General features: G+C 35.3%; 3 non-coding genes across 3 annotated transcripts; 2 read left to right on the forward strand and 1 right to left on the reverse strand.

The window, feature by feature from the left end:
• Nucleotides 1-6,564: 6,564 nt before the first annotated feature.
• LOC126029157 (U6 spliceosomal RNA) lies at nucleotides 6,565-6,670 on the forward strand. The gene has a single exon (XR_007502809.1). It is a non-coding gene; the product is annotated as a U6 spliceosomal RNA (small nuclear RNA).
• Nucleotides 6,671-18,897: 12,227 nt separating this feature from the next.
• Nucleotides 18,898-19,004, reverse strand: LOC126029073 (U6 spliceosomal RNA). Its single transcript, XR_007502729.1, has one exon. It is a non-coding gene; the product is annotated as a U6 spliceosomal RNA (small nuclear RNA).
• Nucleotides 19,005-25,841: 6,837 nt separating this feature from the next.
• LOC126028804 (small nucleolar RNA SNORA51) lies at nucleotides 25,842-25,972 on the forward strand. Its single transcript, XR_007502516.1, has one exon. It is a non-coding gene; the product is annotated as a small nucleolar RNA SNORA51 (small nucleolar RNA).
• Nucleotides 25,973-72,089: the final 46,117 nt, after the last annotated feature.

The following is a 72,089-nucleotide window of genomic DNA, read 5'->3' on the forward strand; positions in this document are numbered from 1 at the left end:
GAGAGAGTTCACTTTCCTACACTTGGTTGCCTATGTCCAGTGACCCATGGGAAAGGGAAGAAATGTCAAGTTATTTTGGTTTGTTGCTAAATAATGCTTGCCTGGCTGAGATTACCCTAGGTTTGCACTACAGTACATCTTTTCTCCTCTGTCAGTCCTTCTTCCCTCATCTTCCTTTCAAATGTGATGTTATAAAAAAAAATAAAATAAAATAAAATAAAACCTTGTAACATGCCTCTCCTCACCTATCTCTAGAGCCCAGGCTGTGATCCTGAGTAACTATAATTTAAGTACTGGGTTTTTTGATTTGTTGTTTATTTCTCCTTTCCTTGAATCCTCTACCAGAACTTAACTCTAAATACTGGCACTCCATCCTTATTGGACAGCAGAAGAGTGTGAAAAGTCAGAGAAAATCACATTGAAACTCACTCATACTGTAAGTTGTAAAAGCAGAAGAGAGAACAAACTTCAAATCCAATAGCCCAGCATTCATTTTTTAATTCATAAAAAAACAACTGAGATGATTTAATGAGTGTTTAATTTATGCCAGATGCTGCATAAGTCCCTGAGTAGGTAAATAGGGAAATATAATGAGACCAGAAATATACCTCCTCCTTGCATTTGTGAAAGAAACGTATGGTCTTGTTAAAAAATAGATATTTCCCAAATTTAAAAAAAAATAAAGAAATTGCAAGTTGCTTTTTTAAGAAAAGGCATGGATGTGATGAGGAATATCTGTGAAGAGATTTGAACAGCTGTAGGAGATTTCAAAGAGGTTTTCTTGGAAAAGTAGCACTTCAAATAATAGCTAAGAGAAAAGTGAGATTGAGATGTATGCATATAAGCAAAAACAAATCAGGTGTCCACTCATCAGCCAGATCCATTGAATCATATTATTCTCAAAAGAGATATAAACCAAGTCACACACAAAAAAATATGGCTACACGAGCTTTGCAGCTGGAAACTGAGTCACTCTAGAAGAAAGGAGAACCAAGTCCTCATTTTGCCAAAATCTGGGCAGTTGCACCCAAAAACTGCCATTTGCCACCATGCCAATGACCCAAATTCACATTTTACTACTGATCTCTGCAGAGATGTCTAACTGGCCAAAATTCCAGGTATGCTAGTATTTGACTGAGATCTTCAGGACTTTGTCTAGGTGAGTGTGGAAAGTCTACCCCTGACTTTATGTACTTCTGAAAGCTCTGGCAAATGGCCATGCCCCACAGTCATTGTCACAGAACTTGGAATTCCTGGATATCTTTAAATTTTTAAATACTGCTATCCCAGTAGAGACACACCAAATTACATGTTAAAGTAGCATAAAAGTCTCCTAAGGTTAACAAAACTAGTAACAAATGATAAACTAGCAACAAACAACTTCATAAACCTTCAGATAATAACTTAATGACTCTATTTTGATATATAATAATTTTTACAGAATTTTCTGTATTTTTTTCAAAAATATCATTACTACTTAATTGAAAACATGCAATATAACATAAATTATTTTGTGCCTGCAGAAGAGCAGATTTGGGAGCTGATGCGACTCTGGGAAAATATTGGAAGGAATGTTACACTACTGGTGGGATCGGTGTTAGTGCATGGAATGGTAGAAACTAATATATTATGAGCAATTTTGTAAAATCATGGTGTTTAAATAAAGTAATAAAATGTTTAGAAAAAAGAAAAGTTAAGTTCAGACATAAGATAATGAGTACCGGCTCTGTGATAGACTAAAAAATGGGTTGGGTAAGCAAAGATAGCTCAGTGGGTAAATAAAGTGCTTGCTTTATGTGCAGTCAACCCTAATTTGCTCCTTTACTACAAAAAGTGATCCCTGATAGCAAAACTATGATTAAGCCCTGAGCACTGCTAGGTGTGGCCCCTAAATCCAAATATCCCTACTATGTCCCCCCACCAAGAGATCCCTATAGACTAGTGAATCATAGAGAAGAAAAAGTAAAGAATCTTAAAAAAAAAAAAACAAAAAAAAAAAAACAGAAGCATGAGTTTGAGAATTAAGACAGAAGGGAGGTGGGAGAGAGAGAGAGAGAGAGAGAGAGAGAGAGAGAGAGAGAGAGAGAGAGAGAGAATATACAGCAGAATAAGGACATCTAAGAAAGTTTCCTTTATGGTATAGTTGATGAAAAGTCAGCTAAACATTTTAAACCTGTTTGGGAAGGAAAACCCATTGAAGAGTAGGTAGGTATAGATTAAGGAAACAAACCCTTCCCCAAGTGACAAAAATCCCAAATCCCTCTGCAACCTACTAAAAGAGGTGGGTAAACAAGGGCAGACTGGAGAGCAGACCCCCTCTAAAGAAAAAAGCAATTGCAGAAACTTCTGGCTGGTTAATGGTTTCTTGTGTCAAATGACAGCTGAGCTGCACAGCAGCAAAACAGCAGAGCCAATAGTTAGTTGCTCTCTGTAATCTGTGAGCCAATCCTTGCTTCTCCTGGAAGAAGCCTTACACTCACCCCTACAGGGACACTCTATTTCCTAGCTTTTCTTTGCATGAAGTTCCACCTGTTAAAGATCATTTAATAAATATCCTTTGTCTTGCCTCATTCCACCCTTCTCATTCCTATTTGTTGAGTAAGGGATAGCCCACAAACCTAGCAGCTCTACTAACCCAGTGTCATTATCATCTTAACATTCTCACTTTGCTGTATGGCAGGAAAAGGTCATTAACGAGGGTGAGCATGCAGGTGAGAGTCTGTCTCCACAGAGTTCAAGCCAGAGCTGTCAAGATGTTAACATGGACAGAGCAGATGGAGTCAACAGTACAAGCAGCCACTCAGAGCAAGGCATTCTTTTCCTGGCTGACATAAAAATGGATGTTAGAGTGTCAGCAATAGACCATTTGGTGATTTTACTGAGAAAAAATAAAAATCCTGACACTTCAGTAAAACAGCTCAAATATTCTAATAATCAATAATCCCACTAAAATTCAATTATTAAACATTAGAAGGCAACACTTTTCCACAATATTTCTCTTCTCACATGCTATCTCCTAAAATAATCTATTGGCCACTGATTTGATTTTTCTCAATTTTGTTTTATCTGTTCCTCAAATCTATATCTTCATTTTGCTCATATAGGTGAAGTATTCCAATACATGTCTTTTATTTTTCTGATTGACTTTTCTTCACTTATTTCTTTGAGATCCTTCTATTTTGCCAGGAATAAAAGTCATTCACCCTCAATATAGCTAAAAAGTATTCCATTGTTCAAATGTTCTACACCATTTTTTTAAAGAATTATTTATTGATTTATTGATTGATTGGTTTCTGGGCTATACTCAGCGGTGCTCAGGGGTATGTCCTGGTTCTACACTCAGAAATTGCTCCTGGCAGGCTGGGGGTGCCAGGAATCAAACCCGGGTCCCTCCCGGGTCAGCCTCATGCAAGGCAAAAATCCTGCCACTGTCCTATCTCTCTGGCCCCTGTTCTACAGCTTAACTAAACTTTAATCATTTATCCATGGACAATTCAATGGCCTTCCATATTAGCTACTATAAATGATACTGTCATACACATTTTGATATATAGAAAATTTTTGTATTAATGTTTCTATATTCTTTGGATAAAACCCAGAAGCAGTGTTGCTGTAGTCTTGCTCATCTCTTCAAACTAAAGTTTTATAATATTCCCTAGATAACTATGTCCTACTGTTAAATTATATTAAGGCTCCCACACAGATCAATCTGTAAAGTGTGAACAGCATGCATGTGAAAATTCTCTATGGATGTTAATAATTTTAGTTTCTTGTACATTGCTTATGAATTTATCCATGAGGCTCAGCAAAGTACTTGAATTTTCAAGTATTTTAAGATTGTTTGTTCTTAGAAATTAGGTTTTATTTCATTAAGACATATATCAAGTTGCTTAAAAGTTTCTCCTATTCAAAGCAGCACTCACGTTTAAACTAACATGAAGTGTTGAGAGCTACAACATAGGGCATAAGGAGATAAATCAATACTTCACCCAATAAATATGGCACTCTATTCTCAAGAGGAGAACTTGATCATTGTCCTCTTCCTTTTTGTCATTTTCTATTTCTGTCTTTCCATAACATAGTGTGGGATTTATCTTTTTGAATCAATCTAATCTTGGCAAACTCATGCTTGAAATCCTAGAATGATTGTTTCCTTTCACAGAAGGAAGCCCAAACATTTTACCTGGGCTCATTAAAATTTGATTCCAAGCTATGCTTTAAGCTTTATCTTTTTTAGCCACTTCCCCACCACCTCAAATTATGCCCTCCTTTCAGAACCCTTTTAGAATTCATGTGTTACCAGGGCTAAAGTGATAGCAGCAGTAGGGTGTTTGCCTTGAAAGCAGCTGACCCAGGACAAACCTTGGTTCCATCCCTTGAGTCCCATACGGTCCCCCAAGCCAAGATCAATTTCTGAGCTCATAGCCAGGAGTAACTCCTGAGCATCACTGGGTGTGTCCCACCCCCCACCACCAATTTCATGTGTTACCTTCATGTGTCCCCTCTGTTCCCTCCACCACACCCAAGCAAGAATGATAACACATACAAGCTTAGCTTTTTCATATGATGATTATTCCCTCTCTTTTCTTCTCTGAAAAAAGACTTGTTTACAAGTTTTAAATTTAAATGGTTTTAAATTCCATTCTCTTCCTGAATACTCAGGAAGTTGCTTCTTTATCTCCCTTCTTAGGGCTTTGCAAACATTTCTATCTATCATAATATTTTAGAATGACCCCTTATTTGTCTGCTTTTTTTCAGGTTAATATGGAAGATTGTGTAGTTTAAAGGAGATACAGCCGGTGCACATTAAAATCTGGTTTTTGTCTTTTCCACTCAGAAAAAATGTTTGCTCTCTCTTAAATACATGTGTTTCTTGTACTTCTCTCCCTTACTTTCCGTAAAATGATTTAAATTCACTATAAAATAGTTCAATTTTTATTGTTATTTATCTGCTTGCCTTTACATTTTTTCCTCTTGGTCCACACACAGGGATTTCTACTGATGCTATACTCTGGGATCATTCCTGGCTCTGCTCTGAAAAATATGTGTGATGCTGGGGATACTATAAAATATGCTTAACCTTGGCCATGTACAAGGAAAGAATCTCACATGCTATACTTGTCTTAGGAGCCCTATTTTCTTATTTTTAAAAAATAATTAAGAATCTTCATACAAGCAGGGGTCTGAGAATAACTTTCATATCTCATTGTTTCTGTTGTCCCTCACCCAAAGTTACATAAATATTTAGAGACTGGGGACCCCAGAGATAGCATAGCAGTAGGGCCTTGCAAGCAGCTGATCCAGGATGGATGGTGGTGGTGATTCAAATCCCGGCATCCCATATTGTTCCCAGAACCAGCCAGGGGTGATTTCTGAACACAGAGCTAGGAGTAAAACCCCTGAGCACCGCTGGATGTGACCCAAAAACCAAAAAGTAAATATTTAGAGACTCTTAAAATTAATCAAAAATGTACATAAATTTACAAAATCATTGTTAACATTGTACTTGTTAAAAAGGGACCGAGAGAGCCTAAGGCTTGGGGAGGCCCAAGGTCCTGGACAGCCCTCGGGGAACCCGGGGATCCGGGGGTGCCCAGGGTCCTAGAGAGCTCACGGCCTTATTAAAGTCCACGAACCTTCAGAGATATAAATTAGCAATGCAGGCTTATTTCTTTTCCAGAACTCTGGGGGGTTACCGCAAGCCAGAAATTTGGTCTGCTGTGAGACCCAAGCATCCAAATTCACAAATATCTAAGAGAATTCATATTAATGAGCATACAGGTCAAAGCATTTCATAGGTTTATAGAGTTTGAATCATCCAATGACTTTTTTACAGAAAAGGTGCAATTTTCTGTCTGTTCAGCCCCTTCATGACAACATTTACACCCAACTCCTAGATGCAGAGATACGGGTAGGACCCTTCAGGATGGAGAGCCCTTTCCCTTGACAGTGTAGTGACCGAAGTGATTAGGGGAGGGGAGCCATGTTATTTATATAATACTTCAAGCAAGCCAGAGACAGAAGCAAGAATAGCATTAAACTAGACTTTACCCTTATTATTATACCCATTGTGACATCTATGTGTTATTCTCTTTTTTATGACTGTGTGCAATTATTCCTCCCTAATCTTCAAGAGTCATCTGCCATCTGCAGATGACCAAGGTGTTTCCATGTTGGAATGTAATATGGTCAGTCTCCACTTCTTTCCATCCCTCCAAGGTGTCTCTAGGATGGAATGCAAGATGTCCTTGAACTGAAATGTTCTTATGGTTTACAGCCTGGTTCCAGGGATCAATTAAGGTTAGCCTGGTTTCAGGAATCAGCTGTATCTGGGGGCCTAATCTTTCTTACTTTGAAATTGCAGTCTATGACTAAATTTCTAAAATCAAACTAAAAACAGAAGCCAATAGTGTGGCCAATAGCATAGCGATCACACCCATTACTAAGAAATCACCATTCTTATTATAAACTACTTGAGGAACATTATAAAATTACCTAAGAACACACTATGTCAAAAATGTCCATTCCAACATACTCTCTACTCACATAAAACTTCTGGTTAGCATGCTCGCTTCGGCAGCACATATACTAAAATTGGAATGATACAGAGAAGATTATCATGGCCCCTGTGCAAGGATGACACGCAATTCATGAAGCGTTCCATATTTAAAAAAAAAAAAAACTTCTGGTTAGCAAAGATTATAAGATGTTAAAGAGATGGTTCACCTGCCAGCCATACACTTTAAATGCACACAGGAATGTTTGGCAGATTGTAACAATACTATAGTGTATAGGGCACAACAAATGGTTCCACAAGCACCATCAGGAGTGATCCTTGAGCACTGAACTGGAGGCAAGCCCTGAGCACAACCAGGAGTGGCCCAAACCACCACTCCCCACAAAAAGTAAAAAAATAAAATAAGGTATGGCAATTATTTCTCAATAATTTTTGGGGGGAATCATCTGGTTTTGAATGCCATATCATTTGAGTTTGAGGATAAATTGTTTAAATATTCTGATACTGTAAGATATGAATTAAACATCCATAGGTAGAAAGGATCTTATAAATAAACACACACACACACACACACTATAAAAGCTTATCACAAGAGAAAGAGTATGTGCTACTGATCAAAAAAGTTGCAGATTCTTTTGTCTACCAGTAAGTTTTCCCTTCCCCCAATGCCCTAAACTTTCTGTTGATATGCTAATCCCTCCAGGATTGCCCACACCTAGAATGGGTGGGGGGATTTTGGATAAATAAGAGTCTAGCTGGGGGAAAGGGAGGAAAGAGAAAGAAGGCAAAGAGTCAGAGGAGAAGCAGCAAGATAAATTGCTGGGCAAACGCTTAGCATAGAAGGGATGTGAGGAAAAGCATATGGCAGATAGGTCCTTGGAATAAAAGCAAACGGACTGCAAGGAAACTTTAACTGACTGCTTGTGAATTAATTACTTCGCTGTTACCCTACAAACTTCAAGCCTTCCAGCCAAGGGCTAGAAGCATATACTGAGGGAGGCCTCATCCAACATGTGGGTCTTAGACTTTATATTTTATTAAATTAGCACACTATGTCTATCAGTTCCCTATAAACTGGCATGGAACTAAAACATATACTTAACCTAATTCCTTATTATTATTATTATTATTATTATTGGTTTCTGATGCTTTGCAAAAACAATATCATTTCTAGACTAATTATTTCATATGACAGGGAATCAAAGGAATACTGATTACATTTTCAAATTTTGCTTTTTTAAAAACCCTGCCAGAGACTCTATACTGAAAAGGAAGTCAACAAATAGTTATGCCAGCCCTCAATGCTGTAGTTCATGGAACTTAAAGGTCAGGTTTTCATAACCAGAATTCTGTAATTTTCTATGCTTATACCTGCTTTTTGTATCTAACCCTTTTTTTCCTAAAAAGGAAGGTTATACCAACCCTAAGCTCATGTGATATCTTGTGCTGCCTCAAAATGTCTTAGCAAATGTTATGCCCTTATAAGGGAATCATCCCTACCCCTTCTCCCCTTCTTATGGTATATAAGGATGAACAAAGAACGCCACGTGGTCCTTTGTCTCTATTCGGTTCTGGATGGGCACTGGACCCTGGCCGGCCAGAATAAAGAACCCACTTGAGCTTTTGCCTGAGTGACTGTCTCTTCATTTCTCTGCATCGGAGCAGCATCTGGACTACCGAGTCTTTCAATACTAAGACACAGCATGTCTTTGTTAAAAATGGGGGAATCAAGGCTGGAGCTGTTTTGCAAGTGGCAGGGTGTTTGCCTTGCACGTGCTAACCTAGAAAGGACTGCAGTTTGATCCCCCAGCGTCCCATAGGGTCCCCCAAGGCCGGACCAATTTCTGGGCTCATAGCCAGCAGTAACCCCTGAGTGTCACTGGGCATGATCCAAAAAAGCAAAATTAAAAAATAATAATGATAATAATAATAAAAATGGGGGAATCCTTTAAAATAATCAAGGGGACAGAGCTCAAAGGATAGGCAGGACTGCAGGTAGTAGCAATCCCAATTCTTCATGGCCTTGATAGCCTTGATGGCCTTGATTTCCCCTTGATGGCCCCTATTATGCAGAGCCCTGGGAGCTTCATTTTACTTGTTCAAGCAGTGGCTACTTGACTTTCCAAGACACCCTACTAATCATGTGAACACATCTCTCACTAGAAAATAAAAAGGGGAGGTACTGGAGCTGTGGCACAGCTGTAGGGCATTTGCCTTGCAAGGACAGACGTTCTATCCCCAAGCATCTTATATGGTCTCCCAAGCCAGGAGTCATTTCTGAGTGCAGAGCCAGGGTAACCACTGAGGGTCACTGGGTGTGGCCTGAAACTCAAACTAAATAAACAAACAAATAAATAAAATAAAAAGATGGGGTAAAATCACTTTTTTTAATCAATAAAACATGTAAATAGCCCAGAGAATAAAAAATTGTAGAAGGTTTTCTTTTTTAAATCTGAGAAACTTGGTATTAGTCAACATCCCACTGATTATTTGTCAATTAATATCCAACAGAGCTATCAATGCTAGTGGTGGGAAAAGAAAAGGATTTTGAGTATAGAGAATATAATGTTTCAAAAATTATGCCACTCTTACTGTTCTTGACAGCAGAGTGCTTTTTCATCGGGAAATTTACATTGGAACCTGATTGACAAAAAAAAAAAAAAAAGAATATGGAAACTTCAAATCAATAAAACAATAGCTTCTTTAAGCTCTCTTTAAGCTTTCCATCTACCTCCTCTTTAATCCATACATAAAGCACCTTTGAAGTTGGACCAGTGGAGCAACTCAGACCATCCCTTGGAAACTTGGATTATATGGAAAGAAGAGTGGGTTTTAGAAACAGAGAAATGAGGATTCCTGTTGTCAGAATCACATGTAAACTCTTTAGTACACATAATTTTCTCTTTACACAAATTTTCTTCTCTAGAGAATTTAAATAGCCAGATAATTGTTACAGATTCATTACACTAACTGAATAATCACTGAAATGAGAATCAATGTAGAATTTATTACTTGGCAAATACTGTTTGAAGTATCTTCTTTATGATAATACTTTTGATCTTTCATCCTCACCAAACTCTACTACAAGATAGCAATTCTATTATCTCTTGTTTTCTTACTCTCTAATTCACTAGACATTCTTTTACTCATTATTTTTCAGAGACTACCACCTCAAGGAACCACAGTGCTTAATAGAGCCAGGGAACTTCAAACCAGCACAGTTCCTCTTCAGATGCCTCGCTGTGAGCTACTGCTTCTATGTCTATGCTAAATGGTGCATAGACAGAGCCCATCATCTGGAACATTCTCAGCAAGTCAAAAATTCTCTCCATACCAATTTTATGCCAAGTATTATGTGACAATGAGTAATAATTGTCATGTTATTTTTCTTGCTGACATGCACCAACCAAAAGTCACATATTTAAATATTCAGTGTCACATTTTGAAATCGCTGAATAGTGTGGAAATTATATTTGATGTTAAAAAGGTATCAGCAGTAAAAGTCTACATTTTTCTTCCTCTGTATGAATATATCCTTGACAATCAAATATATTTACAGTTAAACTTAAGTCCCATATAAAGTGAGGGGACAGAGGCCTATGAAAAGTATATGGGAAAATGATATGATGAACACATTATCCATAACATGTGGAGATAGAGGTCATATGGAAAAATGCATATAATGAACAAAGATGTTTTAGGGTAAATAGATAACCTTTGATAAATTAGTCTTTTGTTCTCTTCTCTTTCCCTCTCCTACTTTCCATTCTCTAACCCTTTCTTCCTTCCTTCCTCCCCCTTTTGCATCTCTTACTACTCTTGTTATTTTTTTCTTTTCTTGTCTAATTTTAATGATTCCACTTTAAGTATTTCAAACCCATAAGTTAATAATTTATATACTATCTGTTATTTATCTACATATAATCTCCCTCCTTGTTTTTGAGATAGGGTTAGGTTCTTTAAAATACTTCTTTTTGTTTGTTTGTTTTGGGCCACTCTGGTGATGCTTAGGGGTTACTCCTTGTTATGAGCTCAGAAGTTGTTCCTGGCTTGGGGGGCCATATTGGACACCAGGGATTTAACCAAGGTCTGTCCTGGGTCAGCCATGTGCAAGGCACATGCCTTACTGCTGTGCTATCCCTCCAGCCTCAGGTTATTAAAAATACTTCTATACGCTTGGAAACTTGACTAAATAAAATATGTATACCTCCTTTTCTAAGCCACCATGATTTACCCCTAACCTTTATCCCAAAAGTTATTCAGCCAAACCTCTCTTAAGAAAGTTTGACTGCTTCTAGTAAATCAAGCTTAATGATAATACTTACACTTTCCAAATTTCATAATTGGGTAATCAAGGAAAATCTTTAAATTCATGAACATAAAATTGCCTCTTTATGGACACAATCTTTTGTAATATGTTTTCCCTAGGTATAATGGATGTTTAAATTCTTGTACCCACCCTAGCCCCCTACCAGAACCTATTCATTTTATTGCAGTGGCTTCAAGCTGAGTTTAGTACTGGATGTGACATTTGCTATCATTTATATAACTCAAATGAGATCATTCAACCTGAAATCATTTTACAAAGAGCTCATCACATTCCTGCCTGAAGTTGTTCCAGGAGAGATAGATTTCACCTGATAGACCAGGCACATCCTTATACTTGGGAGTGTGTATCTCACCGCTGTCAACAGAAAGAGCATTCACTGTAGATTTACTAATCACAAACTTGGAAACACAATGCTTCAAATCATCCAGAGCTCATCTTTGCTACTGGTATTAAGAATAAAAGGAAAAGTCAGGAATATAAACTTTCTGAAGAGTCAGGTGGGGATGAGGTGTGGAGGAGGAAGATTTGGGACATAGGTGATAAGAGTGTTGCACTGGTGAAGGGGGGTATTCTTTACATGACTGAAACCCAACAACAATCATATTTGTAATCAAGGTGTTTAAATAAAGATATTAATAAAAAAAAATCATTCATTGAAGAGAGGTCATGCATGGAAGGTTTTCAGTACTAGAGAACATACTTTGAATGTGGGAGATCTAGGTTTGGTACTGGGAACCCTGTAGCCCTCCAAACATCTCTAGGAGGTGCAAACCTTACCAAAGCTTTGAAGGATGGATTTTGTGGGAGTGGAATCAGCATACAAGTAAGAGAAAAAATTACAAAACAAACTATGAATTGAATTATATTTATTGTCTATCCTTGTCAAAAAAAAGAGTCTTAGATTGTGACAAATTACAATCAGATAACTACTTAATCATATCAATGGATTTCTAGTAACCTTTCCCACCCTTTGAAAAAACATAATCAGAAGTACTAGATGCTCCTTTCCAGAAAGTTATTCTGTGAGTTTAGTATCAGAAGATCCATTTAATGCTTTGCAGTAATGAGAAAATTAGGGGCTGATTTCAATCCACATTTGCCTTTGTTCCTAATGAACACTGGCATTAGTGCTCAATTAACAATGACACATATAAACATATGAGCCTTTGCTCTGATTCCAACCCGGTATGGTTGAACCATAAGGAGACCTCCCTGCGTGAGCAGATCAAAGACCCTGTGCAGTGCATCTTTTCAGAGCAGGGCAGAAACAAATTAATTATCTCCATCTAATTTTAAGGAGCATGGCTAAAGAACAATGAGGGGAAAGTGGTGGTGGCTGCCTAGAGAGAGTCACATTCAAAATAGGTTCATGTCACAAAAGACACATGAGCTCATGCCAGGCAATATCTGTTTGTAGTTTTCTGCTTTATAATTTTTTCTCACAGTACTTGAAATTAAATTAGCACTTTTCTTTCTTAATAAGAGATATAAGAAATACACTTTGGTTATGATGCATAACACATTAACTACAATTACATCAATATATCTTTCTCTGCCTCTTTATGCAGGGTTTTTTTTTCCTCTTTTCTGCCTCCTTTGGGAAACTTTTAGGGAACAACTTTTGCTAATAATTAATAATGGGAGGATTCTCCTGAGAAAATCATTTGGAATCGTTATGCTCTCCTAATAAATAGTCATTTCAGATTTCTCATCAGCAATATTTGGATTCCAAATGTTAGGTAATTACAGTGGCCATTGCATTTGGATTGATTAATATGTAAATTTAACTGATTTGGTCTTCAAAAGTCAATACAAAGCAATGCATATACATTCATGTAGAATAGGTCTCTTGTGCTTGGGGACTTTGAGAAGGAGCTGATATTCAGATGATAAAAGGAAATCTTTCAATGGACACAAAAATGGGTTTCTTAAATTCAGTTGCTCTTGCTTCTTTCATTAGTCTCTGTTATGGCTGCTTCAAGCATCTAGACTCTTTTAGCAAGGTCACAAAACTGCCATTCAAATCCTATCAATGTTTATCTGCCTGAACTATGTTAGCACACAATGCCTCTGTCATTCAAAGAGTTCTAACATTGGACTGGTTGGTTTTTAAAAGGAGATCCTGGCAATCTTCAAAAGAAACAGAACAAACAGTACTTGGATCACAGAGCACTGATGACCAGCTGCAACAGAGGCAGAGACTTCAGATTCGAACAGCATCAACCCAAAGCATTTGAACTTTATTCTCCTTTTTATCTCTTGTTCTCCTTAAGAATGAACTCCTTTGCCAGTCTGTGATTATTTGTAGATTCTTCACAAAATAGAAATTCCAAATTTTAAGGTTTTTTGTTAATGTCATTTTTATCAAGTTGTAAAAAAGCAAATTACTTCACAGCTCTTGGAGAGTCTGTGTAGGGGGGGGGGGGGTTAAGTATGACAGTCCTCATTTAAATTGTATTGTAAAAAGGACCCCTAATCTTGCTTAATTTGTTCCTGAATATCAAAGTTAAAGGCCTTCCACAAACTGTCCCACACAGGTTCTGAATTTATTGGTGGATACACATTGTTGTCTGCATTTTAAAAGTTTTACTAAATAGGGAGCTTGAGAGATTGTACCTCTGAGTACAAAGCCAGAAGTAAGTCCTGAGCACTGCTGAGGTGTGGCCCCCAAACAAATATTTGAAAAATGTATTTCGCAAATAATGCCATTTTGCACACAGGTTGAAAAAACTGATGTGCTTAAGTGGGCCTAATGCTGTTAAAGGGGATGCCCACTCATCAAAGGTAGGATTTGCTAAGAAAAACATTCACTGATGCCTGTATTAACTAAGCAAATAGTAATCACATTCAAATCACGAATCAAGCCCCATTCTAGACACCTCCAATGTAGCACTCCATATAGCAATGAATTAGGCAGACAAGGCTCCTGTCTTCACAGTGTTTTGCCATCTGGTAGAAAGACAGAGAGAGGAAACTACTTCCCAAACAGACCAATGAACCAAATGGCTGAATCTGACTGAGAACATGGGAAGTGCTATAACTGACTACAAGTTCATGGACACAGAAAATGTCAGAAATGCAAGGTCACTTTAGAGAGAAGAGTCTGGGGAGGTATCTTTACAGAATGACACTTATATGTCAACTAGCATGACAAGCTGGAGTCTAGCCCTCAGGTCTGAGAGAAATCTTCCAGACTGGAGGCAACACTATAAATAAGCTCATGAGATAAGCTTTTACAGAAGAGGATCTTCGACCCTTTTTCAGAAAAATAAAATTACTGAGCATGTTTGATGACTCCTGAAGTTACCAATCCTCCCCAAGAATGCTCTAGTGCCCACCCTCGGAATATTATAACACCCATATGGGCAAAGACTGCTAGGGTTGACAAAAGGGGAAACAGCATAAGGAAGCCAGAGATCAAATGAAGTAAAGTTTATTTTTGTTTTCTGTTGTAAGGAATAAATATAAAATGATACATTTTTGTATAAAATGATACAATTTTGTCATGGGATTTCTTTTTCGTTTGGTGATGTTTTGTTGTTGTTGTTGTTGTTGTTTTGGGCCACACCCAGTGGCACTCAGTGGTTACTCCTGGTTCTCTGCTCAGAAATCACCCCTGGAGGCCGGCGAGGTGGCGCTAGAGGTAAGGTTTCTGCCTTGCAAGAGCTAGCCAAGGAAAGATAGCAACCACGGTTCTATCCCCTGGCGTCCGTATGGTTCCCCCAAGCAATTTCTGAGCGCTTAGCTAGGAGTAACCCCTGAGCATCAAATGGGTGTGGCCCGAAAAAAAAAAATCACACCTGGCAGGCTTAGATGACCATATGGGATGCCAGGGTGCTGGGAATTGAATCCTGGTCTGCCAGGTCCAAGGCAAATGCCCAACCCTAGTACTATTGCTCCACCCCCAAGGATATGGTTTCTAGTAGGTTAAATATAAGAGATTATAGAAATGACCTTCAACAGAGATGGAGAAAGAAATGAAGACAGGTGAATTGATGCTTTTCTTTGTGTTAACAAAGCAAGGCATGGAAACCAGTTTAATAGTTTGTGTTTAAGCTTCAGGTTTTGGGGAGCTTTCTTTTCTTTCTTCATATTCAGCATCATCAAAAGCCATTTTTTAGCCCACTGTTCTCTAATGGGTTTTTGACAGGCAAGAGCAAATGAGGGGATCCCAAAAACGGAGTTGCCTTCATTCTGAGTTCTTCGTAGAACTACTTCCAGTAAGCAAAGAACTTACATATTTTGCAATAATTCCTTTCATATTTTACAAAAATTGAAATTCAGTTTTCTTCTGTGTTCAAGATGATCAGAAAATAGCTAGGGAGCCACAGAAGAGGGGGGAGGTAATCAAGGGCAAGAAGGTAAGCAATGTCATTTTGCTCCCTGGTTTACCCAGGCTGATTAGAGACTATATCTTGAGTACATTTTATTCTCATATCTTTTTGAAAGGAAAACTATTCTAGCCTCACTTTATAGAAATTTGACAGACTTGATCAAAGACATTAATAATTGAGCCCTGGGGCCAGAGAGATAACATGGAGGTAAGGTGTTTGCCTTTCATGCAGGAGGTCATCGGTTCGAATCCCGATGCCCCATATGGTCCCCCGTGCCTGCCAGAGGCAATTTCTGAGCCTGGAGCCAGGAATAACCCCTGAACACTGCCGGGTGTGACCCAAAAACCACAAAAAAAAAATAGTTGAGCCCTGAACCCAGGTGCTTTTCATTTTTAAGTCAATGGGCCTTTTTACCTGAATGCTTTTTATTTGCCAGGCACTCCCCACTAGTTTTTGCTGATAACAAAAACATGCCTCCAGGAGAAAGAAGGCAAAATAATATTCAGAAAAGTCACTTCTTTCCTCATTACTTCAGGAATAGTTTTAGAGCACAGAATCTTGTACAGCTTATCTAAGTGGAGTCTCACTACTTCCTCTTCTGCAAGCCTAGAAACTAAATTATTAACTCAGTTCTGAATCAGGGGTGTAAGTGATTGCACAGTGGGTAGGGCACTTGCCTTATGTGGTTGAGACCTCAGTTTTATCCACAGCACCCATTTGTTCCTGCGAGAACCGCCAGGATTGATCTGATTGCAATGCCAAGAGTATGCCCTGGGGCCAGAGAGGTGACTCTAGAGGTAAGGCAGCGTCTGCCTTGCAAGCAGGACAGACTGCAGTTGGATCCCTTCGCAGCCCATATGGTCCCTCCAAGCCAGGGGAGATTTCTGAGCACATAGCCAGGAATAACCCCTCAAAACCAAACAGGTGTGGCCCTCAAAAAAACAAAAACAAAAACAACAACAAAAATAGAGTATGCCCTAATAGCATAGATAATAGCATAGCTGGGTGTGGCCCCAAAATAAAACAAGCCAACAAAAAGTAAAAATCAAATCCAATGCTATTGTTTGCCTGGGTGAAACCTGGGAACCATGTATGGTGCTGAGGATTTAGCCAGGATGGTAGAATATAAGGCAAGTGTCAATTCTTGTACTATCTCTGGCCAATCTACTACCATTTTAATTAATTAGGTTGGCTTTGATGTCCTAAAAGAAAGGTGCTTCTAATTAGAACTGTCCCAACCCAAGGAATGTCAATTCCCTGATAAAGATCTTAAAATCTGTTTTCTGACACCACATTTCACTTACTGAAGCAGACAGCAGGCAGGTCAGAGAGGGACCCCTCCCCTAAGGCAATGAATTCTTGGTATAAAATTAAAGTTCTTAGAAGCAATAAAACCAAGATATTGGATTTGAAGGAGTTACTCCTTTTAGATAAGTGTCTCAATTGGCACCACTGCAGGCTCTGAGAAGACTGGACCCCATACCAAAGATACTCTAGCTGAAACTAAGGCCTGGAAAGGAATATCAAAGAAGACCATCAACAAGCCACTGGCAAAAGCTGCCCTAACTATGGGACTCTTGTTTTACATGGATTAGGGGCAGGTTGGGAGAAATTCTATATAAACCAGCTTTGAATAAAGGAATCAGACATTTGCTCCTCAGCCCTATGAGCTCATGTAGCACATATATGTTGACTGGGTACATGGTGCCTGAGCACTTCTCATGTGCTCACATATGGTCACCCACATCTCCCTTTTTCCTTTTGAGCTGTGTATTTTTGTGTGTTAACTCTGGGATGTGTACTGGATCTCATTCTCTCTCTCTTTCTTACTCTCTCTCTCTCTCTCTCTCTCTCTCTCTCTCTCTCTCTCTCCCCACTTCTGTCCTTTTGGCCATTGTGATTTGCAATACTATTACTGAAGCAATAGTCATTTCTAAATTGCATAATAGACAGTATATTTTGTGTTTTTCACATATATATACACAAATGTATAATATATATAATTATCTTACTTTCAATAGGTTAAATTGTTAAGAAATTAAAATGGAGAGTGAGGAATTTATAATTATATATTATGTTTCATAAAACATAAGATGAGCATAGATAATGCTATGAAAATGTAGAGTTTGACATCTATATCACTTTAAACAGTGATATTTAAAAATGGCTATTCTAAACAGTGCTATTTAAATTCAATTTTTTGGACAAATAAAATAATCTATAAACAAAATGGAAGAAACTCATTTAAGGCATAGAAAATTATGCTTCTTCCCCAAAATATCTCATAATTGTTTCTCATCCTTTCTAAACTTCCTTATCATTGGAAATAATATATCTATCTTACATGATTTTATTTAGGTTTGAGTTAATATAAAGTTTCTCATAATGTGGGTAAAATCAAAAATTGGTTTATAAAATATCAAATAGTTTCTCTTCTTCTTTTAGCAACACATTATTTTTGCTTTATGTCTTACCATTGGCCATTGCTAATCACAATGATGTCTACTTTAGATTATTAAATCACATGCCAATATACATTTCCTAAGACAAGGGGCATTTAAAGCTCAAATTAAGCACTTTAACTAGAAATTAACCAAGAATAATAGTTATAACCCAAATGTTTGTTGCCATATTTTTGCTGAAATTTCTAACTTATTGTGTTCAAAAATTTCCCAGAGACTTCAAATAACCAGCATTTCCAGAGACAAATCCATTTTTACTTCTTCTGCATTCAATGAAAGTTATGGCTTGGTACTTTCCTTAGATCATAATTTAGATGTCAATCTTTACTACTCTAAAATAGTGGCCCTGGAGTTTTAGCTCTATTTAACCAGCTTCCAAATATAATAAAAAATAGCTATGAAATCAGAAACCTCTTAGTAATTCTACAGACTCACAGCAGGAACACTTGAAAAGTCACTCAATATAGGAAAGACATAAAATGTTCAAGGTTCAGAAGGCAGTGCCAAAAATGAAGTTGAAATGGTTAGAAATATTGTTTCATAGCACTTCATCCTTAACTCTTTTGTGACATTTCAGTGAAAAGTTGTATTTGAAGCTGCAAATTATATTACATAGATTATTGCAACAAACTTTCAGAGTATTTCTGTGAATGACATTTTACTGTTTATGGCTATGACCTATTTCAGAGATCTGTTCATACAAATATGGCCAGTTACATGAAACATGGCTTGTCCCATTCTTAGTGTTGAAACTTAGGGTATAATGCAGTTTTCATCTCATTCATTGAATAATAAAAAAAGTTACATGGTAGAACTATCAGCTCAGTATTATGTATTGAACTATCTTGACCTTTTCAAGATGGAGGCCATAAGTCAGGACCAGAAGATGCTTATTCAACCCTTCTGGGAAAGAGTCAAAATAGCCACAAATCAAATCCCAGTGTCCTTTCCTTCCCAATAGGATAACTATCACAGTTTAAAAATGTAATGTCAGTTGAGGTCAGTATGAAATGGGCAATATATATATTTTATGATATAATTCATGAGAAATATACTCTAACAAATTGACTTTATTTAAGGGTGAGTGCTTTACATAGTTCTTAATTTGTTTTGTTCTCATAAAAATAATATATTCTGTGGCTGGAGCAATAGTACAGCATTTAGGGCATTTGTCCTGCAGTGGCCTACTCAGCTACAATCACCAGTATCCCATATGGTTACTCAGGTACCACCAGGAGTAATTATTTTTCCTAAAAAAATATGGGACGCTACACGAATTTGCATGTCATCGTTGTGCAGGGGCCATGCTAATCTTCTCTGTATCATTCCAATTTTAGGATATGTGCTGCCGAAGTGAGCACAGTAATTTTTGAGTGTAGAGTCAGGAGTAGCCCCTGAGCACAGGCAGGCATGGTCCCCAAACCATACTATGACGACGACGATGACGACTTATACTTCTACTACTCATTTATTTTATATAAATACAAGAAACTGAAAGTTTATATTCATTGTATTTCATAGTAAAGGAAGTGAATTTGGAATCAAAAAACTATAAATTTTAGTACCCACTTCATTCATAATTAACCATTCATAACTAACCTTGGGCAAATCACAGTTAATAAGAAAATTTTATTTTTAATCTTTTTTTTTTTTTTTGCCTTTTTTTGGGCCACAGCCTCTGATACTCAGGGGTTACTACTGGCTATGCTCAGAAATCACTCCTGGCTCAGGGGACCACATGGGATGCCAGGGATCTAATCAAGGTCCATACTGGATCATCCACGTGCAAGGCAAATACTGCTGTGCCATTGTTCTGGCCCAATATAGAAAAATTTTAAATGTGTAATTGGAAATTTAAAAATCTAATTAAAATTTTAAATGTGTAAAAGATCATAAGTGCCTATTCTCAAGGACTTTTGCTGCCTTTGATAAAAAGACAGAGAAACAACACAAAGCCCGACTACACATTATATCATAAAGAAACCAGCAACAACAGAAACAACAGCGTAGAGAGAACAGGTTTGTAATTATCATTTTTACTACAAAGACCCATAATAATTCACTAGGGATCTTATATAGGATTACAGGTAAAGATTATGATAGGAAATTACTGAGTCCAACGGAAACACTTCAAAACATTATATTTGAATGTCTTAACCTTACCACATTTAAAATAACTTCTCAGTTTTTCTGTCCATAGGGGTTCCTGGATACAAAGTGTGAACATCCTATGGTGGTACCTCGGTGCTCAATCACACAAGGCACCATACTCTGCTTGAATCATGAAAATGGCCAGATAAAACTCTTTAACATACCCTTTATCTCTAGATTATGTCTTCTTTTAAGACCGAAGCACACGACCAGCCAGATATCCGAAGAAACAACCGAGACCTACAGATTTTTACCACAGGGCCTAAGCAACAAACACGTTCAACCAAACTAACATGCCCCGGCTTTATACCCTCTCTTCTCATTACTTCGTATTTTTGTTGTTTTTGGTGCTTGATTGTTGGTTTGTTTTGTTTTGTTTTGTTTTTCCTATACTCTCTTCTTGTCTCCCTCTTCTTCCACCTTCTCCTCCTCAATATCATCAATTCAATCTATGTCAAATAAAATACACATGGTTACCTCCTCTATAGGAAAGGAAAGCTGACATATAGGGTGCTGTGAACAAAACTGAAAAGGGTAAACACCTATATAGATAGACCTCATTAACACAATGGTCAGTACTCGAGACACGAATCCTATACATACCCAAAAGTTGCCCTATTAGTTTCCTTTCCTTACATGTACTATACTTAGTACTTAGCATACCTCTTGCCCTTCATACCTCTCCACATTAATATATACCTAAGCTAACTTGTATATGTCTATATGTGCGCAGGAGCACACAGAGATAGGAATTTGTTGTGGGCCAATTCTGTTGCTGACGCCAGTGCCTGCAAACAGATTCTTCGTGGAGTTCGAGAAACCTTCATGGGGAGAGAGTGGATACACGAAATGGCGAAAAGACGGAACAATATTGTAGAAATGAATGAGACCACACAGAATGCATGGGGACTTGCGTCTAAAAAGACGAAGACAAATTTATTTTTTGAGCTGGGCTGCTTTTAAGGTTTGAGGTTTGGAATGCAGGGTGTAAATTTTTGACATCAAAGGAAATGGGAGATGACCAGGGGAACAGGATGAAAGACCCTGGCTAAAATTTGCATACTAAAGAACCGATACTGAAGGTGAAAAAACAGTTTCTATTATGGGTTTGCTTTGTTTTGGGTAAGCAGGGGGAAACAGGTAATTTTCAGGGAAGTGGGAAGAGAGAGGAATGTTTTAGAGTTTTGGGGAAAAACTGAAAATTACTTTGTTTTGAGTAAGCAGGGGAAAACTGAAAATTGCTTCACTCATGAGCTAAGTGTTTGGAAAAACCTGACTTTGGCGCCAAAGTAGCAAAGATCACAGGGAGCTGTTAGTGGGAGACTTTTGGCGGGATTTGTACTGTCCTCCTTTGTTAGAAAGAATTACTAAGGCTTGATTTTTAATATTGGTTAAAAATAAAGAGAGAGATAGTTACAGCCACATATTAGAATTATGGCCAAACAATCCACGCAAAGGGTCAACTGATTTTGACTGCTCTAAGCGGGCCTTTTTGGCAAATAATTCTTTTACAGGAGTGCAACACTTTTAATGTGTGCCCATCCTGAGTGGGGCGCAACAGGAATTCTCCTTAAGAGACAAACCTAAACCACAAATAACCCATACCTATACCCTATATAACCCCTCCCATATACTATTCTCTCTCCCTCCTCCAGAAATCCGACTATTCCTTCACCCCTCAATCCCACCCCTGATATCCCCACCACACTATAACTCTTCACCCTCAGTTCTTAATCCAGTAGGCATCAAGACCGACTTCTTACTCCAACGAGCCAGTACCCACTACCCAAGTGAAGAGACACTCACTCAAACTCTCACCTCGATCCCGGCAAGAAAATACAAACAATACCCCGACTGACCCATGCAGTCCCTCCTAATTACCTCTCCCTAATGTGGACTGTGGCTTGATATTGGAACTAGCTCCAAAGGACCCCCACTGCAAGAACTCTACCCAAGACCTCCCTGCCTGGACCCCATACCTCACAAGGAAATCTCAAAAGACAATGGGGAGGCCTATACTTTCATCATAAGTATAGACCTATCTAACATAACCTGTTATCCTGTTTCTCCCCAAATGTAAAGTATCACTCCGGTATCACTTTCTCCCTTTTTCTTTGTTTTGTTTTCTTTTTCCTTTTCTTTTTTGTTCTTGTTAGTTTCTTTTGTTTGTTTTGTATTGTTTTGTTTTAGTTTTTGTTATTTGATTTGATTTGGTTTTGCTTCTTTTGGGTCACTTCTGGTGGCACTCAGAGGGTGCTCCTGGCTGTATGTTTGGAGTATGCCCCCGGGAGGGCACGGGGGACCATAGGGGATGCAGGGATCTGAGCCACCGTACTTCTACAGGAAGGACAGAAGCCTTGTCTCCATGCTATCTCTCCAGCCCCACTTTATTTCTTTAATTACGATTTTTTATAATTACGTCTTTTATTTAATATTTTTTAATTATTTTTAAAAGAAACTTATTCCTTTAGATATGTGTGAGCATATATATTCTTAGTTTTTGTCAGGTGTCTGTTTTCTTTTCTCTCCACCCCCAAATACACCAGCAATATAATATAGCACCACTTCATCCTGCAAAGACATATTAAACAAAGAGGAATTTGTACGTGTAAAATAAGCTTTTATCTACTAGGGATAAGAACTCATACTTGTTTAAAACACAGGGGCATCTCTCACCCTGAACGTATGTCATGTGGAAACAACTTGGGCTCCAGGGAACTAGACACCGACTGTCCAGCCTTGACACCTGAATCCCAGACATAGAAACAACAGAATTCTCCACAACAGCTCCAGGAGCAAAACCCCCTCCAGGGCTTTCACAATGCTGCTCTGACGCCACCATGTGCCAGTTCTAAATTGATAATCTGACAATGAGGAAATGGGAACAAATTGATCTAAGAGCAAGTTGTCCTTCCTCATCAGCTAACGATAAAACAAAACCAGAAAACATGTCACCCTTTGATCTGTGCAAAAGCCAAGATCGCTATATACAAACGACTGGCTGTTACAACCAGGACTGGACAGTACACATCCAGGGACCACCACCAACAACAGCAGCAGCAATAAAAAGCTCTAGCCTAGCTTTTGGTCTACGATTTGTTCAACAAACAAGATCTCCAATTCCAGAGGTCTGACTGAGACAACCGCAACTGAACAGGTCTTCCGGAAATATAACAAAAGACCTTATCCCAGGCTCCATCCTTGGAGCAACATAATGACCGAGACCACCAACTACAGAAGATGGATTAAAAGGACACTGAAGAAGCTAAGTGCTAGAACCACAAAGAAAGACTTCATCATAAGCTCCATTCCTTGAGCTGCACAGTCACCAAGATCTCTAGATACAGAGGTCTGATGTTACCATCCAAGACGAAGCAGAAGTCTTCCATACACCACGAAAGCACCAAGGGGAGAGTAAATGATCATGAAAGGAGTCTATAGTTAATCTCATGACAGTATACTTTAGGGGTGGAGAAACCCTGTATCTCCTAGGCCAAGGGAATTCCCTCTACAATATCCCCAATAGTTACTGTGCCTATGCAGGGGGAAAAAGGAAAGGAAAAAAAAAAAGCACAAAACAATCATTTTTCCACACATATATTTATCGATTGATCAATTTTTTGATGTTTTTATTTTGGTGTAGAGTTTGAAGATGATGTCTCCAATATTATTTTATTTTATTTTATTTTATCCTTTTCTCTTTTTGCACTCAGGCATGATTTGATTTCAGAACCGAGACTATTGTGTGGTGCCTGTCTTTATTTATTATTTTTTATTTTTTTGCTTTATTGCTGTAGTGATCACTGGATATTTAATTTGATATTTCTTTCTGTATTGTTGTGGGTTTTCAATTACCTTTTTCACATCCTCTCAAACTGAGGTTGAAAGCCTCTAAAAGGACTCCGCCCATTTTCAGCATATTTGACTTCTTTTTTATTTTCTTATTTTGTACCTCAATCTATTGCTTTTCTTTCCTTCAAACAAAACCACATAACTCGATTTATCTAGCTCTGCCTCTTAAATAGAGGGGGAAACAAGAGAGGGTAACAGGACCAAATAGATATATGATCACTAATAGTAAGCTAGAAAAAAAGGTGACCACCTACTCTAGCAGCCCTGGAGGGGTGATGGTGGGGTATATAGGTTACAGAAAGGGAATTGGGATGTGGGGAGGACATATTTGGTGATGGGTATTCCCCTGATTCAATGTTAATATGTACCTAAAATACTACTGTGAAAGATATGTCATTATGATAAAAACATTGTGTTTTAATCAGAAATGTTCTTTGACTTACATGTATTATTATATTAATTATATTATATGTTATATTATGTTACTATATTATGTTATGTTAGTTTACAATATGTTAATAAATTTTGTCTCTTGAATAAATTCTTATAATAAAAAAGAAATTCTTAATCAAAGTATTAGATTTTAATCATATATAGGACAACTAATGACTGAAATGTTCTGTAGTAAATTCAGATTATATAATACAAGTATGATGCCAATGCCTATATTTCCTGGTAAACTTTTTGGAGAGATGGGAGTTTCTTGCTCACTTTTATATATAAGTAAAAATTCATATTAATTTATTGGGGTTGGTTTTGAACTGTCTCTCTTATAGGAGGTTGGTCAGTAACGTAGTTTATTACTGAAGTTGAAACTGATTTTAAATTTATTTTGCATTTTTAGTGCCTGATTATTTTTATTAAGAAATTTATATACTCTTTCTAAATGATAATTCAGTGCCTTCTATAAAAATTCTAGATGTGATGAACTCTATTTCACCTACAGGTATTTGGACAAATCATGGTGCTTTATTTTTGATTCCTTTTATTTTGTCAATATGTAAAGTTGACCAATATATTTGAGAGCTAGAGATGGTGATCATGATAAGATATAATATCTCCTCAAAGTTCTCAGTCTAGAGGGAAAGAAAGACAACATTTAATTGATAAGAATTATGATAGTATAAGTGCTCAAGGCTCAGAGACCTCATTGGAATGCTATCTTGTGCAGCAAAAAGTAACAGATCTATATAATAGCTGTAGAAGACCTTATAGAATACAGTGAAAAAAATTGCTCTTATTTCAAAGATAATCATAACGAGCAGTCACTTTGAGTTTAGTAAAGATTTCTTGGTCATATGCTGCCTCCACTTTACATTTAACTTTACTTTGAGGATTGAGCTCCTGTTGCTCTTTCATATAGAACCATGATTGAGAACATAGATGATGATGAAGTGTGTCAGTGTGTCAGTGTGACTGTGTGTGTGTGTGTGTGTGTGTGTGTGTGTGTGTGTGTGTGTGAGGGATAGAAAAATGTACTGGATTGAAGTCAATGGATCAATACTAAAGTGAGTGGTGGAAAGATGACTATAAATATTATATTAATATATCAGTGCTCTGAGATAAAGGGGGTTATTTGGTTCATAAACTTTAGAACTCAAGCATAGATTTCTATATGCTTTATTTTTTCCTTTTGGAATGACATATAGTTGGCAAGCCCATTTTTGTATATGCTCTTTTGCATTTACTCCATATGAGTGTCACTAACTGGTGTTATTGTCAATCACTCTTCATAAAATAACATAGAATAGAATCTTTTAACTTCAGAATCTTGAATCTTTAAAGGATCACTATTATTTTCCCACTGATTTTTGTCCATCAATGTGATAATGGTTTAATTGCTAAATATTATCAAGGGATTAGATTTTACATTTTAAGTTATATTGGTGATTGTAATAGATAAATTATTTTGTTAACTAAATTAACAAAGATGATATTGAGGCATATTTTAAAGAGAAAGTAAAATTGGTGGCCCTTAATACCATTCAGATTAAATCTATTCTTAGAAATCAAACTTTTACTATTATTTTCTACTTCTAGAAAGTCTGTCTAGAGTACAGGCCGGTGTGGGGTGGGAATAAGGACACTTGGGATATTGGTCATGGGAATGTTGCACTGGTGAAGGATTATATATGTATATATTAAAAAAATCAAAAAAAAGAAAAGAAAAGAAAGGAAAAGAAAAGAAAAGATAAGGCTGCCCAATTCTTACCACAGGCTGTATTCTTTACACTGACTATAGAAAGAGGAGGTACAGTAAATGAACCCCATATACACCTCAACACAGGCCCTTTGCCTGGTCTGTATTGTGAATTGGTGGGCAAAAAATAATAAAAAAAAAGAAAGAAAGCTTTTAGATTATAAAAGATGTCCAGAAAATTATTGAAAGTTTTTGAAGTTTTTTTTTTTGGGTGTTGTTGTTGTTGTTGTTGATGATTTTGAGTCATAGGTAAGGATGTAGAGCTCAGGGATCATTTCTAACTCTGAGCTCAGGGATCATTTCGGGCAGTGCTCAGGGAACAATATGGACTGCCAAGGATTAAATCCAGGTTGGTCATGTGCAAAGGCAAATGCCCTACCTGTTCTCCTATGACTACAGACCACTACTGAAAGATTTTAAAATGTGTATTAAAAGCTATCATATGTACAGTTAATCAATTATATGATGCACTTTTAAATAAAATTATTATGCATGAATAATGTTTACTTTGAAAAATTTTTAAAGGAGTTACACACCAAAAATACCTGGTACAACATATGATTTCAAAGATTAATTTATTCAGAACATGAAGTTTAATTGTTTTAGATCACAACATATAAAGTTTGAAAAAAATATAACAAATTAGTATGAAAATTTAAAAGATAAGGAGAGGTTATCCCAGGTTGACTTATGTGAAGGGAAAGGCAGCAGCCTGAGAAGGGAATCTGTCATGTTCTCTCCACATCTGATCACCTGGGAGCAGCTGGGGAGATCTAAGATCTAGTACTGTGGGCCCTGCTCTGACAAGGAAAGCAATTTATCCTAGACCTTGCCTAGGGCTTTCAGGTTGGTAATCTTCCTTCACAGAAAAGAATTTCAAAAGGAGACAAGCAGTGAAGAACAGGTTTTAGTTGCAAATTAGGAGGAAAGTTTAAGAATGAGAGTGTAATGCACTCAAGAGAGAGTTGGGCTTCTCCAAAGGTGAAATATAAAATATAAGAGCACACACCTCAAGAGGGCAAATGTGGGTGGGGTTTTTTTTGGCCCCCGCGTGCTTGGGCTAGAAAAAGGTATGTAGCAGCAATACATGGTCCAGGGAGCACATGTGTACAGCCTTCTCCAACATTGGGGAGTTGGAGAGAGAGAGAGAAAAAGAGAAAGGAGAGAGGGGGGGGGAGGAAGGGAGGGGGGAGGGAGGGAGAAAAGTAGCTGCTATACTGCTATAATGGCAGGATGAAATGAGTGGAGTGAGGTGGTAGGAGGGTAACTGGGAGGGGCCGGGTAGGTGGCGCTGGAGGTAAGGTGTCTGCCTTGCAAGCGCTAGCCAAGGAAGGACCGCGGTTCGATCCCCCGGAGTCCCATATGGTCCCCCCAAGCCAGGGGCGATTTCTGAGCACATAGCCAGGAGTAACCCCTGAGCGTCAAACGGGTGTGGCCCAAAAAACAAAAAAAAAAAAAAAAAAAAAAAAAAAAAAAAGGAGGGTAACTGGGGACATTGGTGAAAGAAAGTGTACACTGGTAAAGGGATTGGTGTTGAAATACTGTATGACTAAAACACAATTGAAAATTAAAATAATAATAAATTTTAAAAGAATGGCAATTGCATGGAAATAAATCAAACTTCTAATTTTATAGCTTTTAAAGTATGTATTTTAGAGATAAAAAGTTAAATAGAAAACATGGGGGTTTGGGCTTTGGTCCACACTAGAATGCCTTTCAGATGAGGCTCTGGCATCATCTCAATACCAAATAGCTCCCTATGTGCCAATGTCTCCCAAATCCACCAAATATCCAGCAAAATGACTATGTAATATGGAACTTTCCCTCCAAAAATAAATAATAAATTTATGATTCCTTGAATAAAATCATCTAGGTTGCTTCTAGAGTTAAAAAATACATGGGAATAGAGCCAAATTGTAAAAAAAAAAAAAAAAAAAAAAACCAAATTGTAGCACAGTGGTAAGGCAGTTAGTTGCCTTGCAAGTGGCTGACCCAGGATAGATGCAAGTTTGATCCCTAGCATTCCATGTGGTCCCCTAAGCCAGGAGCGATTTTTGAGCACAGAGCAAGGAGTAAACCCTGAGCATCACTGGGTATGACTCAAAAGAACAACAGTCATACAGTCATGTAAAGAACACCACCCTTCACTAGTGCAACATTCCCACCACCAATTTCCCAGATCTCTCTCCTCCAAACAGCTACTCATCCTATAGATACACCAAGACATTTAGAATAAAGGTCATTGGTTTTTTTTCTAAAAGTTCATGATGTCTTATTATTTCCATTTACTACTAGAAGGGAAAAAGAGACAGAGATTCAACAAACTAAGACTGAGCTCAATAAATGAAAAAGCAAGAAATTTAGATTTATGGGTGGTTTTTTTGGGGGGTGGGCTACAGCAGGTGTGCTCAGGGGTTACTGCTGGTTCTGCTCTCAGAAATCTCTCATGGCAGACTGGGAGGACTATATGAGATGCCAGAGATCAAACCTGGGTCAGTCCAGGTTGGCCACATGCAAGGCAAATACTCTCTCCTCTGTGATATTGCTGAGGCCCCAGAAATCTAGGTTTACATAGTTTTTGAACTTATATTTCTAACTTGACCCTTATTATTTTTAACATAAGTGGCAACAGGAAAGTCTAAATATATCTAGCTGAATTTAGAATACAAGATTTAACATTATATTGTAGTCTGGTCATTTTGTGAATATTAGTATTAATTTATTACCAGTAGCATATATGAGAATAAAGGGAAATTGCAAGGATATAGCATCAAGATATGAAAACAATCAGAGTTTGAGGGTATTCTTGAGTGTGTAATAATGATATTATAAAATAATGACCTTAATTTTGACCTAATTCTTAGAGTGTACTTCCTAAAAATTGTTTTAATTAAGTGCTGAAAAAACTGAATTGAAAGAAGAAAGACATGCCTATTGATGTATATAAAGAAAGATAGTGTAAGTCAAATTGAACAATTATTACTCAATCCACCAATCTCACATTAAATATGAACACTATGATATATGGAATCTCAGAAGGTCAACATACTCTAAGCCATCTCATGTTACACTATAGCTTAGTGAGGTTAGTTATAATCATTTTCATCTTACAAGGAATACCAGACCGAAGTTGTTAAGTAAATTTCCCAAGTTCATACAATATGGAACAAAATCAGAACTAGACACTGAATATTTAACTTCAAAATCAAAGTTAATGTGATAACAGCTCTGAACATTAACAACCCCTGGAATTAAATTATTTGACTTGCTCTTTTTCTACTTTCCACTTTCAATATGACTTACTCTCCTAGGAAATATGATATGAGGATATGAAATACAAGGAATACAGAATAATACTAAATTATGTGGTATACAAGTACAAGCATGAATATGATCAACATACAGATATATGAAATTGCTATTATGAGGTACTGTTATCAATGGACATGATCAAGTTTAATAGTACTGGCAAGTGTAAAATAGTTTGTTGATGAAGTGGAATATCTTTAAATTTAACATTATTAAGGTAGTGATAAGGAAAAATGGCTATTACCTCAATATTTCTAAGTTTACTATTTGATTAGTGATGGGGAAATAGTACTGTTTTATTTTACTTTCACTCAGGTATCAAAGGACACATATTCACACACATAAAAACATAATAAACCTGTTTACTTACTCTTTTTTTTTGTTGTTGGGGGGAGAATATTCCTGGAAGTTCTTAGCACTTAATTCCTGCTTCTGTAGAGGACTATCACTCCTGATAAGATTGAGGAATTATTTGGGACGCTGGAGAACAAACTTATATTAGACATATGCAATGCAAATGCTCTACCCACTATAATATATTTCCACTCCCAGGGCCTTTTTTAAATGTATATTTTTTCTGAGATCCAGTGTTTTTTATTTTAATTGAAAACTTAATCTAATTTAATATTTTAGTCTTTTTTAGTTAATTTTGATTAATGTCAGAACTTGGAAGAAATAACTGAAATTGTACTCTTTAATAAAGCATTGTTTACATATTGTTTCACAATGCCTCTTCCTAAGGCTAACTTACAAATAAATGTTTCAGTATTGATTTTGTTTTAGCTATGATAATAATATAGCATAACCATTTGTCTTTGAAATATAGATTTACCTTTGATCTTGCATAATTAATTCTCACCAGTCATTGAACACTCGCAAAAGAAGTTTCACTTTGCCTACCTAGATTTTAAATAGTTGGTATCCTAACAGTTGTCAAGTTTATTACTGTATTGTTATAATTGCTTAATATTGTTAAGTGTAACTATTGCTAACTAAATCCAATAATGACCTTGAATGAAACTGACAGTAAGACAGAGATGAGAATGGTTTCAAAAACAAATAAAAGTAGTATTTTCTCCAGTTTGTTAAGGACAAATTATACCCTCCAGGGTATTTATGAGTTTTCTTTCTTACAATCACTCTTTTAATAGTATTTTATATGTTTCTATTATCTTTATTTAATATATATTCTAGGACTTCATTATCTTAATGTATAATATAGATTATAGTTCTATCGTCAAAAACTGTCATTTGGCAATGTGGCTTGTTATGCATTTGGAAATATTTGGAATGTGAAGCTAAACAAAAGAAGCAGGCTGATATTGAATGACTGCATGTAAAAATGTTCCTGGCACATTGTTTGCAATTAAAATACCTCTAAATATACCTACTACACTTCAGGATCCAATTAAAAATAAAGAAATGTAATTGGTGGGAATTTATTTTATTTTCTATAAATAGGAATCCATTTAGCATTTTACCTCCCTGAGAGTCTACGAGTATAATTATTTTCTATATGTTGTTGCAACTCACAAAACATTCTTTTTAACATATTAGGACTTTGAAAAAAAAACAGAGGTCAGAAATAATCTCATTAATTTTATCATCAGTGTTTAAAATACTATTTCTTTAAAATATATGTAGCGGCTAAAACAAGAATACAGCAGGTAAGGAATTTGCCTTGCATGTGACTAACCCAGGTTCAGTTCCTAGCATCACATATAGTCCAGTCCCTTGAACTCTGTCAGGAGTAATGTCTGAGAGCAGAGCCAGAAGTAAGGACTGAGAACTCCCAGTTGTGGGCCAATTCCCTAGCAAAAAAAGGTTATTATAAATTATATATATATACATATACATGCATAGATGTATATATATACACATATATATACACACATACACATATCTCCAATAGAGATTTAAGGTGTTGTACGTAACATTTATTTTATTTTATTTTATTTTATTATTACTATTATTTTTCTGGTTTTTGGGCCACACCTGGTGACACTCAGGGACACCCAAGTGACACTCTGCCTATGTGCTCAGAAATTGTTCCTGACTTGGGGGACCATATGGGAGGCTGGGGATCTAACCGAGATTTATCCTGGGTCATCCTTCTTGCAAGGCAAACACCCCTATAGCTGCTCTATCGCTCAAGCCCCTGTAACATTGATTTTAAACAAGAGTTAGTAACTTCATGTTGATTAAAAGTTCATTTTATTCTTGAAATTGACTAAATGCATAGAGGTAGAATTGGATTTACAAAGGCATAGGATAGTCTATCAATTAAATAGCTCAATTTTATATAATAAAAAGATGCTATCACTAATAGGTCAACTATTCTCTCATTCTCACATTATTTTCTCTTTTGTGTGTGTGTGTGATGGTAAAAACAACATTGTTATCTTTGGACAGGATGACAGCTTCAGGCAAGAGATACAACCCCAGGGACCAGCACTTTAATTTAAAAAGCCAGAAGGAAAAAACACAGAGGGAAATCAGACAAGGCAAGGTTGGAAACAAAGCTGCACTTTACAATCAAAAGTTGAACATGGTGTCACTCTAATCTCCAGCAGACATTTAATAGCAAATACAGAAGAAAGAGAAGCAAATGGCAGAAAACTCTTTAGTGAGGTATGGAGGACAAACATTCAGCATAAGAAGACACCCCAGGATATCATGATACATAAGAGAGACATAAGTGATCTGTCAGCATTCTGCATATATGAAGCTACTTTCTCTTACTTTCTTAAATTTCTTTCTTTTTTTTTTTTTGGTTTTTGGGCCACACCCGGTAACGCTCAGGGGTTACTCCTGGCTATGCGCTCAGAAGTCGCTCCTGGCTTGGGGGACCATATGGGACGCCGGGGCATCGAACCGCGGTCCGTCTCCTAGGCTAGCGCAGGTAAGGCAGGCACCTTACCTCCATGCCACCGCCCGGCCCCATGACATGTTTTTCTTTCCTCTGTCAATAAATAAGTATTTCTGAGGATATACTAAATAGAAAATGCAAGAAAAGGACTTCAAGCTACAAAGAGTAAATGTTTGAATTGCAATAAGAGCAGATAATTTGCAGAACAGACTTCAAGTATACAAGATAGAAATGCTACTCCATGAACACTTGATGTATGTATGATGGAATTGGTACCCCTACAGTCTCACTGCTAGCCACAAGCTGGCTTCATAGATATCACACATATATTCACATTAGATCACTGGACAATATGAGAAAGAATAACTCAGAGTTCTCTAAGAGTGTTTCAAGTAGGGGAAATAATAATAGGAAATGACTTCTTTAGCTCAATATGAAGTAAATATTATCCAAATTTAGAATAAAAGTAGACCTGGTTCTAGCAATAACAACACAATACAAGTAGCTAAATAAATGTTCTATGTCTCAGTGTCAATGGAACAGAACTAGAGGAAAAATAAAATGAGGATAAGGTGAGGATTATGATGGGGATGTTAATAATGTTAACATTTTCAAAAGATCAAGTTCCTATTGAATTCTGGGATGTGTTTAATTGCTTGCTGAGTTAGCAACTACTCAATAATTTTAATAAAAATCCAGTAAAAATAGATGGAATTCCCAGGACAAATTGTCAATATTTTTAAAAGCTCAGAAGATAATCTCAATATAGTTACTTATGTTAAACAAAATAACAAATCTTTTAAATTTTAAGGAAAAATTATATCAACTTAAAAAGAAAACTCTAGTTATCTATCTCATAATAGTTGCATGTTCTGAATATTGACATATGCTTCTGAAAAGAAAGAATGCATAAAATAGATATTTATTTAGAAGATTGTTCATTTTCTAGACTAAATAAAACAAATTGATAAAAGATGGAAGTATCTTTGTTGCAGAAAATAAATTACATATAAACTCTTCCTTTCGATCATAACTACAAAATTTAAATGGATTAAGGAGCCTCACAAATAAACCTGATACTAGAAACTAAGTTTGCTGACTAGCATCCAAGACTTCTATTCTCTAAATTATACCACCAGCATATATGGTATGTTTTCCTCCCTGAATTCCTAAAGCACTTGCTTTTGTGTAGCTCTTTGTTTATAAGCTTGTCAAATAAGTTAATTATTTTTTTAATATCTGGAACATAGAGGCCTTTACCATTTGTGTTATCTTTTGCTACAAATTAGGCTAGTAACAAGAAGTCCCTGACAAGTATTCAATATCTACTTTGGAAACCATCTTCTATTTTGCATACTATTGATTCCTCTCTAATGCATCAGAGTGCATAGTTTTACTACTTGGAAGAGTTACTCTGCAATTGTCTAGTTTGACTCATTGCTTTTGGGAATGCAATGCTACCCAATATATGAACTACATATTCATTTATAATATTTAATATTTGGAAGAATTGGTAATAAAGCTAAACAAAAAGTACAAAGAATCTTTCTATATCCCCCTTCTAGATAGTTTCTTCATAATAATATCTTGCTTTAGTGTGGTATATTGGATTCAACTGATGAGCCATCAAGAAGGTATTTTTACTAACTGAAGATAAAAGTGTTTAATACAGTTCACTCTATATTATACGCAAGAGTACAAGATATATGTACATATGATAAACATACATGATAGGTAAGTACGAGATCCTACACAATAGTTTCATCATCCCACTGAAAATTACTGGTGCTTCATTTAGTCTTTCATTTTCCATCAACTTTTGGCTACCTCTGCTTTAATTTAAATTTAATGCACTTCAAACATTTGCTCTTTGTAGCTTGAAGTCCGTTTCTTGCTTTTTCCATTTAGTATCATCTCAGAAATATTTATTGACAGAGGAAAGAAAAACATGTCATTACTAATTTAAATTTAAATTTAATCATTTTGCCTTTTCCAGAATTTCAAATACTTACAACCATACATGACATAGTCTGTGTAGGCAGGTTTATTTATTTCTCTCTCTCTCTCTCTCTTTTTTTTTTTTGTTGCCATTGTTATTGTGATAACTAGGGATCACATACTTGGTTGTGGTGTTCACACACTTCACCATGGTACTCACTGAAATTTGTTCTCTTTCTGTATTGGTACTTGCATTCATGCTTGTTGGGAGGTAGACTTATGTAGAAGTGTGGCCTTGCACATTTGTTTGCATATCTCAGTGGGGATTTTTTTTTTTTTTTTTTTTGGTTTTTGGGCCACACCCGGTGACGCTCAGGGGTTACTCCTGGCTATGCGCTCAGAAGTCGCTCCTGGCTTGGGGAATCATATGGGACGCCGGGGGATCAAACCGCGGTCCATCTTAGGCTAGCACTGGCAAGGCAGACACATTACCTCTAGTGCCACCGCTCAGGCGGCCCCATGGTGTAGACATGTTCATTGGCATGAGGATTCTCAATATCTTTAGCTGGATAGTTTGCACACATCTGCCTTTGTTTGGCTATTATGCATAAAAAATCTTCATTTAATTTTATTCTATGTAGCTTCACAAATACAGCTTAGTTCGTCTTACTGAATAATATAATGTTGGTGAGATATACCATTGTATGCTTATCCATTCACTTAGTGACTAATATCTTAATTGCTTTCAGTTAAGGAGACTGAGCAATAAAAGATCTATAAACATTTGTGTACAAGTTTCTGTATTACATACGTTTTCAATTCATTTGGGCAAATACCAAGGAGCATAGGCACTGCATCTGATGGTAAGATTGTCAGAAGCTTTAGAAGCAACTGCCAAATTATTTTCCACTGGCTGTACCTATTGTGCATTCCAGCAGCAATGAATGAGCATTCCTGCTGCTCAGTACCCTCACTAGCATTTGCTATTGTCAGCCTGGTGAATAATAGCTATGCTAATAGGTGTGTAATGGTGGTATTTCATTGTTATTTTTTAAATTTGCAATTCCCTAAAGGCACGTGGTTGTTGAGCAGTTTATCATATCATATTTGTAATCTGTATTCGTCTTTGATGAGATGTCTGTTCATATACTTTGCCCAAGTTTTAATTGGATTTTTTATTGTTGCATTTTAAGAGTTCTTTTTATATTTTAGATATAAATCCTTTAGGAGCTAGGGAATGCAATAATTGTCTCGTTCTAGTTACTGAAGATTTTCTTGCATTTGATTTTATATTTTTACAATTAGTTTATATTCACATTGAGTTTATTTTTCACAAGGCATGACATTGAGTTGAGGTTCATTTCTAAGCATCATTTATTGAAGAGGTTATCTTTCTTCCACAGTATTGATTATGCACCATTATAAAAGTCCAATGGGCATACCTGTATAAGACTATTTTTGACTTATATCTATATCTATGTGTTTTTTTCCAACAATAGCACACAGTTTGATTACTATAGCTGAAATGTAAGTATTAAAACAAGATAGACCAATGATTCCCATTTTATTTCTACTTTGAGAAAATTTGAACTATTTTAATTTCTTTCCTTATTATTTAGAATATACTATTTTCAATATATACATGTTTCCTGTTTTATTAATATACATTGTATATACTCTGTGTATTGATTTGGGGAGAAATAATGTGTTTATAAGATTGGATCTTCCAACTCATTAACACGATCCACCTATTTCCTTAGATTTGCTTTTGTTTCTTTCATTAACACTTTGAAGTTTTCAACAAAACAATCCTGCATCTCTTTGGCTAGAATCATGTCCTAGATATTACATTTTACAGTAATTATAGTGCTATCTTTGTAGTCCTAGTACTCATGTCTCCTTATTAGGGAATTACTATTGATATCTGTATGTTTGTCTACTTTCAATTAATTTCTCTTATTTTTACAATAACCTTGATGTTTATAGCTTTGATGTGCACAGCTCTTCAACACCAAAAAGTCCAAGATGCTCTACCAATGGTCCCTTATTATGTTTTTTGATCTTATTGACTTTTTAAAAATATTTTAAAAATATATTTTTAATATTTTAGACAACTTTTCAGAGATATCTTGAAATTTTCTACATTCAAAGTTCAACAAAGGAATATAATATTAGGCATGCAGATAGAAAAAATACTTACACCTTCTATCCTAATTGCTTAACTTTTATTTCATTTTTGCTCTTTGCATGCCTAGAATGTTCAGAACTATGTTAAATATAAGAGTTTATCAATTATGTTCTTGCCTTATATCTAATTATCATTAGCTATCATATTTTATGACATTAATACATTATTTTACCCTAAATTTATTTTTTGAGATTTTCAAATCATAAATGAATATTGAATTTAGTCAAATGTTTCTATGTTATTTAATATTACTAGATTTATTTTATTTTGAGCCTATTAATATAAATTATTTCTAAAGAATTTTGAATTTTAATTCCTAATATATCTTGAAATTTCTTTCATCTCTATTTGGAATGAATTTTATGAAACATACAAAAGCTTCTGTTATAAATTTATTTGAAATATTTTCTTTTATAGCTATTAGACATCTTGCTTTTGCATTTTCTTTTGTTCTTTTTATACCTAAGGCTGCCAGTGATGTTTCTTGGTGTGAATACTATGTGTTTATACTATATAGTATTCATACATGTAGGGTTTGACTATCATTTTTCTTCTTTATGTCTTTTAACACATTTGGAAGGAAGAGCTTTGAAATTTTTTCTTTGAGTACTGTTTTTCAGTATTTTAATTCAAGTATTTGTTTTTATTTTCTTTTAAGCTTATTTAAGCGTTTATATTTATAATACTTTTGATAATAAAGGAATATAATATTAGGCATGCAGATTTTGATACCATCCCCACCACTAATGTTAGCATCTCTCCATTATTATACTGAGGAATCTTCTCACGACATCCTCACCTCCCTTAGAAAATTCAGTTCTGCATGCCTATTCTCAGTGTTTGTTATAGTTTGTTATCGTTGTTTGTTAGTTTGTCATTATTGGCACTATTTTTGTTGTTATTGTTTTTGGGTCACACTCTGCGGTGCTCAGGGATTACTTCTGACTGTGAGCTCAGAAGTCAGAGCTGTCAGGTCCCTGTTAGGCCCGGGGACCATATGGGATGTCAGGATTCAAACCACTATCTGTTCAAATCAGCTGTGTGCAAGGCAAATGTCCTACCACTGTACTATCTCTCCCTCCCCATTATTGGCACAATTTAAGTTTTTTATGTTCCATATAATTGTCCTTTTCTATCTGACTCTCTTTTTCCACATGCAGCTTCTTAGTTCCATCTATATAAAAGCAAATTACAGGGCTAAATATTTTCTTATAGCTTACTAGTATTGTATTATGTATATACACCACTGGTTCTTTATTTTTATTTGGTAGTTACTCCTTAGATTACTCAGGATCATTCAGGGATCACCCAGATACTGAGAGATTACTAATGAACTTTAGTGGTGCTCAGGGAATCAAGTGAGCTTCTATGAATTGAATCATGTTCAGCCACATGAAAGGAAAGCATCTTACCTCCTGTTATATCTCTCAGTACCATACAAACCATGGAATATTTTTATAGCCACTCAAGTGTTCTGAGCTTCTTCAAGGTCTTGATTATTTTGATTGGTGCTGCAATGAACATAGCATTGCAAGCATCTTCTTGAATCCATCCTTTTAAGGGGCAGATGCATTGGATTATATGTACACTCCATTCTTAATTCTTTAATTCTTTTTTTTTTTTTTTTTTTGGTTTTTGGGTCACACCCGGCAGTGCTCAGGGGTTACTCCTGGCTCCATGCTCAGAAATTGCTCCTGGCAGGCACGGGGGACCATATGGGACGCCGGGATTCGAACCGATGACCTTCCGCATGAAAGGCAAACGCCTTACCTCCATGCTATCTCTCCGGCCCCAATTCTTTAATTCTTAAATCTATATTATAATTCATAGAAACCAAACCTGTGGACAATGCCAGCAATAGTAAAGGAGGGTTTCTTATTCCTTGTGTGGCTACACCATTGCTCATTTCTAATACTTTCTATTTCAAATACTTAGTCTAATTTAGCTTCTTATTCACCCACTTTTTTCCTGAGCATGGATGGATGTTAAGTCTAAAGCCTTTTCAGTGCTGTTTGGCTAGAGTAGAACAGTTCTTTTCAAAGTCACTTATCCTTCCTAAGCTCCTCCACTGTTCCTTTTCGGAGAAAAGTCTTTCCTTTTTGGAGAAAAATCTTTCCTTTTTGTTTCTTTTTATCTTTAACCTTTGTTTTTTTTTGTTGGGGCAACTGATTTCTTTAGTTCCTATTTTGGATAAAAAGCAAACTGAAATCTAGGGTATTTGTCACCATGTAATTTCATGAATTTTGGGGGGTGGGTTGGTTTTGATGCCACACCCATAGTCCCTCAGGGGTTACTACTGGCATGTGCTCAGAAATCGCTCCTGGCTCGGGGCACCAAATTGGATGCTAGGAATCAAACCAAGGTATGACCTGGGTCAGCTGCATGCAAGGCAAATGAACTACTGCTGTGCTATCATTCCGGCTCCTTATTCCATGAATTTTGAGGTTCCTAAACGATCTTGTTTGTCTCCACAATTCAAAGTGTAATTATGTATTAATAACATTAATATATAATATCAGAGGGTTTTGTCTGTTTTTAATATCCTGAATGGAGAGACTAGGCAAAAGATACATCTATTTCATCTCTAAGAAGTACAATGTTTCACAGATTTTATTCCTTTTACATAACAATTTTAATTTTAACAGAAATACATTCTTGTTTTGACCTGTTGATATTAGTGTCATTTATTTAGTTTTACTATCTATATCTCTTTGGCCTCAATTATTTACCTGACTAGGTTCATTAATTGAATATAAAAATTGCATCTGGATTACTCTAAGTTAATATCTTCATTGGTATAAGGGTCAACTAATTTTTTTTCTGAAACTGGAAGACAAGCTTTTGAGAAATTATGCCACAAATTTGTTGTACACACTGAATATAGATACTCAGTGTCAGCATAACTAATAGTGCTAAATATATAACACATTAACCAATCTGTCAAGGAAATTAGTAGATGTGGCTCATCTTGAATATGACCTGTATTCTACATAATGTATTATATCTTCTTGTTTCTACCCCCATGTACATATATGTACATACACATGAGGTTTTTAATTAGATTTATCAGAACTTGCAGTTTAAGGTAAATTTCTATACTTAAAAGTTCAAAGATTGGCAGCAATGTATTTATATGTATAAATTATATGTTCAAATTTTATGACATGCTTATGAATTATTTTTGACATGCACAAATATATTGTGGTCAAGATTATATGATATTTATAGAATAAAATATTTAATAAAGAACATTTTTATAAACAAACACATATACATATTTGTCAACTTTTAAAAATTATTCACTTAGTTTTATATACTAGAATCATACAGAATCTGTTGCCACCTTTTATATATTATTCATTATTCACTATACTCTAAAACTGACATGACTAATAAATGGCCAATATATACCTTTATTGTAACAAGTCTTACTTTAAAAAGTTTTCACTTAATTATGTGTAGCTGTTATATACAGTTGTATCCAGAGCCCACTTCTTACATATGGTACATTCTTTCCATTCCTCACTTTGCCTTTTGTATTATCAGAAATAATTTAATAGTAGATTTTATATGTTCATTCCATCATTGAAGTTGCTGAGCACTAATTACTTGTAAATGATCAGTACATAACAGATTCCTATGAAGGAGAGTTTCATACCCATCAGTTTCTAATGTCTCTATGTTACCGGAATTCTCTTATAGATATGGTAAAAAAATGCATCAGTTGTAACACCAAAGTTCACAGACAGCACTGCCAGCAATGAAGGTTCGATGTTACTGTGGCTTTAAAAGAGCTTTTACTTTGTTTAAGATGCATCAGCTACCTAATAGTAGCATTAAATAAACCAACAAAGATTAAAGCTTTTAAGAAATAATAGTTTTGTGGGGCTGGAGCAATAATACAACAGGGAAGGCTCTTGTCTAACACAGATGACCTGGTTTGATCCCCAGTACCTCTCATGCGCCTGAAGTCTCAGCTGGAGTGATCCATGAGCATGCTGGGCATAATCTGAAAACAAAAACAAAATTTAAATTATAGTTATTTTAGGAATATATATCACTGCAATATTCCATATCAACAAAAGTTAAAATTAAAACTGTATAATCACTTCAAGAGATGCAAAGAAAGCATTTGATAAGGTTCAACACCCTTTCATGATATAAACACTCAACAATATGGAAATGAAAGGAACTTTTCTCAATATAATGAAGGCTATTTACCACAAACTCATTGCAAATATTATACTCAATGGGAAAAACTGAAAGCCTAAAATCTGGCACAAGGCAAGTCTGCCCTGTAAAGCCACTCCTATTCAACATAGTACTGGAAGCACTTCTCAGAGAAATTGGGCAAAAAAACAAAACAAAACAAAAATCTTAAGGGAATCCAGATAGGAAAGAAATAAGTCAAGATTTCAATGTTCACAGAAGACATGATACTATATATAGATAATCCTAAATACCCTAAGAAAAAGCTTCTAGAAACAATATATTCATACAAAGTGGCAGTCTACAAAATTAACAAGCAAAAAATCAATGGCCTTCTTATACACAAATAATGATAAAGAAGAAATAGACATCAAAAACCAATTCATTCACAATAGTGAAACTAAAAACAAATACCTTGATGTCAACTTAAATAAAGAGGTGAAGGACCTATATAAAGAAAACTACAAAATACAGCTTCAAGAAATAAAAGTGAACTCAGTTTAATGGAGACATATACCCTGTCATGTATTGGAAGAATCAACATTATTAAAATGGCAATACCTCCAAAGCATTGTACAGATTTAATGTAATTCCTCTTATGGTTACCCATGAAATTCTTCAATAATGTGGATTAAACACTCCTGAAATTCATTAGGAAATAAATGCCCATGAATAGCTAAAGCATCCCTTAGGAGAAAAAAGATGGTAGGTATCACTTTTCCAACTTTAAATTGTTCTACAAAACAATAGTCATTAAAACAACATGTTATTGTAATAAATTCAGACACTCAGATCAATGGAATAGACTTGAGCTTTCAGAGAATGACATCCAGACATAAAATAAATTACTCTTTATTAAAAGGGAAATAAAATGCAAAATAGAACAAGGAAAGTCTTTTCAACATGTGGTATTGGGACAACTGATTAGCCATTTTCAAAAAAGTGAACTCAACCCAGTATCTAAAACTATACACAAAGGTCAAATCATCATGCATTAAAGACTGTGATATCAGACATGGGACTATAAGTATATGGAAGAAACCATAGCCCAAAACTCCATGACATTGAAACTAAAGGCAACTTCAAGCAGGAAACACAACTGTCCAAATAAGTGGAAGCAGAGATGAACAAATGGGACTACATTAAACTGAGAAGCTTCTGCACCTCGAAGGACATAGTTACAAGGAGCACATAGCCAGGAGTAACCCCTGAGTGTCACTGGTGTGGCCCCAAAACTAAAAACCAAAAACAAACAAACAAAAATCCCTGGAAATTGAACTCCCATAATATCCAGCAATATCTAGGTACACAAAAACACAATACAAAAATTCCCTCTGTACTCCAATGTTCACTGTAGCTCCATTTACAATAGCCAGAATCTAGAAACAACCCAAATGCCCAAAAGTTGAGTGACTATTAAAATTGTGGTAGATCTATACAGTTTAATTCTATGAAGATGCTAGAAATAAATGAAGTCATTTATGACTTCATGAATGTACATAGATGATTATGGAGACTATTATCCTGAGTGAAATGAATCAGAGGAAGAGAAATAGACACAAAGTACTCTCACTCATCTCTGGTATTTAAGAAAAATAAAAGATAGTACAAAAATAATATTCAGAGAAAATAGAGATGAGGGCTGGAAGGATATGAAGCTTACCACAAAGAGTGGTGAGTGAAGTTAGAGACATAACTACAACAAAAACTGTGATAGTGAGTGAGAGAGAGAAAGAGAGAGAGAGAGAGAGAGGGAGAGAGAGAGAGAGAGAGAGAGAGAGAGAGAGAGAATGACTATCTCAAAAAAAAGCACAGGGTGAGAGAGGAGAAAATTGGAAAACATTGGTGGCAGGAAAAGTGAGTGATGGTGTACATTTGAAGACTGAAACCAAAATACAAACATTTTTCTAACCATGGTGTTTAAAGAAATTATTATAAAAATATTAGATGAGAATTTTGTCCTTGCCCAGAAGTCTAAAGGCAATGGTAACTTATCTTTAGAATTTAGTTTAACCTTCTGAACCTTCCTTCAAAGTGTAACCTTTATTTTATTGTGTTAATATAAAATAGTGTTTTTTCTGGGGCACAAACCTACAGGGTTATTTTTGTTTAATCTGCTATCCACTGGTCTGGAACTCACCTTTCTTAAAATCATGCTTCTTTGTTCACTTTATCTCTAAAAACCTCTTCTTGCAACCATAAATAAGATGTCTACTGTACATATATGGGTCCATCACCTTCCAACCATGTTGTCAGCAAAGCTTTCTCAACATTTAACTGTGTCTCTTATTCTATTGGTCCTCTGTAAAATAATACCCATAGATTGTGGGGTCACCTCAGGCATCATGTTTCTAAACCCCATACAGATTTGTCTGAAGAAGCAGGGAATATGTGAAGAAATAATGAATGAACTAAGTCAGACAGGAGAGAGTAATAGAGTCAGTGGCTTCATCTGGTTTTTCTCTTGTTGTCCGCCAAACCTAAAAAGCCTAAACCAATGCCCATACACTGGGAGGGGGGAAGGTAAAATAATCCAGGTGGGATTTTATGTATCAAAAGCAGTATTTTTTGGAAAGAACAAGATGGGAAACACCATTGTTTTGGGTTAATAGTTTGGTGTCATCTTACAAATTCACCCTTTCTGTTTAAAATAAAATGAAACAAAATGAGAAAAAAATTACAATAGTTTTGTTCTACTTTTTTTTGCCAGAGGTGGGAACCCCAGATCAGAACTAATAAAAGTTATTTTGCATAGGCACAGTAAATTTTGGCTGTAATAGTTTCAAAGTTAATTGTATATATTATTCTCAAAATAATTAGCTTTTTCATTCTTTGTCTTATAATATCACAATTTTTTTCATAGACTTCTCTGAATGTATACATTAGAAGCTTTCTGCAAGTAAACTTAGTTTGGAAATTTTTAAACATTCTTACACTGAGCACAATAATATGAGTCTAGAACATCCCAATTCATTTCCCATAATATTTTTTAAACAAAATTACAAGAACATTTCTTTTTTTTCCTTTTTATAATGCCACTAATAGAAATGCCAAGAACCCCTTCCTAAATTTAAATAAGTGTAACTGTAGGTATAGGGAACAGACTGTTAGGGTCTGGGCTTATTAGTTATATCAAATTTCCTAGTGACAAGAACTGTTAAAAAATGGAAATGCAATCCTTTTTCAAGAACCTAACAAGTCTGATAAAACCATTCATCAATCTGATCTGTGATTGTGTGAGTATATTTATGTCTAAAGGACTATAGTTAGGAAAAATCTAGTGTCACAATGTTTTTTATGGTCTTAATTTGATACCATATTCAGTTAACCAACACTTTATTGTCCTGGGCAGTGCCAATCAAACCTTTCTGGAATGGGGTTTCCTAAGTAGTGCTTGAGGCCACTTCTGATTATTATGTGCTTGGTTGTGTAGATTGAATAGTTCAATGTATAAGCTGGTTGACTACACATTGCTCAGGCCAAATGGTGCTGGGAACTACCAGGACTCCCCTTTAAGTGCTCTGGAACATCCAGGTCTGCAGTGTTAAGTGGAGGCATTGGGTATTGCTGATCTAAATCTGAGCCTCATGCATTCCAGTCATGTGCACAAGAACATTTCTCAAGATATATACTGTTTGAAAATAAGTTTGCTAAAACATTATATAATGAGCATTGTATAAGGGTCTATTGTATCCAAGTTTCTTTCCCATGGACTTCTGTGGACAAAGACATTAGAACAGTCATAATTTTGAGACTAGTTGCTAATTGATATACCCGCTCAAACATCACAGCAATTGAGAAACATTCACTAGGATAGCTGAGAATTATTAAAATCTAACAAAATTATGCATTTCTCTCAGAACTGTGAAAATTAATGTTAAACCCCTAGAGTTGAATACAAAATTATCTGTTTGTAGTGGGGCATAGAACAAAATAGTAGCTATATAATCTATCTAGTAGGAACACAGTTTAATCAGCAATATAATGACTGAAGCAAATAGCACCTAGAGCTTTATCTAGAAGTGAGTTGCAATTTTCTGAAACCAGTTGGCTTCTTCGGTTGGTGTGTCAATCCTCCATTTTATCCTCCATCTTCTTCTCCATTTTTTCCTTCTTCGGTAGGATGCTGAGGTTACCTGGGAAGTAAAGGCCTTTGGTTCCTAAGTCAGAATCTGGGGAGGGGATCTGCTCAGATCTTCCTGCTGTTGGTCTCATTTAAATGAAGCTTTCTCTTTGGCTTTTAACCCATCAGCAATTTCGATCAACTGCTGCAGATTGTGGGGCTAAGGTCATCGCAAAAGTCACCTTTGAATTAGAAAGCGGTGAATCTTGGCCTTTGGGATGTTGCTCAGAATTTTCAGCTTTCTCCCCTTCACTGCCTGTTTATCTCTCTCTTGAAGGGGTCTCAACCATATGCAAGATGTTCTGGTATTGGACACTGCACACTTAGTCCAGTTCAATGAGACTGTCATTATGATCATCCACCATAGGGTCAAGGAACACACCATCATGGGTCTTCTCAAGTCCCTGGGTTCTGGCGCTGTTCAAGCTCCATTTGTAAAATAAAACCTATGGGTTATGGGATCACCCCAGGCATCATGTTTCTAAAGTCCAAACAGAGGGGTCTGAAGAATCAGGGAAGTGGCGAAGAAATAATAAGTCAAGCCAGCCAGGAGAGAGTATGGAGTCATAACTTCACTTCTTGTCTGTCAAAGCTAAAAGCCAAAACTACTCTTCCTTATTAAACCAATGCCCACACACTGGTATGGGGAAGGTTGAGTAATTCAAGTGGAGTTTTACATATCAAAAGAGAGATATAGGAAAGGGGAAGCTGGGAAATACCTTTGTTTTGGGTTAATAGATGGGTGTCATTTCATAGTCCTCAAGTGCCAGTGGAAGTGGGTATTTGAAGTTACTTAGAATTGTTTATATTGGGATAATATTTGAGTAGGAAAACTCACAGTTAAGACCAAAAAATGTGAAAGATGTTGGGAATAAGAGAGAAAACACTGAAACAGTGAAGAGAAGCTTAAAGGTCAAAATGTTTGAGTAATAGACACTAGCAATATAGAAAATCTCCTTTGCCTTATTTAGTCTTCCTTAGAAAAACAGGATCTATTCTTTTCATTTTATGGATAAAATAGTTGGATGTATATTTGTTTGAAGAGCACCCAGGTGACAAATTTTTGTGTTTTTTTTTTTTTTTTTTTGATGTGGTGTGTGTGATTTTGAGGAATACTTGATGGTATTGGGGGCTGGAGGGCTCCTATAAGTTGAGCGACCCAGAGGATTGAGTCTTGGTGGTAATTAGGGACCATGTATTGTCAGGAATCAAATCAGGGTTGTCTGCACAGAATAAGTGAGTTAGCCTCCTGTTCTATGCCTCAGAGTATTTGAACTCTATATTGGAAAGTCTTGTAACAACAAATTGATCTTAATGAAGTGTTTGCTAGGGAACCATTGATATCAGTAACAAATTATATTCTTTTTTGATTGACCTTAATGAAGCGTTTGCTATGGAGTCATTGAGAACAGTAAAATCTTTGCTTATTCTTTAGTTGATTTTTGTTTGTTTTGTTTTCTGAGAGGTAACTGGAGGTGCTCAGACCATACTCTTGGCTCTGCACCAAGGGATCATTCCTGGAAGAATCAAGGGACCATATGGAGTTCCAGGGATCAAACCCGCTTCTATCCCATGCAAGGCTAGTGCACTAATTTCCCTACCCCCCCCCCAACTATGTTGTTTGCTTTGTTATTACAGGATCTAATGCCATTATCTAGGTGGTGAATTTTTTTTTTGTTTGTGACCAAATAAAATCTAAATTGGAGTAGATTATAGACATAAAAAAGAAAGTTAGGAGATTACAAAAGTGACTGACAATACTGAAAAAGAGAATTTAGAACTAAAAATACTAGAAAAGTGGGTTAATGGTCAAAACAAAGAGAAATCATGACCGCATGGTAGGCTTTATCAGTATATAGGTTGTACAAATAAGGTAAACTACAATCATCCAGAAGATAGAAAAAATAGCTGTTTATTTTATATTTTGTAACCTAAGATACTTTCCAGTGATTTAAAAATTAAACAAGCATTTCAAAAACTGGCATAAAAAGTGGCAAAGCTATTATCTCCACAAAGCTGATGGATTTATTTACATAAATGTAGATTCAATTTATTTGGTCATTATTTCAAATTATATGAAAGGGAAGTAATATTAATATGATGGAATACTTCATAAAATTCATGAAATAGCTGATATTTTATTAAACACAGTACACTAAAATTTCAAATAAATATATAGTAGTTATTAGGTTTAGTAATAAAATTTGATTATTTTTATAATGTATGTTTATTTCAGCAATATTGATTTTATCTTATTCATATTAGATTACTGAAACTAAATATTTATTATCCTGGTACTGTTCTTAACATACCATAACTTTTCTTATAGTTGTTAGGTAAACACTTCTACTTCTAATAAACTATAGTCTTGTGAACTGATTCCTTTATTGTTGGCTTATTTTGAAGAATTACATGTGAAGAGGACTTAAATACATTAGTGAAATCAAGATTGAAGGAATAACAGGTGAATTAAAAGCAAAATCATGATTTTCTTATTGTCCATGTAGTTTCTTGAATATTTATTTATAAGCTCCAGAGTCAACTAACATTAGTTGAGTTCCTACTCTGCTCAGTAATGGGTATATATAGAAAAGCTCTTTCAGATGCAAAAATTTGAAGATTTCTGCTTAAAATTTCCCAGTAAGAAAAAAAAAACCTTGAAATCAACAGATTTTTTGAAGGGACAAGTTTCAAGGTAAAATTCAGGCCAGACTGATTGAGAATTATTACACTCACACACTAGCCTATTAGCTATAAACATCTCTCAACTTTATCTCTCTTGAATGAACTGCAAGCCACCAAATATTGCTGTATGATCACCAATTAAATTTAAAACTTGCCCTACTGCATTGGTGGACGTTGTTCGTCCCATTTTTCTAAATGAAAGATAAATCTGTGTTCTCTGTATTTAAAACATGCATTCTCCTTGTGTTATATTTGTTTCTACTAGCTTCTTTGATTTCCCTGACTACTCTTGTCTTCATTAGAATATATATTTCTTTATTGCCGTGATTGCTAAAAATGTCATAGTCCTCCATATTTTAATTTTTAAATATACTTTTGCTAATAATTAAGCATATTTTCTAAGTACTGTAAAAATGCAAGACTCCAAAATTGTATGATTATTCCTTAAAAAAAAAAAACTAGAAATTGAGCTTCCATATGATCCAGCATTACATTCCTAGGAATATACCCAAGAGGTCACAGAAGAGAGTGCAAATAAACCAGAATCTGGAAACAACCCAAGTCCCTGAGAAACGATGAGTGGATAAAGAAACTCTGCTACATACATACAGTGGAATACTACATAGATGATAGAAAAAAATAAGTCATGAAATTTGCTTATACATAAATAGATATGGAGAATATTATGCTGAGTGAAATGAGTCAGAGGGAAAGGAATAGACATAGAATGATCACACACATTTGTGAGATTTGAAAAAGAGATAATATGGTATTAACATTCAAAGACAACAGATCTGAGGGCTCTGAGAACAAGTCTATGGTAGGAAGCTTGCCACAAATAGTGAGAGAGTGCACTTAGAGCAGAGAAGGAACCACTGTGACAATGATATGTGGAAATGATCACTCTGGACAATAACTGGGTGCTGAAAGGAGGGAAAGGAATATGCATGATACATTTTTTTCTCAGACATCAGAGACTTTTTTTTTATTCTATAAAATATTTAAGCACCAGGATTACAAGCATGATTGTATTTGGGTTAAACCACAGTTTCTAAAAGAAGAAAGAGAGAGAAGAAATATGCCTGCCATAGAGACAAGGAGGGAAGAAGGTAGGGGAGAGGACGGGGAGGAAACTGCGGACATTGGTTAGGGAATTGTGGAGGAATGTGCACTGGTGAGGTGTTGTAAGTTGCTGCATGATTGAAACTCAAAACATGAGCAACTCTGTAATTGTGTTTCTCCTGGTGTTTCATAAATTTGCAATAGAATAACCTAAGATTTACATAAGAGAAAATAAGGTTAAAAAAAGGAAAAGTGTGGATTTAAAAACTAATGAAAAGGCTGTAAAATTAGGACATCACATTTACTGCTTATGTTTGTACCATGTCATGGGGATTGTTGGATTTGTTCTTGTGGCTCCCGTATGCGCTGATAACACCATGTGGCATTGTTCCTTGTTTGCATAGGCACATTAAAATGGGAAAATACTATATATACAAATAAGTTCTTATCTAATAGAGATTGGAACGTACAAATCTTGTAGTGCAATGGGACCTTACACCCTGAACATTGATATAGTGACCTGGCACAGGTCTCAGAAGAATGGACATTCTTCGTTCCCCCCTGAATCAGGGAAGCTATCTACGAAACATCCAAGGTTTTTTATAACAACACCTGGAAGCAATCCACTACCAGGAAAGACCCTACCGCTGCTCTGACATTGACCTGCTCAAAAGAAATTTCCCTTAACACTAAGAAGACTTGATAACAACAACGACCTGCTTGCAGGACAGGGCTATCTGCATTGCCCCTTAATTGTGAGGTGAAACTAAAGGACACTCTGCACCATCCTGACTGCAATGTAGGATATGCAGATTCCAGGGTCCTTAATACAAAAACATGATACCAAAAACAGAGACTGTGTGAAGAATGAAATTGTATTGGCACTACAGACAATGACTTGGATTGGACAAACTAGTCTGCCTGGAACCTAGAGATGGTCTTATGACAGGAAACTTCAGGGATAGGGTCTCCTTGTATTTAGGCCAAGGCTTTTCCTTTCCATGTGCCTCATATTTTGGTGGGCTTATGCAAACAATAATTGCCACTCTAACACCGCTTTTACTGTGCTCCTTTGACTCTAATCCTTAAGAAAAACAACCCACTTAAAATTTTGAGGTTAACTTAAACTAATATGCATGTGCATAGAAATGTAAAAAAGTACTATGCCTTCAATGTTTAAGGAATTACATAAGTTTTGTGGCTTTAGATTACTTTGTGTGCTGCTAAGAAATATTATAATGTATTACAATCTGGGACTTGAGGGACAAAGTAATTGTACATGGGTTCCGTTTTATTTTTCTTAATGTTCTTTGGCTGAAAGTTCAAAATTAAGATATCAGCAAGGGGATTTCTGAGAATTCTGTCTATGGGTGATTGTCCTTTCACTGTAACTTTACCTTGTCCTCTTATTTTGCATCTTCGTTCTCATAATTTTTTCTATAATGCTTGTTCTGATCATGTTTTATTTCTTCCAGAGCTTTGTTATGGATTTAGCAAGATTCCACATTAAAAAATAATAATAATAAAACATGGGGGTTGCGTTTCTTTATTTCTCTATTCTGTCTGCTTCTTTTTTTTGTTGTTTATATTTTTTCTTCTTTATTTGAACATCTTGATTACATAAATGATTGTGATTAGATTTCTGTTCTTATAATTAAAAATAAAAAATTTAAAAAAATTTTAACTGAAAAAAATTTAAAAAAATTAGGACGTCACTCATATGAAGCAACAAGACATCGAACTCTTTTATTTGACCTTAAGAAGTCAAAAGAAAATTGTTAGTCATTTGATACGTTGGCCATCAATGCTAGTTGTAGCAAAATGTTATTTTTAACTGAGGTACCTAATCTGTCCTGAAGACATCAACTGTAATGGAAACTGACAGGTCTTGGTAGAAAGGGTAAAGTCAAAATTTCAAAGCCATTTGTAAATTATAAATAAAATATAACACTATATATTGAATTGTCACTCCAAATCCCTTGCTCCACGATGATAAGGAAATCTGCACCTGCTTGAAAGTTTAATATGACCATCATTCACCAAAAGTCAGGTTCAGTCACTTTAGAGAGTGATTACTGGAATGGATGTGCTAAAAGACATCCACATTTGCAACCTTCCCTCAGGCCTTTTCACAGCATTCTCCTTCTTTTGCCTTCCTTCCATTCAAGCACCAGTTTAAAGATTTGAAAATGAATGTCAAATATCACTTTCAAATGATGAAAATTACCCATCATCAGAGTTATGAAATCTCTGTTATGAACGGGACCATTTAGGATTGTCATTGTAGCTATATAGAAAGTAGGACTATTGATGTATATATATGCATGCATACATGTTTGTGTGCATGTCTATTCTGCTACAGATATATTGGTATTCCTTCACAATTCTGGTATAAGTAGCACAATATTAAAGTTTATGAGAGGGTAACCTTGAGAATTTGTGCCATTCTTTCCTTATGCATAGACCAAATTAGTTCATTATTCCAGCTTAAGAGTCCACATATTTTCATTTCACTTTAATGCATTTCTTAGAATAAATAATGTGAATGTATTCTGACGGATAGTAATTTCTATCAAAATATCAGGATAACCATGTTAGCAAATGAAATAGTCTATTTATTCCTAGAATGTTAAGTCACATATTTGACTATCTTTTCATCTATCTGCACTTACAAAAAATACTGTGGGATTTAAATGTCCAATTAATTTTCAGAGGAGCACAAAACAAAAGATTGTAGGAAAAAGTCATTAGAACTTGAGAGATCTGATTTCTAAAAGTGTTTTTCTCTCAACTTTTAAAATTCTAGAAATGGGAGTTTGTTTCTCTGCGAGGTTATACATGTATTTTTCTTCTTTAGTACAAGAATATTATTCTAAATTCTTATTTATTATACAATTCTATATATATATGCAGATTCTAGAAAATGTAGAAAAGTATGAGAAACTTGTCACCTAAGTTTGTACATTCCATGAAGTATTATAATATTTTTAATATTCTAAAATCTGAATAGGGATGATACCTCCAATAACTGTTAATAATAGCTATTTATAATCAATACCAAAAAATACATCTTTATGTTATTCATTAAGACATCTCAATTTTAATTTATTTTAAAATTAAATTTGACATACATCTAAATTTGATTCCCTTCTCAGATTTTCATGTTCTTATGTAAGGCTTCCCTTTATAGGTAAAATATCACTATGATTTTATTCTAATAACTAGGATATGACAATAGAGAAATATGTCACTTCTTCAGAGGATTTAAAAATCTACCATCAGAGTATGGCTAAGTCAAGAGTTGAATATTACTATGTCTCATGTCATGGTTCTGGAGAGGTAGAATAACCAAACTTCTTATGATTGTACCAGTGTTGTGGTCACCTGTAATGGCCCCAAATGCCAAATTTCCATGACAGAGAGAGAGGGGGGGAGAGAGAGATAGAGAGAAAGAGAGAGAGAGAGAGAGAGAGAGAGAGAAAGAGAGAGAGAGAGAGAGAGAGAGAGAGAATATAGAGATGCCTTTCAAACTGCAGTATATATTGAGTACAGAGACAACCCTTGGCAGAGGAGTAAGGATAGGTCTATCTTGAGCCAGTTTGCTTGATACAAGCTAAATAGAAAAATTTCTGTTTTGGATAAAACCTAGTTGTCAAAAAAAACAGATTCAAAAAAACCAGGGATATTTGTTTTAGGTGGAACCAAGCTGTAAGTAAACAGACACAAAGAAACTTGGGATGATCTTTGTTTTGGGTGGGACCATGTTGTAAGTTTTAAACCACTAACCTGAAGATTCCTTTCAGTGAAACAAAGGGATGTATGCCATATTGTAAACGGAAATGTATGACATATTAAATCACTTTGACATTTTTCTTAGCAATCCAGCCTGGTTCTGAGCATGGCTTTTTCACATGCTTTGACTGAGGAGATCTTAAGAAAAATTACATTTGATGGGTTTGAAATGACTCTACTTTGAGATTTGTTCTTTACTCTTACGACACTGCATGAGAAGGACATATCCGGGTTGACTTGATTCCATGATAAATCAAGTGAGAATTCTATGAAGTATAGAAACTAGCATTGGACAGATACATGTGGAGCTCAATATACAGAAATTTAAATGTATCTAGTGAAGGACAGGTTCCTTTAAGCTATTTCAGTTGAACTTCAAAGACAGATGAAAAAAAAAAACATGAAATTCCCATAATGAGCTCCATGAAAGATTGGAGAGGCTTGTTATGTAGAAGTACCTTACTGATGCATAGGAAACATGTATTAAAAAGAATGATACAGTGTATTTTAATACAATGCAAGTCATATTAGATAGTAGGCATTCAGATTTTAAACTCATAACATAATTTTGTGATATCAAAATTTTTATCTTAAACCGTTCTGCAATATATTAAAAATAAATTCTTCAATGCTACAATCTCTTTTTTATTTTATTTTAAATTTATCTTTTTTTCTTTATTTAAACACCATGATTACAAACATAATTGTAGTTGGGTTTTAGTCATAACAAGAACAACCCCCCTTCACTGTGCAACCTTCCCATCACCAAAGTCCTATCTCTTTCCTCCTCACACAAGCCCGCCTGTATTCGAGATAGGCTTTCTACATCCCTAACTCACTGACATTGTTATGATAGTTCTTGGATGCGTACATTTTCAAGACACCTTTATTTAAAAAAATAAGGAACAAATGATCCCTCCCAATCTCTTCAGTGACCATTAAAACCAAAGAAGTTGTAAACTGATGTAGTTACAATTTAAAATATGTATCTATGTATGCATATATATTTATAAAATAAGTAAAACGATGATTTGGGAAGGCACTAATTTTGGGCTTTAAAGCTTCTTCATATATTAATAACTCTGCTTTACTTTACATATTTGCTATTATATTTTATTGTATTATTTTAATATTTCTGCTATATTATGAGTCATCAGAAAAATAACATGTATGTTTCTGTTTTCTTCTTTGTTATGTTCAAAATATCTAGCAGAAAGCAGAGATAACACTGGTTAATAAATTCCTTGGAGGAAGAACAGTGTATCTTATTGTATCTTTAACACTGGTTAATAAATTCCTTGGAGGAAGAACAGTGTAGCTTTCATTTTAATAGTTCTAATGAATATACTTCATAAAAGAGTACAACAATAAAATGGCAAGCAAACTATGTTAAAGTTTAAAAATCTTGAAAAAAAACCCAGCTATTTATAAAAGTGTACAAAATTGTGACCTGAGAATGTGATAGTTGAGATACAACAAACATTTCTCTTTTTAAAATGTAGATACTTCTTGTCATTCTTGCTCAGAAAGAATGAAGAAACAAGAAATGATATTTTCAGATATTTTAATATACTAAATGAAAACATTGATGTTTAAAATGTTATAAGGTAATGACTGAAGAATTAGAACAAAAATAAAAGTTGGTAGGTATGAAGATATTTTTTTTATTTACTCCTTCCATTCATGATATACTGGTATGAGAGTTTTGGTAAGCTTCTAATACATCAATTGGGTTTTTTAAAATTTGGTGAGAGTGATAGGACAACAATAGGACATTAGCCTTGCAAGCAGCTGACCTGGACAAACCCAAATTTGATCCCTGGCTTCCCATATGGTCCCCGAGCCTGTCAGGAAAAATTTCTGAACACAGAGTTAGGAGTAAACCCTGAGTGCTGCCAATTGTGCCCAAAAAGACAATCACCAAAAGAAAATTTGATCTCATTTGTTTCTGTGGCTCTAATCCTCATCCTATTGCCAAAAACAAGATGTTAAAGGTTTGTGAGGATGGTGGTGGATCAATCAACTAGGACCTATTGATGAAGATAAAGATGAGACTGCTTTCAATTAAAAAACATATATCACCCACATAAAATCATTAAATTATGTATTAGAGAGGCTTATGGTTTCCTTAAGACATAGAGCCCTAAGAGACTCTTCAAAGTCTCATCTGCATCTTTTCCTATTTTAAAACTCTTAGTGGTTTAATCAATAGTAGTTCTTTTGTACTATCTTCTATTCAGCTTTATGGAGAGATAATTGATACATAAAATTTAATATACTCAAACTGTATAATGTACTTGGGACTAGTTTTTCTTTCTGGTCCTGTAACTGCTTTTTGTCTATCTGAGCCAGACATGTCCTAGGTTTTGACAACAATGGGCATATTGACTGTCCCCTACCCAGAGGAGTTGCCTAGATCTGAGATAGGTAAAATAGAGAACTGCAAAAACTTTTAAAATTTTCAGATGGTTATTTTTCTCCAACTTTGAAATTTTGCTTTTAAATACTACTTTTTAAGATAATGAAATTTTGTGATTGAAATGTATTTTTTTTTTAGGTATAGTCACAGCCAGCAATGTTCAGGGAATATTCCTGGCTCTGTGCTCATGAATTAACCCTGACACTGTTCAGGGCATCAAACTGGATACCAGGGATTTAATCTAGATCAATCATATATGCGGCAAGACATTTACCTGCTGTACTATCTCTTCAGTTTCTAAACTTTCTTCTTTTTCTTTTTTTAAGTTTTTGGGCATACCTTGTGACATTCAGGGGTTACTCCTGTCTATGCGTTCAGAAATCACTCCTGGCTTGGGGGAACATATGGGACATCGGGGGATCAAACCGCTGTCCATCCTACTCTAGGGCGTGCAAGGCAGATGCATTAGGCTTATGGCTTGCACCACCGCTCAGGCATCTGGTCCCTAAAATTTCTTAAGGAAAATCTCAGTTCTGGAAATCTTGTTGAACATTTAGAACTCATACTTATATTGCAGGTATATACAAGAACAGTAATGAAAACAAGAAGTTTAATTGGTATAAAAAAAACTTGTTTATTTAGTGGTGATTTATGTGGTGAATTTTGAACCTGTCTATCCCATCTCAAATTAATGCAATTAGCTGCTGAATTATAGAAGAACATTAAACTATACCAAATCTGAAAGTAATGGTCAAAGTTTATTATGTGCTATATCTAAGACTATATAGATACATAGATAAAATATATAGACACACATATAGTCTTTAGAAAAAATGAATCACATAAACGTATATACTTTCATGAATTTGTATTTTTCCTAATAATTTCCCAATTTAAAAATGTCTTCTATAATTCATAGCCTTTTTGTGAAAACTTTTGACACTGATCTAAATACATGACACAGAGTTTTTACAGTCTCACCTATTTGCTTCTTGAACCCAAACTTTTTGTCAAAAGAAACTTGAATAAAATTATTTTACCCCGTGTTAACTTCTATATTGTTCTTAAATTAGAAATTTTAACTTGGATTTCAATTCAGCCTATTAATATAACTTGCTACTTCGCTAGTTGAGTTGATTAGCATCACTTAAACGAAAGGGTACAAAGTATTAATAAATGCCAATTTTGTGCCAGGTTCAGCTTTATGCATTCATATACATGCCTACTCATAAAATTTTACAACACTAAGAAATATAATTTCCTCATTGTAGACATAAAATGTTGATGCTTAGAAAGAAAAAGACTTTTTTGTGGCTAAACAATTGGAGTAGAAACATGAATTGAACCAGGTCATCTGGATTCTGAAGTCCATTTACATTCTATTAAAGAAAAATGTCTTGGTTATTTTTAAAGTAATATAAAACAAATTTCAGAACTAGTTTTAAAATTAGTTTGAAACTTGTTTTAAAGCATGCATATACTCACGATTGCCAAAGTATTTCCATCTTTATGTATAAAGGGTGTAATAATGCATATAAATTATCTCGCACTCAATAGAGTTAGCTCCTCTCTTATTTTTCCTTTAGCATCTGTGATATGGTTGATGATAGATGTTTGGAAGGTCGCATGACAGATGGGGGCCAAGATGTATAGTTTCAGATTAAGAATTTTAAATTGGAGGTTAAAATCGAGTTTCTCAAAACAGAGTGGGGGTTGGAAATCTTAGTGTCTGGTTGGCACTAATTCTCATCAAGATTTTCTTTCCATTTTAATTTGCCCTCCTTGATATAGAAATATTACCATACCATTCATCTAAGTAAAAAGTGTAAGATACTGTTCATGATAGCAATATGATGAGTTCTTGGCCATCAATGTGGCCCCTAACAGCCATCTGTTCTCTCAGTGGTGAACTGTTAAGATTTATGAGCTATTCCCAACAAACTCTGTGTGTGTGTGTGTGTGTGTGGCAAAAAAGGGCAAATCCAGCTGCTGTTTATTTTCATCAAACATCTTGATCTGTTCTTCAAACATTGCAAATTTGATGAAACCCCAAATACAGTTTGTCAAACACTTTTCTTCCCTAATTGAGAAAGTGACTTGAATGTTAAGACAAATTGCTGAAGATGGTTCTGATTCATTCATATTTACATAAAGTCACCCATTTCTAGATGTTATCGATAGCTCAGATTTCCAGAGACTGCCAAAGTAAAAACATGCAGATATGCTTGCTCTCACACAAACACACACATGCATGCAGACACATTAGACCTATCTTGAGGGCCGAGTGATATTAGGGCATTTACTTTACAAAGAACAGAATTGAGTTTGACTACCAGCTCCTCACAGAATTTCCCAAGCATACCTGGAGAGATCCCTGAGTGCAGAGCCAGGACTAAGCCATCAGTTGTGGCTCAAAAATAAAAAAAAAAAAAACAATTATTTTCCATTTGATCTATTCAATTTATAATGTTTGTACTTTAGAAAAGTGTGTTTTTCTCCCTTTAATAAATACATTCATTTCAATAACTATGGAATGAATACCAGTATGATTATAAATAGTTACTCTTGAAATGTTTTAAGTATTTGAAAAAAGTTCTTTAGATGATCTTTCACACCATTATTATATGTGACAGAACCAATATAATGGAACTAAAATATATCTACAAAGCATAATTACAAATTTTATATTGAAAATCAATATATGGACTGGGGATATAGGACAGTGGAAAAGAAATTTGCCTTGCATGCAACCAATCCAGGTTCAATCTCAGCACTTTATATGGTCTCCCAAACACCATCAGTAGTAATTCCTGAGAACAGCCAGATGTGCCCCCCAAATCAAGTTGCATGAAGTATGCTTTGCATATAAAAAAGACAACATATTTAAGTGTAGTAGAAATTCTAACAGTTCTGACTGATCATATACCTCTACACCCTGATTCTGCCATAACATTTCCATTTCTTCAAAAGTTAACTTCTGTCCCTTTACAAGCAATCCCCTCCTACTCTAGTCAGAGTGACCATAGATAGTTTTTATCTTTTAACATTAATTAATTTTTCTAAAGTTTAATACAGTGTTTCTATTTGTAAATTATTAAAAACTAATTATCTTTTATTTTTAATATTTTCTTATATGGCAACTCCACAGTTTGTGTTTTTTTTTCAGTTGCATATTAATGGTCTTTGGTTTCTTTCCCTCAGCTTTATTTTTTTTGCTATTATGAATAAAACTGTTGTGAATATTTCTTTACTGGACTATCTATGGACATTTTATTACTCTTGCAATTACTGTGATGTAGCATAGACTAAAACCAAGGTTATCCAAAGCTCATTTCCTTATCTTTCAATTTAGTGAGGATCTATATCCAATATCATCAGTAGGATTTATAAAGAAAAGTTCATCTGCCTGTGACTTGGAAAGTCACTCAGAATCCCTAAATTTCATTCCTATCAGCACTTAAGACTCATCTAAATTTTTCTGAGAAAGAATCTACATAAGTTCTATCACAGACATGGTTATCAAGAGACACAGTCATGGTAGAATTCACTTAAAAATTAATTTATGTGTGTGTCATATTTACAAATATGCATAAATGCATATAATTCAGATGTTATGTTTTTAACTGAGGAATTTATACAGAATCCTAGAACTCTACTTGTATCCATTTAATTAGAGAAGAGGTCTCTGGAGTGACTCAATATTAATCTAAATGTTGAAAAGAGAAAGAGTGCACTGGGGCCAGAGAGATAGCAATAGCTATAGGGTGTTTTCCTTGCATACGGCTGACCCTGGAGGGACTGGTTTGATTCCCAGCATCCCAGATAGTTTCCCAGCCTTCCAGGAAGGATTTCTGAGTGCAGAACCAGAAGTGACCCCTGAGCTCCACTGGGTGTGGCCCAGAAACCAATCAATCAATCAATCAATCAATCAATCAATCAATCAATAAATAAGGTTTAAAAAAAAGAAAAGAAAGAAAACGAGTGAACAATGTTAAAAGTAGCCCTACAAGCTTCTAAGAGAAAACCACCAACATGAAAGTCCTAAAAGAGTATAGTCATTTAGGAATAGTCAGTTAGATTGAGCCAAAACTGATAGTTAGCACAAGGCTTTTAAAAAATACCACTATATTTTTAATTAAAAGTAATGAATAATGATTTCTATATAATGGTTTTAAGTATAGAGTTAGATCCTCTGACAAATATGTATATCTATTAAGCAAGCCCCAAATTGGGATTAAAATATATAGATATGTTCATTATTTCAGAAAATTTATTCATATTCATTTCTTGTGAACATATCAGAAAATACCTTCAAAACCACTCACTTTCCTATTGCTACTCCCACCAAGAGGCAGCCTCTTTTTGGTTTCTGTATTCTATTAGCATAGACTAATTTTACCTGTTGTTAAAAATACATAAAATCCAATATTACAAGCATCCTTTTGTATCTGGTTTCTTGTGCTCAAAATGATGTTTTAATCATGCCATCTATTTTTATCATGCAATATTCCATTAAGTGAAAATATCACAACTTAAAATCCATTAACTGATTGATAATACAGGATTTGTCAAGCTTTGAATTAAGCGTTCTGTGAAGATGTGTTTGTGTAAATCCTTTGGACAAATGTTTTTAATTCTGGAGTCAGAATATTATGCTACAGCACAACCATGTATTTAACATCACAAGAATCTGCCAATTATCAAAGTTATAGAACCATTTTATACTCCCAGAAGAAATGTTAAGAAACTTTGTTCCTGATAAAATTGTCACTATTTGCATTTCTAATTTTTCCATTTTCCTTGCATGTTTTGACTTCCTCACTATGATTCTTTTATTAAAAAGAAAACCTTTTTATTTCAGTGCTTACTCTACAGATTACAAAATATAATTCTAATTTATGCTATAAAATGTTATACTATACTATTTCTTGTATTATATGAGATTTACAGTGACATTTTCCCATTTACTTTCTCTCATTTTTTATGCTAATATTATTCAAACATATATTTCTATTGCATATAATATAAACCTCAAAATAAGTTGCCTTATTTAGTATCTACCAAGTAATTACATTAAAAATAAAACATATAATCATCTTTTATATTCATCCACATGTCAAAATTGTCCATTTTCCTCCAATTCCTGTTACATAAAATTAACTTATAACTGGCATTAATTCCATTTCAAGTAAAGAAGCTATATTAGAATTTCTTGCCTACTTAAATTTATGAATAGTTCATCCTTATCTGAAATTTTCTGTTGATTTTTTAAAATCCCTTCCTCTTTAAGGAATGGAATGATTTTTAATTTATCTATCTTTTCCATGATGAGATCAAAGATAAATGCTCTGTTGTCACTTATTATAAACTAACAAAAAACGTAACTCTAAGGGACAAGTTATGATTGGGGGTAATGGGTATAGTCCAGAAATGTCACAACCAGTGATGTGTATGTAGAACCACAAGGTGGTGCTCAGGACTTGGACTAAGGATAACAAGCACGTGACAGACCTTTTGGAGCTATCTCTCTAATCTCTTTGGGTCAATTTTTTTTTTAAGATTTCACATATATTTAAGGTTATTTAAATAGGAGAATTAGGAGGAGGCTAGGGATGTGGTTCAATTTTTAGAGTAGATGAACATTATATGTCAATGCCTAGATTGGATCTCAAATGAGCTCATGTTCATACTCTATTATTCTCACAACTTGTATGAATTCATGCATACCTATATTTATAACAATATGTGATATACTTATGCATGCTCACCTCTAATAAATCACATCTAATAAATCAACAAGCAGGGGTGGGGAGGGAGGGAGGAGGGCAGTGGGAATGTTGCTCTGGTGAAGGGGTGTGTTCTGTTTATGACTAAAACCCAACTGCAATCATGCTTGTAATCATGGTGCTTAAATAAAGATTTTATTAAAAAATATTTCATATATATTTAGGGTTATTTAAATAGGAGAATTAGTTATTAGGAGGTGATGGCAAAATTTGATATGAGTAAGTTTTCAAAGTAGAGTCAACACTTGATTAAATGTGTGAAAGGATGAATTAAAAAATGAGGAGTAGGGGCCGGCGTGGTGGCGCTAGAGGTAAAGTGTCTGCCTTGAGAGTGCTAGCCTAGGACGGACCGCGGTTCAATCCCCCGGCATCCCATATGGTCCCCCAAGCCAGGAGTGACTTCTGAGCGCATAGCCAGGAGTAACCCCTGAGTGTCACCGGGAGTGGCCCAAAAACCAAAAAAAAAAAAATGAGGAGTAACTATGAAAAAAAGAACTATCACAGAAAAAGACTAGAAAAAATAAAATAAGGAAGAAGAAGGAGGAGGAAATCAGGAGGACAAGGAGGAAGCAAAAATGAATACAGAGCATCAAGAACATTTGGAAATGCGAAGCTTCTGAGATACATTTAAGATGTGACATTCGTGTTTTTCTATGTGAAAGCACTGTTATTCAATAGGTAATTTTGGAAAAGACAGTGAAATCTAATATAAAAATATTGAAGTAAGTGGTTATCAAAGAATTAAAAAGCATGCAGTTAATTTTTTTGGTAAATGGAGTGGAAAATATAAACTTGCCTTTTAATCAAGCTTTTTTGGGGGAATCACTATAATCTCATGCAAATTCTGAAAGGAAGTGAGATTGGAGGTGCCTTTATGTGCCATTCCCAAGATAACAGTTTTATTTGTTTAAAAGATAAGAAGTCACCTTAGTTCTAAATACTTTGTAGCAAAAGATATGTAGAAAATTAAGACATACCCTAAAATATATCTGAAATATAGTATCTGCTCACTAGATGTTGAATTATTTTGGCCCAAGGAAATATCAGGGAGAAATAAGACAAATCACAATACATGAATTCAAATCCCTGGTGTTGTCATATGTACCAAGCATAAGAAACCCTGGCTGTTCTCTTACTTGAGTCTGAAAACTGTAATATGTGACCACCAAGACCAAACAATTTCTGGCTGCCTCTCAGCCAGATGTGTAAATACCATATGAGCATGACTTCCAACAAGCACCACAAGTAAACAGATGAGTGACCTCATGTATTCTGTTCCAAGAATATCATAATCAAATTTCTGAAAAAAAAATGTAAAGAAACAGAAAAACTGAAAACAGAAAAGCATAAGTTTGCCTTAGTGATACATAATGAACAATCAGTCTTTAAATCAGTATGGCTTATCAGACTTCACCCTTAAACATATAAATCAAAAACCCAACTGGAGAGGAAGAAACTCTAGATAGGCTCCTTTCATAACCTATTTTTCACCCAAGGGGTGGTTCTATCTTCCCATTGAAGACTTCAGTTCAAATCCTAGACAGCCTCTCTCTCATTCCATGTGATGCAAAGATCTCAGGACCTGTGTTTCATCTTTCTCTCCAGCTTAGTTTGGATTATTTCCCACACTGGCCCTGTTCCAGACTTTTTTCCCCTTTCTTATCTGGATTGGGGCATGAGGACTATCCACACTTCTACACTTTAGAGAGAAAAAATTGTGACAGAAGATTCATCACAAGAGAGGGGGATATGAGAAGCATGCTGGGAACAGGAGTGGAGGGAGGACAACATTGGTGGTGGGAATGCCCTTCATTACCTAAGTTGAATTAGGGGCATTCCCACCATCAATGATGTCAAGGATTGGACATTCATCAGTCTTGTCCAAGGCAAATGGCCTACCCACTGTACAATTGCTCCAGCTACAGCAGAACTCTTTTTAACTCCTGCATATATTCTGTGATGGAATTGACTTGTCATAAATAATGTCTAGTTTAGACTTATATCCAGTCAAGGAGACTTAAAAATTTCATAACATAAGACAATAGGTTGATTTTATTCAAGGGAGTTATGATATGTCAATAGATTATTTTAATCACTAACATGTTATGACTTGTAGAGGAAGAGAAAGAACAAACTCAAACTTGAACACCTCATGAGCAAGTGGGAATTGATACTTATAAAGTAAGATGGAATTAGTGGGTAAAAAAGCATTAAGAAGATATTTATAGGATAGTTTTATATATATATATTTATATCTAACTTGTTATTACAGGATTGTTACCGAATACATCAGGGTTATCTATCACCAGAAAAATTGGGGAGGATGATGAATATGATTAAATATTGAGATTGATCAGATGTCAAGATTTAGAATACTTGTGCTTTTGGTTTTATGTTTGGAGACCACATCTATCAATGCCCAGAAAATCCTTCTGGCTCTGCACTTAGAAAATTACTCCCTACAGTGCTCACAGACCATATGAGATGCCAGAGACCAAGGGTCAACCACAGATGAAGGAATGCACCAAATGTATTGCTTCTGACTCTGGTTTTACTGGTTAAAAATGAATGTTGGTGTAATAATCAGATTATATAATGCAATGGCAACATGAATACTCAAGAGTCAGTCTGGCTGTAAAAGATTTCATTGGCATTTAATAAAGTTTTTTCAATAAAAGACTGTCAAGATAAATATTTCTATTGAATCACTGGGAAGAGAATAACTAATGATAACTTCCAAAGCAGTTAAGCCATACATAGTAAATTCAAGAAGCATAGTAGAGATGAGGCTGACTTTTCCAGGGAATATAAGGGATGGGTTTCCTTGAACTTTGAAAAATATAGGTATAAGACACATGGAGAGAAATAATAATGTTGTGTAAATAAAATGTCAGTTGTATGAATAATAGATTCCAATGGACACCAATTTAATTAGCTTCATATTTTAAGATTACTGGCTGTATACAAATGTATATCTATTTATAACTTTTTTAAGTTTAAAGAGAAAAATTAATCATTAATTTCTACAAATTCTAGTGTATGTAGAAATTATATTGTTTTTTAATGTTCCTATACCTTAATTATATTCTCAAAGATAATGTGTCTCCTATTAGATATGACATTTAAAACTTTAAATTTTATATGCCTTGTATTTATACTTAGAATTTCTAAGAAGTTAAAATAGTTTAATTTTTTAAAAATTAAGAACTGAAAAGCGGGTCTTCTTAATTTTTGCTATTCAAAGTATGGCTGCTTAATCAGCAACTCTGATGTTTCTTTGAAACATAACATCTCAGGTACTAAGTTTAGTGTATCAGAATCTATTGAGGCAAGGCTTTCACATAATTCTCTATATGTTCCTATTCGAGGAATACTCTTCTACTTAATTAAAATAGAAAATTTATTAGTTCATTCAATTCAAGGCTTTGTTATTTTATCTTAGATAGAATTACTCTGTCCCTTCCTTCAGAACACCAGTCAGAATTCAATGCCTAAACATTGGTTAGTGGGAATTTACTCTCAACAACAGTATCAATTGGGAATAAATTTTGCTTTTATTATTACCTGCTACTTAAATTTAGATTTCCAGGCAAGGGTGTTTTAGTCCCATCACTCTTTACTTAATAACAATGAATAAGACTTTTATGTTTCTGAAACCATATCTTCACATCATATCTTTTCTATATTAATTACTTGACATCTTCCTATGTGGCAAAGTTTTATTCCTGTTTTGTGTCTCATGCTGAATCTTTCTTCTATTATCTTTAACACAAATAGATACATACCATATGGGATTAACAATAGATAAAATTCTCTAATTTCATCAAAATGCTTGAACATACAGATTCAGTACAAAAATACACACCTTTATGAAAAATAAGAATTATACTTTATTCTGAAGTAAATTATCAAGAAAAAATGTATTGTTTCAAAGTAGATTAAGAGAATGCTTTTATGATTTATGTGGAAGTGAACTTGTACATTAATGCATTTTCTGCTCAGTGACTTCTGGTAGATTCCTTGGCATTGATATGGCATTTAACTAAATTCATGATGTATTTGTTGATCCCATCATGGAACACCTTGCTACTGGCATTTCTTTCTCCAGAAAGACTCCATTCTTTTTCAGAGGACCACAGCTGTAGATTTGATTGAAGTATTCATTCTACAGCTGGGTAAGCTTTCTCTAAAATGCAGCTGGAACAGGCATTTCAACGGCCTAGAAATGCCTCTGTTTTCCATGTTAGAGACAGAAACCCAGTCAAGTGCTCAGACACATAAGCTGTCAGAATGGAAAAGAAATGAATTTCTCTCTCAAGACTATCATCATTTTTGGTTCATCTTTTACCTGAAAAAATTCAGTAAAATCACATAGAACAACCTAATCATTGGATGTTATGGATAAATTGTCAAATTGAAGATATTATTCATATTTCTTTGACTCACACCATGTATCATACAAGGAATTACTTTTAGGAGTTGGTGATTGAACAGATAGAAGACACACAATTGCAATCATTGGTCTGCCTGATAAAACCATGACTATTTTAAGAAAAGGAAACTTCAGGTTATCATAGCATTTTTCTCTTTAAACATGAAAAATCATGCACCTATATTTTATATGCAAATTTTGTGCTTACTAAAAAACTGATCATTCTGTTTCCCACCTATGTTTCCTATGAGAAGTGACCTCCTTATGCCTGGCAGTACTTCATATTGAAGAGACAGTCTTACACTTTACAGCATGTGTTAGGATGAGGCTCAATAGCTATTATTTCAACAAAAAAGGATACATATATTTGCATTCCAATTTATATTTGTATTTCTAGAAAAAATTATTTTTAAGGTGAAGTGATTTTAAAAGCAGTCAACTCTAGAAAATATGAGACCATATTTCTAGCTCTAAGAATCAAAGATCAACCATTTGACCTCTAAAATAATATCTATCATGGTCTCATGGTCTAAATCAATATTAAAATATTATAAAACAATCTACAGAAGTCAGATTTGACACTATATAGCATATGACAAATCAAATCTTCCTTGTCAAGAGAATTTGAATAAATTGAGCATACATGAATTATGGTTTACTGTTATCCAAAGAAATTATCAATTGATATCATCAAATGCCACTGACCAGTATATTTATCTCTTTGATGCAAGATGAATCTTGTCTTATCTGTCATAATTTAAGTTGGCTGGGAAGACTTTTCTGTCTTATCTCCCTAATCAGTACAGCATTGACAGGATTTTATTGCTTCTTAAATCACAGTTCTAAATGTCTGATAGCATTATATTTTGCTTACTGATTGTTCCCATGGCAATTCTCTGAATAAAAGAATAATGTCCTTGATCAGAGGACCCTGGTTTTCATTTGAGGAGGTTAGGTTAATGGTGTTGTACTCTACATTTGAAACCATTTCATTTCAGAGACACAGCTTGACTTTCAGTGACAAAATTTGAAAAGACCTTTTTTTGTTACATTTGATTATTTGGATCTGAATAGTTTTTTATTTGCTTCCTGTTTAAGAAATCTGACATCACTTTTTGAATAGTTATACAAGTTTTATAGTTTCTTCTTTTCTTAGTTTCATTTGCTTTACTAAAGGGTGCAAGTAGGGCCTAAATAAGCTTTCATCATTAGGGTGTCCTTCAAAATTAAAGGAAGATGCACATTAGGGAGTCTGGACTGGGGTTTATGGGTCTGTGCTGTCCCAATCTGGGTAGGGATGTATGTTATCTGTTTCAACAGCTTATAATGTGGACTCCAGCACCTTTGCTTCATTTTTAGATTTTTATTATTATGTTATACAAATAAAATAAAAAAGAAGGGAAAAAATAAAAGAGAGAAGAGGAAGGAGAAAAAGGATGGAAAAAGAAAAGGAAAAAAGAACAATAGAAGGAATAAAATGCTTATTCTAACTGCCTATCACTGAAAAATTATTATAGACTTTAAGACATAGAAATGGGGTTCATTTCAAAAAATTTGTTGTATATATTATGGCTCTGAATATTCATTGAAAGACAATCTTTGACTTTACGTTAATTTCTTTTACATCGCTGTCTTATTTTGACCTCTTCTAAGATTTAAAGAAGATTCCATTTCTCTTCTGAGTCTGATAGCAGCTGCTGTTGCTGTCAAAACTTTCTAGAGTGTTCGAGTCTAAATTTGTTTTGTCCTTTCAGAGCCTGGAATCATTGTCTTCTAAAAAAAAAGTTGACTAAGAAAATTAATAGATGGAAGATGCTGCCTGTGGCTAAAGAGATAAAAGTCAGTGATTGTAAAAAGTGAAAGGAAAAGTACTGATGTTACCTCATAAATCTAAAGAGAACCTGAGAACCTTCTTTTTTATTTTTGTTTTTGGAGAGGGCTGGCAAATCTGGCAGTGTTCATGGATTACTCCTGCCTCTGTACTTGGAGATTATTCTGGAAAGGCTGGTGATAAGGTGAGAAAGGGTATAATATGAGGCTGGGAATGATTGGTAGCTTTACTTCTGGAAAGTTTCCTAACCAGACACAGACTTAGATATGCATCCAAGAACTGGATTTCACATCTGACCCTTCAGAAAGATTTTTCAGGTCAACCTGCCTCCTATTACTCTGTGGGACTGTGGGGTTCTAAATTCTGAACAGGAGATAGTGCTGACATTTTGTAAAGGGTCCCACGTTGTAACCTATTAGGATTCTCTTTTCTCAACCCTAATTTTCCATTAATACCACCTGAGGCTTCTGGCTAACCAGATAGACTATCTGGAAAAGACACAAGAGATTGTAGGAAGGTACCCTAGACAACAGCCAATCATTTCAAAGATCATCAGAAGATAGAATCTCCTCATCCCCTCCCAATATAAACTGGCTTGTAGCATTGGTGTGGGGGTTTCCTACTGTGGGAGGTGGCCCTGACTAGCCAGTTTGGGGCTTATGACTGATGGAATAGTGTCTTATTTTGCTTTATTTCAATTGTGTGGCCTCATCCTTTGACTTCGGATTCTAACAGGACACAATATATTTGCTGTAAAATATTCATCATCCTGTGGAAAATCAAGGGAAATCACGAAGGCAGCCTGACATAGATGCTGGCCCAGGAAATTGTTTGAATGGTGGGCACAATTGCTGGTATACATGGTGAGAGGTCTTTGTTTTAGGTTTTTTGTTTTGTTTTGCTTTTGGACTACAACTGGCAGCACTCAGGATCACTCCTGGATCTGCACTCAGAAATCGCTCTTGGCAGGCTCGGGGTGTTATATGGGATGCCAGGAAACGAACCCTGGTCCGTCTTGGATTGTTCAATTGCAAGGCAAATGCCCTGCAGCTGTGCTATTACTCTGGCCCCAAGAGAGGTTTTATTTCTACAGGGATACTGAAGATATTGAACAGGAAGAAAATATCCTGGATGATTGTATTACTCAAGTTCCTGTGTTCCCTAAAATTCAAACCAATATTGGAGACTGATTGGAAGGCTGTAGTGACTTCTATTCTCACAGCTCTTCTAAGTACTGGTCTACATTACTCATTGCACCTAGATTCCCACTGCAAGGAACTTAAGCACATCTTCACTGACCTTAAAAGCTCCAGACACTGTGAACATTTCCATTTTATATTTGACAAGAACTTAAAGCAATGATTAATAACCTCCTCCTCCTCTCTCTCTCTCTCTCCACACACACACACACACACACACACACACACACATACACACACACACACAACTTGAAGCCTTGTACTTAGTCATGGTAGTCATCACTATTGTTCATCAACATGATCTAAAGCAGAAAAGGTATACACTCTCTTGGAACATGACCTGTTATGAAGTGATAATAAAACTTAATGGGTTAAATAAAGATTTAAAAAAGGAACTGATAGAGCTGAAGTACTAGTACAGCAGGTAGGGCATTTGCCTTGCACCTGGCTGATCTGGGTTCTATTCGCAACATCCTATATGATCCTCAAAATCTGCCAGGAGTGTTTTCTGAGTGCAGAGCCAGGAATAATGCCTAACAATATTTGGTTGTTGCCCAATATACAAAGAAGCAAATAACTATTTTTTTTACTTATAAAGCACTTGCTGTTTATTTTGATTGAGTAAGAATATTTCTAAAATCTTTTTATTTTTTTAATTTTTTTATTTAACAACTTTATTACACACATGATTGTGTTTGGGTTGTTTCAGTCATGTAAAGAACACCAACCATCACCAGTGCAACAGTCCCATCACCATGTCCCAAATCTCCCCCCTCCCCACCCAAGCCCCGCCTGTACTCTAGACAGGCTTTCTATTTCCCTCGTACATTCTCTTTATTAGGATAGTTCAAAACGTAGTTATTTCTCTAACTAATCTCATCCCTGTTTGTGGTGAGCTTCAAGAGGTGAGCTGTAACTTCCAGCTCTTTTCTCTTTTGTGTCTAAAGTTATTATTGCAAGAATGTCTTTCATTTTTTTTTTAAAACCCATAGATGAGTGAGACCATTCTGCGTTTTTCTCTCTGACTTATTTCACTCAGCATAATAGATTCCATGTACATCCATGTATAGGAAAATTTCATGACTTCATCTCTCCTGACAGGTGCATAATATTTCATTGTGTATATGTACCACAGTTTCTTTAGCCATTCATCTGTTGAAGGGTATCTTGGCTGTTTCCAGAATCTTGCTATGGTAAATAGTGCTGCAATGAATATAGGTGTAAGGAAGGGGTTTTTGTATTGTATTTTTGTGTTCCTAGGGTATATTCCTAGGAGTGGTATAGCTGGATCATATGGGAGCTCAATTTCGAGTTTTTGGAGGAATCTCCATATTGCTTTCCATAAAGGTTGAACTAGATGACATTCCCACCAGCAGTGAATAAGAGTTCCTTTCTCTCCACATCCCCGCCAACACTGCTTGTTCTCATTCTTTGTGATGTGTGCCAATCTCTGGGGTGTGAGGTGGTATCTCATCGTTGTTTTGATTTGCATCTCCCTGATGATTAGTAATGTGGAGCATTTTTTCATGATTTTTTTGGCCATTTGCATTTCTTTTTTGTCAAAGTGTCTGTCCATTTCTTCTCCCCATTTTTTGATGGGATTAGATGTTTGTTTGTTTTTCTTGTAAAGTTCTGTCAGTGCCTTGTATATTTTGGAGATTAGCCCCTTGTCTGATGGGTATTGAGTGAATAGTTTCTCCCACTCAGTGGGGGGCTCTTGTATCCTGGGCGCTATTTCTTTTGAGGTTCAGAAGCTTCTCAGTTTAATATATTCCCATCTGTTAATCTCTGCTTTCACTTGCTTGGAGAATGCAGTTTCCTCCTTGAAGATGCCTTTAGTCTCAATGTCCTGGAGTGTTTTACCTACATGTTGCTCTATATATCTTATGGTTTTGGGTCTGATATTGAGGTCTTTCATCCATTTGGATTTAACCTTCAAAAATGATGTTAGCTGGGGGTCTAAGTTCAATTTTTTGCAAATGGTTAGCCAGTTGTGCCAAAACCACTTGTTGAAGAGGCTTTCTTTGCTCTATTTAGGATTTCTTGCTCCTTTATCAAGAATTAGGAGATTGTATGTCTTGGGAACATTCTCTGTGTATTCAAGCCTATTCCACTGATCTGAGGGCCTGTCTTTATTCCAATACCATGCCGTTTTGATAACTATTGCTTTGTAGTACAGCTTAAAGTTGGGGAAAGAAATTCCTCCCATATTCTTGTATCCAATGATTGCTTTAGCTATTCTAGGGTGTTTATTGTTCCAAATGAATTTCAAAAGTGCCTGATCCACTTCTTTAAAGAATGTCATGGGTATCTTTAGAGGGATCACATTACATCTGTACAATGCTTTGGGGAGTATTGCCATTTTAATGATGTTAATTCTGCCAATCCATGAGCAGGGAATGTGTTTCCATTTCCGCCTGTCCTCTCTTATTTCTTGGAACAGAATTTTATAGTTTTCTTTGTATAGGTCCTTCACATTTTTAATCAATTTGATTCCAAGATATTTGAGTTTGTGTGGCACTATTGTGAATGGGGTTGTTTTCTTAATGTCCATTTCTTCCTTATTACTATTGGTGTATAGAAAGGGCATTGATTTTTGTGTGTTAATTTTGTAGCCTGCCACCTTGCTATATGAGTCTATTGTTTCTAGAAGCTTTTTGATAGAGTCTTTAGGGTTTTCTAGGTAGAGTATCATGTCATCTGCAAACAGCGAGAACTTGACTTCTTTCTTTCCTATCTGGATTCCCTTGATATCTTTTTCTTGCCTAATCACTATAGCAAGTACTTTCAGTGCTATATTGAATAGGAGTGGTGAGAGAGAACAGCCTTGTCTTGTGCCAGAATTTAGAGGAAAGGCTTTCAGTTTTTCTCCATTGAGGACAATATTTGCCTCTGGCTTGTGGTAGATAGTCTTAATTATATTGAGAAAGGTTCCTTCCATTCCCATCTTGCTGAGAGTTTTGATCAAGAATGGGTGTTGGACCTTATCAAATGCTTTCTCTGCATCTATTGATATGATAATGTGATTTCTATTTTACTTGTTGTTGATGTTGTATATTATGTTGATAGGTTTATGGATGTTAAACCAGCCTTGCATTCCTGGGATGAATCCTACTTGATCGTAGTGGATGATCTTCTTAATGAGGTATTGAATCCTATTTGCCAGGATTTTGTTGAGGAAATTTTGTATCTGTATTCATCAGCGATATTGGTATGTAATTTTCTTTTTTGGTAGCATCTCTATCTGGTTTAGGTATCAAGGTGATGTTGGCTTCATAAAAGCTATTTGGAAGTGTTCCTGTTTTTTTAATTTCATGAAAGAGTCTTGCAAGGATTAGTAGAAATTCCTCTTGAAAGGTTTGAAAGAATTCATTAGTATATCCATCTGGGCCTGGATTTTGTTTTGGGGCAGACATTTGATTACTGTCTTAATTTCCTCAATAGTGATGGGTGTGTTTATATATGCTACATCCTCTTCATTCAACTGTGGAAGATTATAAGAGTCCAAGAATTTATCCATTTCTTCCAGGTTTTCATTTTTAGTGGCATAGTGTCTCTCAAAGTATTTTCTGATTACCCTTTGGATATCTATCATATCAGTAGTGATCTCTCCTTTTTCATTCCTAATATGAGTTGTCAAGTTTCTCTCTCTCTTTCTTTGCCAGTGGTCTATCAATCTTCTTTATTTTTTCAAAGAACCAATTTCTGCTTTCATTGATCTTTTGGATTGTTTTTCGGGTTTTCACTTCATTGATTTCTGCTCTCAGCTTTGTTATTTCCTTCTGTCTCCCTATTTTTGGGTCCTTTTGTTGAGTACTTTCTAATTCTATGAGCTGCGTCATTACGCTATTCAGGTATGCGCCTTCTTCTTTTCTGATGTGTGCTTGCAAAGCTATACATTTTCTTCTCAGTACCGCTTTTGCTGTGTCCCATAGGTTCTGATAGTTTGTGTCTCTATTGTCATTTGTTTCTATGAAAGTTTTGATTTCCTGTTTGATTTCATCTCAGACCCACTGGTTATTCAATATTAGGCTGTTTAACTTCCAGATATTAAAGTTTTTCTTCTGTGTCTCTTTGTAGTTCACATATAATTTCAGGGCCTTGTGGTCAGCGAAGGTAGCCTGCAAATTTCTATCCTCTTGATATTATGGAGGTATGTTTTGTGTGCTAGCATGTAGGCTATCCTGGAGAATGTCCCATGTACATTAGTGAAGAATGTGTATCCAGTCTTCTGGGTGTGGAGTGTCCTGTATATATCTACTAGGCCTCTTTCTTCCATTTTTCTTTTCAGGTCTAGTATATTCTTGTTGGGTTTCAGTCTGGTTGACTGGTCAAGTCTTGATAATGCCATGTTGAGGACTCCCACAATTATTGCATTGTTATTGATATTATTTTTCAGAT

The sequence above is a fragment of the Suncus etruscus genome, chromosome 14 (assembly GCF_024139225.1).
Source record: "Suncus etruscus isolate mSunEtr1 chromosome 14, mSunEtr1.pri.cur, whole genome shotgun sequence".
Taxonomy (NCBI): domain Eukaryota; kingdom Metazoa; phylum Chordata; class Mammalia; order Eulipotyphla; family Soricidae; genus Suncus; species Suncus etruscus.